The sequence below is a fragment of the Ictidomys tridecemlineatus genome, chromosome Y, assembly GCF_052094955.1.
Source record: "Ictidomys tridecemlineatus isolate mIctTri1 chromosome Y, mIctTri1.hap1, whole genome shotgun sequence".
In the NCBI taxonomy this organism is placed as follows: Eukaryota; Metazoa; Chordata; class Mammalia; order Rodentia; family Sciuridae; genus Ictidomys; species Ictidomys tridecemlineatus.
In genome coordinates, this window is record NC_135494.1 from 2835825 (window position 1) to 2907460 (window position 71636).

The following is a 71636-nucleotide window of genomic DNA, read 5'->3' on the forward strand; positions in this document are numbered from 1 at the left end:
TCTATTCCTTTTATTTTAAGAGAGGATCTCATTCTTTGCAGACGCTGACCTGACCTTGGGCTCCTCCAGCCTCAGCCTCCCTGAGAAGCTGTGCTTTGTTTTTGTGTTGAGGTTAAACCCAGGGCCTCCCATGCTCAGAAAGCACTCTATGGCTGAAGCCCAGCTCAGCGCCAGGTGTCACCTCTGTACCAGAGGCTAAGCCAAGGCTTCCCACCTGGATTAGTTCCCAGCACAGCCGGGAAGCTCCGCCTGAAAAGGGCTGGAGCCAGGAATATGTCACTCTACCCAATTTCAGCCAGTGATTGGATGAGGTTGGCTGTCAGTCACGATGCAGAGGCGGGCCTGGAGGCCATCCATCCCGGATGCTGGGGGAACTGTCCAATCAGTGCGCAGAGGAAGAGGAAGGGCGGGCTTCCGCAATCTCTGGCTTTTCTTCCGCAGCGACTCGGCTTCTCATTCTTCAAGCCAAGAGTTCTCTGCTCCAGGGGCTCAGGTGACTCTGCTGCCTGTGACCCCCCCCACCCCCATCTCGGGTGCCTGGAGATTCCTCGAGAGGACGCCGGGTCACCACAGAAGACAAAAATGGTGAGTTTGCGACCAGGGCTGAAGGTACACGTCACCACCTGCCTTGGGCCCCGGTGCCCTGGTGAGCTGGGGACTCGTGGCTCTGTCCCTTGGTCTCGTGGGCTGAGCTGGGTTTTGGGTTTTTGAGGTGAGCTGCTGAGCGTGGCAGTGTCCCCGCTGGAGGGTGGACCTGTCCCCTGGTTTCCTGCATTTGGAAGGGCGGCTCAGGTCCCTGGTGTCCCCTTTGCTCCCTAGTAGTGGCCCGACCCACTGTTCCCAACGTGGAGGAAGCAGGGCCACGCACCTTCCTCCTCCCAGGGGAGCTCCTCCGGAGGCTGCTGTAGGTCCTCCAAATTGCAGGCGCCTCCTGCCTCTAAACCCACCTTCCCTCCACCTCACAGCTCGGCCAGACGTCCGTTCTTCCCACTCGGTCCAAATGCACACCGTCCGCTAATTGTCACTTTTCATCTAGTGAAATATTGCACAGAATAGTTCTTTTCTTTTAATTGGGGATCCAAACTCGGGGAGCTTTATCAGCCACATCCCCAGCCTCCACTTTTACTGAATTCTGAGATCTGCACCCATTTGGTGTGGAAGCTGGTCTCCAACCTGTGATCCTTCCGTTACCGCTGTTTACCAGTGACGAGTCCTTGCAGGAAAGGCCTGGGGTGGCTTTTGGATTATGATTAACAGTTCCTTAGAATGGATTCCTGTGTTGGGGACATTAACATTTCAATTGCTGCTCTGGTTTCCAGGACTCCATTCTCTATAATGGCCTCTGTTTTATTTATCTTACACAATATTAGACCCAATTTGCCTAACTACCTATCTGTAAATCTGGCTTCACTTCTGCTTCAGCCTCCAAAATTCCTGGGATTACAGGGCTGTGTGGAGGGGACAAAACTGTGACTTATGCAGTCAAGGGGAGAAATAAAGAATGTCCACACAGTTCTGCCCCTTTCAATGCTGTATTCACTCAAATTACTCAATATAGTTTAATTGTATAGGTTCTTACTCAAGATAACCACAATCCTTAATGCTAGGCATTGCCATAGACATAATCAATTAACAGCAAACAATTCTAGATTCATTCTAAGCACTGGGAAACACAGTTAATCATGATAAGCTAATGACAGACATTCTCTCTGCATGCTAAGTTTTAAGGTCTTATGTCTGAGGCTTTGAGTCCAGCAGATGCACACTCACTCAGACCTCAGTGACCAGGTCTGGAACCAAGGCAGGCTTTTCCTGGTGTGGAGTGGAGGACCAGTGGAGGAGGAGGTTGTAGAGAGGAGTTGCAGCTCTCCCCAAGGTCCAGAGGAGGCAGTGGAGTTTAAGAGCAGTGAGGATCTTTCAGAGGCTCAGGAAAGATGCCAAGTGATGGGATGTCAGGTCCTCAGCAGGCTCTCCAGTGCATCCTTGTTTCTGCTGCCTGAATTCCTGTTCATCTGCTCTATCATTTATACTATATTTTGGGTCTTTTGATCATGTTTTCAATCCTGATCAGCTACCACCCTATTTCTCAGTGACATCATTTACCCTGGGATCATCTCCTCCCTGATCTTCTCCCTTTCCCTCTTATCAGGCAAGGACAGCCTGGCATAGCCTTCACTCTCTTTATCAGGGTGAGAGGAAGGAACTTGTTTGAGGCCTTACTGGAGGATCTGTGGATGTGCCTGGTGAAACTTCAGGTCTTTTAAATGGAGTTTCTTAGGCTCAGGCCTAAGGCCATTCTAACAAGACCTGTGCCACTGTCCCTGGCAAGAAGAACACTTTTGAAAGCATTTGTTTTCTATTTGTGAATATTATACTTGAGGGGAAAGAATAATCACTTAACAGTTTCCTGTGTTTGGTCAAAATACTTACTTTAAAGGAAAAAGGCATTTGTACATAGAACCTAGGGATATTGAATCTTGGATTATGTTATGTTTTTATTAGTTATACATGACATTATAGTGCATTTTGACACAGCACACATAGAGTGTAACTGCTCCTTTTCTGGTTGTACTTGATATGTGGATTCACACCAGTCCTGTAGTCATATATGCACATAGGATAATAGTGTTTCATTTTTTCTTCTGTTCTCCATCCCCAACTTTTTAAATTTGATTTTCAGATGGGGTCTGGCTGTGTTGCCCAGCCTGGCCTGTAAGTCCTGCCCCTCCTGCTTCAGTTTCTCAAGCTGTTGACATTAAAGGCATTGGCATCCCAGCTATGGAAAATAGTTCATTTTGATTTAAATATTAATTACCATACTCAGAAACATGGATTCAAGTGACCCTAAATGATGTATGTGTCCCACCCTGAAAGACAAGGATTGAACCCAGAGGCACTTAATCACTGAGTAACAATCAGTCCTTTTTAGATTGTATTTTGAGACATGATCTCATCAAGTTTCTTATGGTCTCACTAACTTGCTGAGGCTGACTTTGAATTTAGCAATCCTCCTACCTTATCCTCTAAAGCTACTGGAATTACAGTCGTGTGGCACAGTGCCTGGCCTACATGAACTTTTCTAAAAGAAACTTTGTATCACTACATTAACCAATTACATTTGTAGGATCATCAGATTGGTGGGCTACAGAAAGAAAGGAAGGAAGAAAAAAAAATCTCTTCTGACTGTTCTTATTACTTTCTTACTTTGGTAGATGGTGGGGATTAGATGTCTGGTAAAGGTAGTGATATATTCTGAGAAATTTAATAGTTTTGAGAATTGTGGTCTGATACAGAAATTAAGATAATTGGCTATTAAAGGCCTTAATATACCCCAAGATAATTTTTGCTCTCCATACAGAACCCTGCCTTTGCACCCTCATGGTGGTCTAGTTAGTCAAGTACTCTGAAGGTTCTTTGATGTAGATGCAACTGTATAGAGAACTTGAGTTCCCAGCTATAAAAGCCTTGTGCTTCTCCTTTTATCTTCCTTAGGTGTAGACACCCTGTCAGATTTCTTGGGCAGAGGTTCCCCTTGGACGCCTCACAGGGTCCCATGTCCTCAGCCACTGTCCTCTCCTGGAGCTGCCACAAGGTGGCCACAGCTGCCCTGGTCCCTGCAGGGTGAACAGAACTTCAGGCCCTGGGTCAGCTCCTCCTAGAGGACAGCCTGAGGTGTGGGGTGCAGCCTCTCAGGGAAGCTGCTGGGGCTCTGGGCTGAGGAATCTCCTGGAACAGGCCTCATCTAGACAGCTACTTCCTTGGAACCTTGTTTTTTCCCTGCTCTGTTCCCATTTCTTGGAGAGAGGTGGACAGTCATCCTGTGGATGCTGGTGCTGAGGGGCCAGGTCACCAGTGATTCCTGCCCTTTTAGTCTCACAGTGTAAAGGAGCGAAACCTCTCCCAGAGCATAAGCACCACCCACCCCAGTGCAGAGCTGTGCAAACCTGAAAAGCCTCCTAGACTGGAGTCATGGTCTAGGTCCCTGGGAGGGTGATCCTAGAGGCTTTCAGGAAGCAAGACCAAAAGAGGTCACGTCCCAGATGTCAGGGACCTTCCCTGCCCCTTGAGCCTGACACATGTGTGCTCCCTCGGCACCAAAGCTTTCTGTGTATCACTTTGAAATGATCTGCTCACATTTTAAGGCCCATGTCTATTTTTTCAGAGCCAAGTTGGATGGACTATTATTAAATAGGCAAGAAAGAAGTGGATTTTAAAAAGTATAGTAACATTTCCATTGTGAAAACAATTACAGCCAGGTACAGTGGTGCACACCTGTGATCCTTGCTGTTCCAGAGGCTGAGGCAGGAGGATTGCAAACTTGAGTACAGCCTTAGCTACTTAGCCAGGCCTTATGTCTGGGGATGAGACTCATCAGTAAAGTTCCTCTGGGTTTAATCTCTGATCCCAAACCAAAGAAAAAGAACAGAACAGAAAAACAAACAACAACAACAAAAAACACATCTAATTTATCTTTTGCTACCCCTGAGTATACATAGAAAATTGGTGAGATTTGATCTTGTCTTTTCAATGATTTCCAATTGAAATCCATGTCCTAGATTCCAGAATGCCACTTAAGATACAGAGAAACTCTGTCTACCATTATTGCTGCAGGAAATGAATCCATTTCTCCAAAAATTGTAGTGGATAAATTTATGAATTTGATTTTATGTAAATTAGTTACAGTCATTGACATGCTCATGAATTTGACAAGAATGACAGTTTGTTGTTACTGTTGTTGTCTGGTCTTGGCAGGTCCATGTTAGCTGTGTGGTTTTTGGTATCAGGAATGGAACCCAGAGGTGCTTAGCCACTGAGCCTCAATTCTGGCTCCTTTTAGATTCTTCATTTTGAGTCAGGGACTTGCTACATCACCTTGGGCCTCTGACCCCTGAACCACAGGGGTTACAGATGTGCACCATCACACCCATCTTCATTGGATGTCTTAAGGACAATTTTGGCAATACCTAAAATACCCAACTGTGATCATTTAAAAAGTCACTGAATACTTTATCAGTGAAATAATAAATGACACCTGTTTTCTGAACAGGAGAGATATATATGTCTCAGTAAGGGTGCTGATCCTCTCACAGGCACTCCCACCATGTCACCTGATTGCTGTTCCCTCCTAATTACCTCCTCCTAGGGCTACCCATTTGGGAGCTGGCCTTTTAGCTTATGAAACTTGGGAGTAACATAAATGCTCTCTCTACTCTCTCTGTCCTGTACAATATTTTCACTGGTCTTAGATACAGTGTACTATTTTCATTTTAGATGTAGTTTTTTTAAGTTCACCCCAAAAAACACAATAATCCATGCCCTGAATTTCACATAATTTACTGAAATGCTCTTTGTTTTTTCAAAGAGTGTAGATCATGGGCAAGTTCAGTCTCCTTTGTAAGAAAGTGTGTTGTCTTTTCATTGATTTTTCTTGCCTCTCATTGTGTATCTTTTGTATTATAATCTTTTTTATCACTCATTACATATATTTTCAGGGTTTTTTTTTTTTTTTTTTTTGTGTGTGTGTGTGTGTGTGTGTGTGTTTGTGTACATGGACTGTTGAGGATTGAACCGACGGCTATCAAGTTCTTACTACTGAGCTACTCTCCACCCCAAGAAAATTAATATTGTAGACTGGGGTTTACTTATTTGCTGATGTATAGAGTGGTGGGATTGAAGCCAGGGACTTGCTCAGCTTATGTTGTCCTCAAAAAAAATGAATTTCAATGTGTGAGCAGCATTTTGGAGGTGGGCAGGTGTTTTACTGAGTAATAAACCTAGAGGCACTTGACCACTGAGCACGTGCTCCGCCCTTTCTATTTATTATGTACCTATTTTTATTTTTATTTTGTATAGTTTTGGAGGGGCAGAATACCTTATTTTTGTTAATTTATCTGTGGTGCTAAGGATCATACCCAGTGCCTCATACTGTAGCTCTGCCACTCAGCTACAATCCCAGTCCCCCAATTTATTGTTGAAAACCAAGTTTCACAAAATTTCTGGATGTCTTGCTAAATTGTGGAGAGAGCCTCCAACTTGCCAGTTCCATGCCTGGACCTCCCTAGTGGTGAAATTACAGGTGCACACCACCACACCAGCAGTTGGAATACCTTTTAAAGATTTATCATCCAGGGGTTGGGATTGTGGCTCAGAGAAAATGTGCTCACCTAGCATGCGTGAGGCCTTGAGTTTGATCCTCAGTACCACATAAATATTAAATAAAGGGATTGTGCCCACCTAGAACTAAAGAATAAATATATATTTTAAAAAAAGATTTATCATCCAGTTTCTTTCCAGATGGAAATAGTATTGAAAATCAGTTTCCTTGCTTTTGTCCATAGTTTTGAAATTTGTAACTATGACTTTTCTTCTTTGCTTTATTTTTTGCATTATTATTTGGGAAAGGTATTCATTATGTAATATTGTTTCTTATGTTTATATTTTTTAAAGTTTATGGCATATAGTTTATTCACTTCCTTATTAAATCAATTTTGTTTTTCAGAGCAATTTTAGTCTTATAGTTTGTTAGTCAATGTTTGCTAGAGGAACAGCATCAACACGAAGTGTGATTATAAAAGGGGACTTATTAGATTGGCCTACTTGACCTGAAGCTGCATGTCCACAGTGGCCATCTGCAGCTGGAGAGTTTGAGAAGTAGTAGCTGCAGAGTCCAAGAGGCTGAAGCCTCAGAACAAGAGGGATCAGTGGTGATGCCCTAGTCCAGACCAAAGGTTCTGGAAACTCCCTGGAGAATCACAGGCAGAGTCCACTTTGGGAGAGTGAAGAAGGCAGAGTCTGATATCCTCATGCCATTGCAGCAGCCATTGGAGAAGAAAGGGGCTTTCTCTGCTGCTGCTTCCTCCTTCTTCCAACTTTTGTTCCACCTAAGACACCGTCCTATTGGATGGTGCTGCCTATACCTAAGGAGGTTCTCTAGTTTGGTTCTCAGTTCCACATGCCAATCATTTGTAGACACACCATCGTGGACACACCCAGAGGCCTCTTAATCACAGGTATCTCTTAATCCAATGTGGTTGACAATTCAAATGAGCCATTACATATTGTATCAAACACCCTTCTCTACACTGTTCTCGATATTTTGCATTGATGTTGGATGCTTGTTAGTTACTGAATCAGTATCCTACATTTGATTAAGAGAGTGGATGAAGCAACACTTTATCTTCAGCTGAAATCCATCCTTTACCTTAGGGTTCCTCCTCTATGTGGTGTAATTTTGTGTATCACATACTCTACATAATAATGTCATACAGAAGAGTTTCAGTGCATCTATAATGTTGTCTCTTCTGGAATGTTCCTGACTTGGAATCTTACTGCACTTGGCCTTTCAGACTGGCTTCTCTCACTTAGTCTGCCTTTAAGGGTGCTGTATCTTTGCAGGCTGCAGAGCTCACTTTCTGGGTGATGTTCTTTGGTGTGGTTAAACTGCAGCTTGTCCATTTAGCATTGAAAGGTGCATCTTCCTTGCTTCTAGTTTTGGGCAGTTCTGGATATGGCTGCTGTAGTCACTGCTGAGAAGTTTTCTGTGCATAATTTTCACCTCATTTGAATAGACACCTGGGAGTGTGGTGAATTAATTGTAGAGTGCACCATGTTTATTTTGTAAGAGCGTGACTGTCTTCCAGACAGTGTTCTTCTCTCCATTCACATGAGCAAGGGAAGGGTTCTTGCTGATTTATGTTTTCAGTGTCTTTTGGAGCCTTTGGTGTTTGGCATGTCACCAATCTAGTTGAGTATCTGGTGGCACCTCATTGTTCATTTTGAAGTTTCCTAATTATATGCAGGTGAACATCTTCTCATACATGTGTTAACTGTGCCTATTTATTGAATGAGTGTCTTTCCAAATCTTTTTCCCACTTCCAAGTTGGTTGATTATTTTTTTACTGAGTATTCTTCATGTATGTTGAATACCAACCCAGTGTCACTGTATGTTGTGACAACATTTTGTCCAGTTCTCCAGCATGTCTTCTCATTCTCTGAAGTACATCTTTTGAAAAACGGAAACTTCATTTTGATCAAGTTCTATTTACAAGTTTTTCGCTCACAGTTCATGTGTTTGGTGTTGCATATGAAGCTGTCATGCCGGCCCAGATTTCTCTGTAAGTACTTCTTTGTTATTTTAGTGAAGTTTGGAGTTTTGCATTAGGTACTACAATGTATAGGCAATTTTTTGGTGCTGAAAAGTGAACCCTGGGCCTCCTATGTGCCAAGCAGGTGCTTTGCTAGAGCTGCAGTCCCAGCTGTGTGTCCCACTTTGAGACTGAGGCTGCACTGGGAGTGCTGTGACATTTGTGAAATGAGAATGTTTTCTTTCTCTACATGTTAATTCATGTCCAGTGCTTTGGCAACATTGTCCAAGAGAGTATATTTTCCATTGATTTTTTTTTTACTCCTTTGTCAAAGATCAGTGGAATAGTTTTATACTGTGCCAAATACCACTGTGTCTTGATGATTGTAGATTTTTAGTAGTTGTTAATCTCAGGTAGTGTTCATCCTGTGAACTGAGTGTTCATTACTATGTTGGTTGTTCTGGATCTTTTGTTACTGAAAACATGACTTAAAATATTTTTTATTGGGATTATACTGAATCCATAAATAAAATTGGTAAGAATTGATGCTAACTGAGGCTTCCCATCTGTGAACATAAAAGTATCTCCAAATATTTTCCATGTCTCTGATATTTTTATTAGAAGTTAGCAGTTTTTGTCATACAGATTTTTGTTAGATTTATATATAAGTATTTTTTTTTTATTGGTTCTGTATAAGTGGTGTGTGTTTGTTTTTCTTTTCATTTTGGTGCTGGGTGTTGGACTCAGGGATGCTCTACCATTGAGCTGCATTCCCAAAACTTTTAATTTTTTGTTTAGAAACAGAGTCTTGCTAAATTGCCCAGGCTGGACTCAAACCTGGGATCATCCTGCCTTGGCCCCTTGATTGGCAAGGACCCCAGGCATGGCCTCCATGCCCAGCTTCCTGTGGTCAATAGTATAATAATTGTCCTATTTATTAACATGACAACACTGATGTCACATCATTGTTTTTCATGATTCTTCAGTGGATTTCAGTAGCATAGAGGATCATGCTGTCTCTCTATGAAGACATTGTGTTTTTTTGAGCTTGAGTGTTTTTTCATTATTCTTCATTTTTTAACTATTGATATAATCAATATTTATTATTTAGCTTTTTGTTGTGATGGATAATGTTAATTGGTTTTTTAGTTCTGAATCAGCCTTGCACGTGTGCTGTGTTCCTGGGCCCTGCAGAGGCTGATGTGAGTGGATCTGGGCCACTGGGCTTGACTTCCCACAGTAGTATGCTCGTCCCTGGAAAATATTAACTGAGTTTTAAATTTGGCATCAGTCTTACAGAGCTGTAATAATTTCCTCTTTACTGTGTTTATAATCGTTTTTTGTTTATTTTTGGATTCAGTAAAGTTTTGTTTGAGGAATTTTGCATTCATGATCATGAGAGTCTTTCATAGTTTTCTTTTTTATTTAATACTTTTATTTATCTATTTAATTTTGATAATATGGTAAAATATGCCAGATAAAGTATTAGAAGGTGGGTTGGGGTTGTGGCTCAGTGGTCGAGAACTTGCCTAGCATGTGCAAGGTCCTGGGTTCAATCCTCAGCACCACATAAATAAATAGGATAAAGCTATTGTGTTCAACTGCAAGTAAAAAAATAAATATAAAAATAAAGAATTAGGAAGTTTTAACTCAACTTCTGTTGTCTGGAAATAACAGTAGAAAATTGGTGGCAGGTCTTAAATGTCTCATAGAAGCCTGTTTGAGATGTCAGAGCCTTGACTTTCTTGTTTCTTGGGGGGGGTAGTAATTATATATTTTTTTTAAATTTTTGAAATGTGTTTTAGTCTTTCACAGTTAAATGTATAATAAATGATATTTGTCTGCAGAATAGTGGGATGAAGTACCCTTTGCCACTTAGATTTCAGTTTGCCTTTTCCATCATTGTGATCAGTCTCCAAGACACCTGCTGTCACTCATACTTTTTCCATGCAATGAAGGACAGCCTACAAAAGGCTTTCTCTCAGGCTCCTATTAACCTCTGTTGATACTGTCCTGCTTCAAATGTCATGTGTCTTATGTCCTATGCATGGTTTTTTGTGATGGAAGGGTCGTGTTCAGGTAGGTTGTCCTTTGGGCTGTTCCACTCTGTGCAGAAATCATAGCCCGCTTATAGACCCACGTGAGGTGGCCTGTTTCACAGTCAGCATGGGATAGCTCAGGATTCTGGGCTGCAAACCTGCTGCTTTAACACACCCTGGAAGTGCTTGTGCCTGAGGTTTTCTTGCACCAGCTGTGCTACAGGAAGGAGGAATCTCTTTCATGACAGACCACCATTGTACATGTGGCCTATCTTGATCAAAGTGTCCTTGAGCAGAACGGTGGTATGTGTCTCATGACTGTACATGATCTGAGTGAGACATCTGCTTTTCAGAAGAGTTTGAGAATCATTGGACATTCATGGTTGCCATGAGGTTTAGGAAAGGATTTTCTGCTAAGAAAACTATTTTTCAAACTGATATAATTTTGTAAGGCTTTTGTTTGGACAAGATAACATCTTGGGGTCATCAAGTTCTTTCTGAGACACATGCCATCTTTCCACACACCACCTCATTCTGCTTTGACATTAACCACCAGAAATTATTAAATTGTTATGTTTATTAATCATTGTACTTGATTACTAATTGGGTAAATTTGTTCTGGAGTAAAGCACCTGCAAACTTCTAGTTGTCCTCAGTGTAATCACCCAAGTTGAGCTCAGTCCCCAGTGAACACATTGTGACAACCTGTGTAGAAGATTGTCTAACTGTTGTCTATGAGGGAAACTCTTTAGTGACTCCATACTCTGAGGGTGTGGGTTGGGGCTGATTCTAGGCACTTCTTTTAGGATGGAACAATTGACATTCAGAAGGAAACAGTAAATACCATGTTGTCTATATTAACTGTGTAGGCCCAGTGAGCCACTGAGGTTGGCAGGTTCTCTCAAATGCTGAGTTTTGTGATCCCAGCAATTTCCTACTCAGTCAGCTTTCTTTTCTAAGGGTAAGTAATAAGGAGGGTGCTAATATTAGCTCTCTACTGCACAGGATGTTGGTAAGAAGGTGATAGAGATGCAATCAACAAATAAGATCAGGGTGACCTGGGAACCCCTTTTACTTCTTGTGAACTCACCAAAGGAAGGGTGTACAACACTCTACTATTTACCTTGTGTGGGGCCCAAATCTAGTGTTGAAGTGGCTGTGAAGAATTAAATGCACTGGAGATTTCAATGACCAAATTGTGGAATTAATCGAGAGGCTAGGGAATCATGTGAACATCATGCATGTTGAGTATAGATTTCTCATGCTGTCAAATCTCTCCTGGTCTCCACTACACATTTGTGGGATATTTTAGATGTCAGTGACCTTCGAGGATGTGGCTGTGAACTTCATGCAGGAGGAGTGGGATTTGCTGGATGCTTCCCAGAAGAACCTTTACAGAGATGTGATGCTGGAAGTCCTCAGAAACCTGGCATCTATAGGTAATAATTTGTATATTTACTTAATTAGAGAATTTGTGTTTATTTTTTTTTCATTTATGTAGAACATGAGAAGACAATCAGTTGGTGAATTATTGTAGCATAAAATGCACTATGAATTTGGAAAAGCATTTATAGCTCCTAGAAATTTATAATGTTTTGGTTTGGCATTTTAGGAATCAAATGTGATGAGAAGAACATTGAAAATAAGATCAAAAATTTTGGGAGCGATCAAAGGTAATTGTACTCACAAGAGGAATCCTTGAGGGAATCTGGGGATGTCATATAATTTTTAAAACCAATGCAAGAAATTTGCACAACTTTAAAAGTATTTATTCTTATAAGATTTTTTTACCAGAAATATATACTTCACTGGGACTGGGGTTGTGGCTCAGTGGTAGAGAGCTTGCCTTGCATGCTTGAGGCACTGGGTTCTCTTCTCAGCACCACATTTAAATCAATAAAGTCTATTGTCAACTGAAATAAATTTATATATATATAAAAGATATTAAGTCTATTCAAAGTGCTTGACATGCAAAAAGTATAATGAAATTGCATATGTGAATGTAATTTGGACCATAGGCAAGCTGTGTTGCAAAGCATTGTTTCCTCTCAATCTCTTTATTTTCTGCCTATTTGAACAAGTTTGAAAAACCTAGGCTTTACCTCATGTTGGAAGTAACGTTAACCTAGGACCTTAAATAAATACAACATCATGAATTAATCAAGTATTAATAATGTGCTGGTCATGAGATACCAATTCTTAAGCAAAGAAAAATTTTAATAGAGTAAATTCATGTGACTGCATTATGTGTGCCAAAGTCTTCATATGCCCTTCATTCCTTCATAGGCAGATCACATCTCACTATGGACCCGAATGCTACAAGCAGGAAGAATGTGAGGAGAAGCCAGGTGAATTGAAACTATACAGGAAATCTCTGGTTTCTCTCAAAAGTGTTCATACACAAATGTTAACACAAACTGGAGATGGACCCTATGAAAGTACAGTATGTGGGAAAGTCATCAGCTATTCCAATGACATTCAAAGGCATGAAGATTCTTGTACTGGGTGGCAACCTGATGAATGTCAACAATGTGATGAAGCCTCATCTTCTCCCACAGATGTTCAAAGTCACACAAGAACACATACCGGAGGTAAAGCTTTTCAAAGTGAGGTATGTGGGACAGCCTTTCATTCCCCCACTTTATTTAGAATACATGAAAGAACTCATTCTGGAGAGAAATCCCATGAGTGTAAAGAAGGTGGTAAAACCTTGGTTTCACCCACAGGTCTACACAGTCACGTGATCACGCACACTGGGAAAGCACTTTTTAAATGTAACGTATGTGGGAAAGACTTTGCTTACCGAAGTTTATTTAGAATACATCAGAGAAAACATACTAGAGAGAAACCCTATGAAAGTCAACAATGTGGAAAAGCCCTAACTACTTTGTCTTACCTTCAGATACATGAACAAAACCATACTGGCGAGAAGACCAATGAATACCAACAATGTGAAAAAGTCTTCACTACTTCTTTATCCCTTGACAGACATGAACGAGCGCATACTGGAGAGAAGCCCTATCAATGTCAACAATGTGGGAAAGCCTACAGTACTTCATCTTACCTTCAGATACATGAACAAATCCATGCTGGAGAGAAGCCCAATGAATGCCAACAATGTGGAAAAGTCTTCACTACTTCTTCTTCCCTTCACAGACATGAACGGACGCATACTGGAGAGAAGCCCTATGAATGTAAGCAGTGTGGCAAAGCCTTCACTAACTCCACTATACTTCACAGACATGAAAAAACTCATACTGGGGAGAAGCCCTATGAATGTCAACAATGTGGGAAAGCCTTCAGTACTTCTTCCTACCTTCAGATACATGAGCGGACTCATACTGGGGAGAAGCCCTATGAATGTAAGCAGTGTGGGAAAGCCTTCACTAACTCCTCTATACTTCACAGACATGAAAAAACTCATACTGGGGAGAAGCCATATGAATGTCAACAATGTGAAAAAGCCTTCACTACTTTGTCTTACCTTCAGATACATGAACAAATCCATACTGGAGAGAAGACCAATGAATGCCAACAATGTGGAAAAGTCTTCTCTACTTCTTCTTCCCTTCACAGACATGAACGAACGCATACTGGAGAGAAGCCCTATCAATGTCAACAATGTGGAAAAGCCTACACTACTTTATCTTACCTTCAGATACATGAACAATTCCATGCTGGAGAGAAGCCCAATGAATGCCAACAATGTGGAAAAGTCTTCACTACTTCTTTTTCCCTTCACCGACATGAATGGATGCATACTGGAGAGAAGCCCTATGAATGTAAGCAGTGTGGCAAAGCTTTTGCTCTATTGTCTAGCCTTCACTCACATAAAAAAACTCATACGGAAAATAAACCCTATGAATGTCAACAATGTGGAAAAGTCTTCACTACTTCTTTTAACCTTCACAGACATGAACAAATGCATACTAGAGAGAAGCCCTATGAATGTAAGCAGTGTGGCAAAGCCTTCACTAAGTCCTCTAAACTTCACAGACATGAACAAATGCATACTAGAGAGAAGCCCTATGACTGTAAGCAGTGTGGCAAAGCCTTCAGTATGTCCTCTAAACTTCACAGACATGAAAAAACTCATACTGGGGAGAAGCCCTATGAATGTCAACAATGTGGGAAAGCCTTCAGTACTTCTTCCTACCTTCAGATACATGAGCGGACTCATAGTGGGGAGAAGCCCTATGCATGTAAGCAGTGTGGCAAAGCCTTCACTGACTCCTCTAAACTTCACAGACATGAAAGAGCACATACTAGAGAGAAACAATATGAATGTCAACAATGTGGGAAAGCCTGCACTACTTTGTCTTACCTTCAGATACATGAACAACGCCATACTGGAGTGAATCCCAATGAATGCCAACAATGTGGAAAAGTCTTTACTACTTCTTTTTCCCTCTGCAGACATGAACGGACTCATAGTGGAGAAAAGCCCTATCAATGTCAACAATGTGGAAAAGTCTACAGTACTGCCTCTAACCTTCACATACATGAACAAACCCATTCTGGAGTGAAGCCCTATGAGTGTAAGCAGTGCGGAAAAGCCTTTGCTAGATCTTCTCAGCTTCACAAACATGAACAAACTCATACTGGAGGGAAGCCCTATGAATGTAAACAGTGTGGCAAAGCCTTTGCTGAATCTTCTCAGCTTCACAGACATGAACGAACTCATAGAGGAGAGAAGCCCTATGAATGTCAACAATGTGGAAAAGCCTTTGCTACATCCAGTCACCTTAAGAGTCATGGAAGAACACATACGGGAGAGAAGCCCTATCAATGTAAGCAGTGTGGCAAAGCCTTCGCTCAATCCCATCATCTTCACAGACATGAAAAAACGCATACTGGAGAGAAGACTTATGAATATCAACAATGTGGAGAACCCCTTGACACATCCAGTGAATCTCACATACATGGAAGTATTCATGCAGAAGAGAAGCCTAATGAATACCAACAATGTGGAAAAGTCTTTTTCTTGTTTTTTCTTTCACAGACATGAAGGGACTCACACTCAAGAGAAACCCTATTGGGGCTGGAGATGTGGCTCTAGCGTTAGCGCACTCGCCTGGCATGCATGCGGCCCGGGTTCGATCCTCAGCACCACAAACAAACAAAGATGTTGTGTCCGCCAAGAACTAAAATAAAAAAAAAATTAAAATTCTCTCTCTCTGTCCCTCTCTCTCTTTAAAAAACTTAAAAAGAGAGAGAGAGAGAGAGAGAGAGAGAGAAGCCCTATCAATGTAAGCAGTGTGGCAAAGCCTTCACTCAGTCCTCTCATCTTTGCTCACATGAACGAACTCATACTGGAGAGAAGCCCCATGAATGTCAACAATGGGGAAAAGCCTTTGATATATCCCATCAGCTTCACTTACATGAACAAACTCATATTGCAAAGAAATTGTTCTGATGAAAACAATTGGCAATGACTTTTGTTATTACTGTTCTTCTCATCAACATGTTGGAAGTTTACTGGAGAAAAATTCTTTAAATGTGAAATGTGGTGGATCAATATTTCTTGTCTCCTTCAAACACACTGCTCATTCTGCTGAATTTTGTACTGGGGATTGCACTGCAGATTTGGTCTGGTGGCCCTCTACCACTGAGACACATCCTCATTCTTTTTGATATTTTTAATTTTGAGACAGAGACTTGCTGAGTTCCTTAGGGTTTTTCAAAAATGCTGATGCTGGCCTCAAACTTGTGATCCTTCAGCCTAAGCCTCCCAAGTCTCTGGGATTAAAGGCATACATCACCACATCTGGCTGAATAACTGTTTAAATGTGAAAAAATATAGCAAATCATTCCATTTTCCCTGTTGTCTTCAAAGCCATTTCCCTCACTGGAAAACAAACACTCTGAATGGGGACAATTTGCTACACTCTAGCAGCTTCATGTTCCAAACCTAGTTTCCTTCCCTTTTATGAAAATACTTATGGAGAGATGCCCTGTGAACATGAGAAATGTGGGAAGTCTTTTAATTTTTGCAGTTTATTCTGAGTACTAGAAGATTCTTTTGGAAAGTTTCATGCCAAAATGAATAAATCCTATGCAAGTAAGAAATACAAAGGGTTCAGATGTTTTACTTTTTTCAGTTGTATTTAAAAAAAAAAATACTGTAGAAAGTCCTGCGGATAAGCAATCTTGGGCAGTAGTCAATTTTTACAGTTTTCTTTAAATACATAAAAGGATTTACATCTGGAAAAACCCTTTTATTTATTTATTTATCTATTTATTTTGGATAAAGAAATAGCAGAATGCATTACAATTCTTATTATACATATATACCACAATTACTCATATCTGTGTATATCAATAATTTTGACACCCAATTCATGTCCTTATACATGTAATTTGTAAAATGATGTCCATCATATTCCACCATCCTTGCTATTCCCCTATCCTCTCCTTTTCCCCTCCGTCCCCCCTGCCTTATCTAGAATTCATCTAATCATTCCAGGCTCCCTATTATGAGTCAGCCTCCTTATATCAGAGAAAACATTCAGCATTTGTTTTTTGGGGATTGGCTAACTTGACTTAGCATTATCTTCTCCAATGCCATCTATTTTCCTGCAGATGCCATGATTTCATTTTCTTTTTTATTGCTGATTAAAATTTCATTTTGTATATATGCCACTTTTTTTAATCCATTCATCCACTGAAGGGCATCTAGGTTGGCTCCACAGTTTAGCTATTGTGAATTGTCATGCTATAAACATTGATGTGGCTGTAGTATGGTGTTTTTAAGTCCTTTGGGTATAGACCAAGGAGAGGGATAGCTGGGTTAAATGGTTGTTCCATTCCCAGATTTCCAAGGAATCTCCACACTGCTTTCCAAATTGGCTGCACCAATTTGCAGTCCCACCAGCAATGTATGAGTGTTATCTTTTTCTCCACATCCTTGCTAACACTTATTGTTCTTTGTCTTCATAATAGCTGCCATTCTGACTGGAGTGAGATGATAGGTTAGAGAAGTTTTGATTTGCATTTCTCTAATTGCTAGAGATAATGAGCATTTTTTCATATATTTGTTGACTGATTGTATATCTTCTTCTGAGAAGTGTCTGTTCAAGTTCTTGACCCATTTATTGATTTAGTTGTTGTTGTTATTATTATTATTATTAATATTATTTTGGTAGCTTAGCTTTTTGAGTTCTTTAGAGATTAGTGCTCTATCTGATGTGTGAGGGGTAAAAATATGCTCTCAGGATGTAGCCTCTCTGTTCACCTCACAGATTGTTTCTTTTGCTGAGATGAAACTTTTTAGGTTGATTCCATCCCATTTATTGAGTCTTGGTTTTAATTCTTGTGCTATAGGAGTTTTATTAAGGAGGTTGGGGCCTAATCCCACATGTTGAATATTTCAGACTACTTTTTCTTCTATTAGATGCAGAGTCTCTGGTTTAATTCCTAGGTCCTTGGTTCATTTTGATTTGAGTTTTGTGCATGGTGAGACCTAGAGGTTTCATTTTATTTTGTTGCTTATGGATTTCCAGTTTTCCCAGCACAATTTGTTGAAGATGGTTTTTTTCTCCAGTGCATGTTTTTGGCACCTTTGTCTAATATAAGAAAATTGTAATTTTCTGGGTTAGTGTCTGTGTCCTCTATTCTGTACCATTGGTCTACCAGTCTGTTTTGGTGCCAAAACCATGCTGTTTTTGTTACTATTTCTCTGTAATAGTTTAAGATCTGGTATAATAATTCCACTTGCTTCAATCTTCCTGCTAAGGATTGTTTTAGCTATTCTGCATCTCTTATTGTTCAGATGAGTATCATGATTGCTTTTTCTATTTCTATGAGCAATGCCTTGGGGATTTTAATGGGAATTAAATCTGTAATACAGATTATATCTATATAGTGCTTTTGGTAGTATGGTCATTTTGATAATATTACTTCTGCCTATACAAGAGCTACGTAGATGTTTTCATCTTCTGAGGTCTTCTTTGATTTCTCTCTTTAGGGTTCTGTAGTTTTCATTGTATAAATCTTTCACCTCTTTCATTATGTTCATTCCCAAGGGTTTTTTTTGTTGCTGTTTTTTTGTTTTGTTTTTTTGAGGTTCTTGTGAATGGTTGAGTGTTTCCATTTCCTTTCTAGAGGATTTGTCACTGATACACAGAAATGCCTTTGATTTATGGGTTGATTCTATATCCTGCTACTTTGCTGAATTCATTTCCTAGTTCTAGAAGTTTTCTGGTGAAGCTTTTTGAGTCTTCTAGGAATGGAATCATATCATCAGCAAATAGAGCTAATTTAAGTTCTTCTTTTCTTACACATATCCCTCTGATTTCTTTTATCTAATTGCTCTGGCCATTGTTTCAAGAACTATGTTGAATAGAAGTGGGGAAAGGGTATTCCTGTCTTGTTCCAGTTTTTAGCGGGAATGCCTTCAATTTTTCTTCATTTAGAATGATGTTGGCCTGAGGCTTAGTGCAGATAGCATTTACAAAGTTGAGATATGTTCCTGTTATTTCTAGTTTTTTTTTCTAGTGTTTTGAACATAAAGTGGCACTGTATTTTGTCAAATGCTTTTTCTGCATCTATTGAGATGGTCATATGATTCTTATCTTTAAGTCTATTTGTCGGGGGTTTTCAGTATCATTCCCTCCTGACCTCAGGAGAAATGGGGAGAGCACGCCCCGACCAGGACGAGCCAAGAAAGGACAGGGCCTACTGACCGCCTGCACCCAGCACTCCCTCGCCAGAGGACAATCAGACGTGTCAGGGACACAGCTAATATAATGTACAGGAATGAGTCAGGATAAAGGTCAGCAGGGTGGGGAGAGTTCACATGTACACCCATCCTACAGGCATTAATGGGTGACACAAGCTGTCCATGAGGTTAAAAGTTTTCTGAGCCTATCCTAGAGGTGGTCCAATTTTTCATCACAACCCACGGTAATGCCTTCTGGATGATTGCCAGGCACTATCTTAGCCACATGTGGACCACGACTGGGAAGGGGGTAGCAGCCAGCAAGTTAGGTTTCCTCTTTTCTGATGCAATATGCCCTACATGTTGTATGCCCTACATCAAGTTAGGTTTCTTCCTTTCTGATGCAACATGCCCCACATGTTACATCATGCCCTCATCTATTGATTTGATGAATTACATTTATTGATTTCTGTATATTGAACCAACCTTGAATTCCTGGGATGAATCACACTTGATTATGGTGCACAATCTTTTTGATATATTTTTGTATTTGATTTGCCAGAATTTCATTGAGGATTTTTGCATCTATGTCCATTAGAGAAGTTTTCTTTCTTTGATGTGACTTTGCCTGGTTTGGGGATCAGGGTGATAGTGGCCTCATAGAATGAGTTTGGAAGTGCTGCCTTTTTTTCTATTTCCTGAAATAAATTAAAGAGTATTGGTACTAGTTCTTCTTTAAAGGTCTTTTAGAAGTCGGCTGTGTATCCTGGGTTTTTCTTGGTTGATAAGCATTGTTTTCTATTTTACCACTTGATATTGGTCTATTTCAATTGTGTATGTCTTCCTGATTCAATCTTGGCAGATAGTATGACTTAAGAAATTTGTTGATAACTTCAATGTCTTCTATTTTATTGGAGAATAGGATTTCAAAATAATTTCTAATTATCCTCTGTATTTCTGTCATATCTGTTGTGATATTACCATTTTCGTCACATATACTGGTAATTTTGAGTTCTCTCTCTCTCTCTCTCTCTCTCTCTCTCTCTCTCTCTCTTTCTCTCTCTCTCTCTCATTCTCTATGTTAGCATGGCTAAGGGTCTGTTAATTTTATTTATTTTTTTGAAGAACTAACTTTTCTTGTCCATTTTGTCATTTGTTTCTTTTGTTTCAATTTTATTGATTTTAGCTCTAATTTTAATTATTTTTTTTCCTTCTACTGTTTTGCTGGTGGTTTGTTCTTCTTTTTTCTAGGGCTTTGAGAGGTAGTGTGAGGTCATTTTTTTTTTCTTTGAAGGAATAAACTCCATGCAATGAATTTTCCTCTTAGTACTGCTTTCATAGTGTCTCAGATTTCCATAGGTTGTGTCTATGTTCTTCTTTACCCATAAGAAATTTTTAATCCTCTCCTTGATTTCTTCTGGAATGCATTGTTCATTCAGTAGCCTATTGTTTAGTCTCCAGGTCATGGAGAAATTTTTATTTTTTAATTTGTTTTTGATTCCCAATTTCATATACAACTATGATCTGATGAAATGCATGCTAGTGTCTCTACTTCTTTATATATGCTAAGAGTTGCTTTGTGGCATAGTATATGGTCTATTTTAGAGAAGGATCCATGTGCTACTGAGAAGTGTATCTGTTTGATGCAAGTTGAAATATTCTACGTGTCAGTTAAGTCTAAGTTATTGATTGTGTTATTGAGTTTTATAGTTTTGTATTCAACTTTTGTTTGGAAGATCTGTGCAGTGGTGAGAGAGGTTTGTTAAAGTCATCCAAGATTATTGTGTTGTGGTCAATTTGACTCTTGAACTTGAGAAGAGTTTGTTTGAACATAGCTGCACCATTGTTTGGGGCATATATATTTATGTTTGTTACATCTTGTTGGTGTATGGTTCCCTTGAGCAGTATGTAATCTCTATCTTTATCCCTTTTCATTCCCTTTGGCTTGAAGTCTACTTTATTTGATATGAGTATGGAAAACCTTGCTTACTTGTGCTGTCCATGTGAGTGGTATGGTTTTTGTTTTTCCCAGCATTTCACTCTCAGTCAGTGTATTATGCCTTGTGATTGATGTGTTTAATTCATTAGCATTCAGGGTTATTATTGAGACATGGTTTGTATTTACAGCCATATTTGTTTATTTTTGTTATTTAACTTGACTTGGTTTTCTTATTTGATTAGTTCCCCCCGACCTTTGGGGTACTACCTTCCTATTCTGATTTTCATTGTTGTTTTTCTTTTCCTCTTCATGGAATATTTTTCCAAATATGTTTTGTAGTGCTGGTTTTCTAGCTATAAATTCTTTAAACTTTTGTTTATCATGGAAGGATTTTATTTCATCTTGAAATCTAAAGCTTAATTTTGCTGGATACAAGATTCTTGGTTGGGGGGCTGGGGATGTGGCTCAAGCGGTAGCGCGCTCGCCTAGCATGCGTGCAGCCCGGGTTCGATCCTCAGCAGCACCATATACCAACAAAGATGTTGTGTCCGCCGAGAACTAAAAAATAAATAAATGTTAAAATTCTCTCTCTCTCTCTGTCTCCCCCTCTCTCTCACTCTCTCTTTAAAAAAAAAAAAAAAAAAAAAAAAAAAAAAAGATTCTTGGTTGGCACCCATTTTCTTCCAGCTTGATAGATTTGTTCCAGGATCTTCTAGCTTTTAGGGTCTGTGATGAAAAAATCTGCCATTATCCTAATTGATTTTTCCCTATATATAATCTGATTCCTTTCTCTCGTCGTTTTAAAAATTTTCTCCATATCCTGTATGGTGAGCATTTATATTATTATGTGCCTTGGTATGGATATGTTTTGATTTTGTACATTCGGCATCCTGTAGCCTCTTCAATTTGGATTTCCAATTCATTCTTCATGTTTTGAAAGTTTTCTGATATTATTTCATTGAATAGCTTCTTGATTCCTTTGTTTTGTCCTCTATGCTTCCCTTTATCCCAATAACTCCTAAATTTGGTCTTTTTATGCTATCCCATATTTCTTGAATGTTCTGCTCCTGGTTCCTTACCATTTTCACTCTGTGGACTGTGTTCCTTTCAAGATTATATATTTTATCTTCATTGTCTGATGTGCTATCTTCCCAGTAGTCCACTCTGTTTGTAATTCTTTCATTTGAGCTTTGGGTTGGTTTATTATTTCATTCATATAAAGGATTTTTGTTTGTTTGTTTGTTTCTTTGTTTGTTTTAGAATCTCTATCTCCCTGTTGAGGTGACCTTTTTCTTCTTGGATTTGTTTATGTAGCTCATTATCGAAGTGATCTTTTACTACTTGTCTTTGCTCTCTTATATCTTCTTGGAGTTCACAGGACCTTTTAACCATGTATATCCTGAAATCTTTCTGTGTCCATTTTTCTGCTGTAGCTGCCAATGATTCTAATGATGTGTTGTCTTGATTTGTTTGGGGCACTTTCTTCCCTTGTCTTTTCATGTTGCTTGTGTGTCTTCCTTTCTAGCTCTGTGGTTCTGGGGTGTTATTGTTTTTACCCTATAAATTTGTAGTGCTCTTGTAGGGTTGCAAGATCCCTCCTTTGTGGGGAAGGACAATGTTAACAGATCCCAATATCAATAATACATTAGTATGAACAATTTGTTGTTATTAAGACACTTACAGGGCTGGGGATTTGGCTCAAGTGGTAGTGCGCTCGCCTGGCATGCGTGAGGCCCGGGTTTGATCCTCAGCACCACATACAAACAAAGATGTTGTGTCCTCCGAAAACTAAAAAATAAATATATTAAAAAAAAAAAGAGAGAGAGACACAGTTTAGTCTCAATGTCCAGAAATGTTGGATTCAATTATTATTTAAAATATAATCAGTAGTTTTGTAAAAAGGTTTACAGTTTCTGGCAGTGGACACTGAACTGGGGGTCTGGCAGGATGATATGTGGCTCAGAGGGAGTTCCCATCTGCCAGCCATGCTCACCAAATACGGGGAGAAAGGTGATCCAAGATGGAGCCGGTCTGCTTCCAAAGCCAGGGTGACCAGTGACGTGGGGAGAGTTGGGCAATGGCCTTGTGCTTTGGGTAGGTAGCAGCTGAGTGGCCTGTGTGGGAACCGGGTGCAGCCTGGAGTTCTGCAGAGGGGCTGAGAGGTGTTTCTGCTGAGCCGCTCAAGAGCTGCTTGTGGCTAGGGCTTGGGTTTTGGGCCTGGAGTCTAGAGTCTTACTCGATCGCTGAGGCTCTGAATTCTGCACTGAGCTTACAGAGTGGTGATTTCTGTGAAAATCCCCTCTAGCCTGGATTTTCACACTCTCTGAGATCCTGTATTCCGATGAGGTGAGACCTAGGCCATGGAACAACACAGGATGCTGCCTGTCTCTAGCCCACCATCTTGAATTTCCCCCCTCTGCTCTTTACATGATATGGTACCCTTTCAACTGTCAAGGCGTCTTTATTTTATTTATTTTTAAATAAAGTTACAGTGCCATGATTTATTTATTTATTTATTTATTTATTTAGAGAGAGAATTTTTTTAAATTTATTTTTTTAGTTTTTCAGCAGGCACAACATCTTTGTTTGTATGTGGTGCTGAGGATCGAACCCGGGCCGCACTCATGCCAGGCGAGCACGCTACCACTTGAGCCACATCCCCAGCCCCAAGGCCTCTTTAGGCAGCAGGGAAGAACTCAAACTGGAGAAAAGCCTTGTATGTAGAAATGTGATAAGACATTTTTTGTTTCAGATCTAGTTAGACTTGTTCAGATTTGAGGGAATATTTTGTATTATTTATTATTATTATTTTTTTCAACCCAGATGTGCTGAACCACTGAGACACATCCCAGTCTTTTTTTCATTTTTCTTTTTCCAATTTTGAGACATGGTCTCACTTGGTTGCTTAGGTCCTAAGTGGTGAGGCTGGCTTTGAACTTATGATCATGCTGCCTCAGCCTGATGTAGGCTGGGTTGAAGCTTGTGATCCTCCTGTATGGCCACTGGGATCACAGACATATGCTACCGTGCTCACCTCCTGGGTGTTTCCTGAATCCCTGATGTGAATTGAAATGTGCCTTGTTTGTGTCGAGTTTCCAGGTGTCACCAATTCAGATGCAGGAATTACTTCTTCATGTGTTTCTGTATGTTAACGTCCTTCGAGCTCTAAGGTTATAAAATGATGCTGATCATCATAAGATCATTAACTCACATCTTCCAAATTATTATTAGTTCAGTTGAACTAAACTGGAGTTGACTTGGAAAAATGTATATTAGATAATGTATGTTGAAAACAGGGGTGGAAGAACTATTTCAATATTTAAGGAAACCAATTATTCATTTCTATGAAGAGCTCATGATATAATGAACTTCAGTTACTATTCCCTTTCATGCACCAGGCACCAGAAAAGCACTTTAGCAGGGTCACAGAGGCTATCAGAAATGCCCTGGTGCTCAGGTGAGGGTTTTCCAGAGCAGCAAGTCACATTAAAAGAATACCTGGGAGGGGTGAGTTGTGCCACCCACACATGCACACTCACACCCACGTGCACACACATGTACAGGATCAAGTCACCCTTTTCTCTACATACCCTCCCTAGTGCAGTGCTTTCATCCTCACTGTGTCATGCAACTATTTATTCCTTTGATTTTTCTCACAATGTTGCTGCCCACTATTCCTTCTCAAAAATCACTTGTTATTTCCTGACTTCTCAATTTAGCCTTGCGTCATTCAGAAGTTTCAGACACATTGTGTGTGTTAGTTGAGGCCTCTCCACTCCAGCCTTGTGTACAGATTAGTGAAATATCTCTTCCTTCCTCCTTTTCTCCCTTTGTTATTTCAGACATTACCCAGGAGGCCTCCACCACTGAGCTTCACCCTAACCCTGTTAATTGTTATTTTTTAAGAGAGAGAGGCTGGCCTTGAACTTGTAGTCACCCTGCCTCAGCCTCCTACAGCTGGGACTATAGGCATGTGCCCTTGTGTGCCCTGCAGCTGATCCCTTCCTTTTCCTTGATGCCTTCGTGGCCTGGTGATGACTCTGGGACCACCACTGTGTCACGCATTCTTTTCTAAGTCTCATGTGTTGTGTTGTACATAGGCAAGATAAAGAGCACTATAAAATCTTGTAGTTTGTATGTATTGTTTGGAGAGGCACCTTCTCAAAATATACTTTGCCCTATTATTAATGGAGTTTATTTTTTTTCTTCTCCTGGTGCCAGGGACTCAATCCTGCCCTGTGCATGCTAGGCAGGCGCTCTAGCACTGAGCACTCCCCTAGCTCAGGTGGCGAGTTTGCCGCTGCTGTGTGAGTGGACCCACTACTGTCCACATCAGCAGATGCAGCTCTGCAGGTGTATCCTTGTGTTTGCAGCTTGTACCGTTTTTTCTTAAACTTCTTTTACAGCACTGAATTTTAAATCCAACTCAGCTTTTCTCCCCATGATTAATCCTTGGGTGGAGTAAGCCAGAAAATCTAGGCTGGATTTCTCTCTGTGTTTAGGGTACTGTCATACATAGGTGACTGCATGACCAATATGATTCTGCAACATGCACACTCAGAAAAATGAGAGATGATATCCCATCTATGTATGATATATCAAAGTGCATAAATGCATTCTATAGTCATGTATAAGTAACTGAAAAAATAAAATAAATTTAAAACAAAACAAATCTAGGTGCAATGGCTCATGCCTTCATTCCAGTGGCTCAGGAGGCTGAGGCAGGAGGACTGTGAGCTCAAAGCCAGCCTCAGACATAGTGAGACAGTAAAGGACTCAGTGAGACCCAGTCTCTAATAAAGTACAAACTATAGCTGTGGAGGTGGCTCAGTGGTTGAGGGCCCCTGAGTTCAATTCACAGGACACCCCCATTCAAAAAAAAAAGGAAAGAAAAAAAACTTAAGGAAGAGGGGTATGATACCAGTGTTGTTGGGCACAGTGTCATACAGCTATAATTCCAGTGGCCAAGCAGGCTGAGGGAGAGGGATCACAAACCTGGATAGCCTCAACTTAGTGAGGCCCTGAGGAACTTAACAAGATCTGTGTCAAAATAAAAAATCAACAGGTCTGGGGATGTTGCTCAGTGGTTGTGCACCCCGGGCTCAATCCCCAGCCCCAAATAATAAAGATATAAAAATGGATTTAGTCTTTCCTCTTCATTTGCATTGCTCTCATCTTCCTAATGGCTCCAATTGACAACTGTCCCTGATCCTTCTCGCCCTCCTTCCTGGATGTCTTCCTGCACACAGCTCTCTATTTCCTGGTGTGTTGGCTGTCCCTCACTGATCTGCGTGACATCTCCTTATGTTTGCATTCATTGGAATCCCTTTTATCTGTGGTCAAGTACTTCTTGCTCTCTGCTTTATGGCCTTGGACAGGGAAGAAGAATGTCTTCTCCCTCTGCAGCACCGCCTCACTGTGGTGACCTTCCACTCAGCACCCTTTGCTCTCACCCACAGCCATGATCCTTCTGGTCTTCAGCAGGGAACAAGGTTCTGCCTGTCTTCCACACCACCCTCACCCAGTGCTCAACTCCATCTTCCACAACCTGAGGAACAAGGAGACTGAGGCCCTGAGCAGATGGACCCAGAGGTCTGTTCTGTGTGATACAGATAGAAGGTCTGCCCCTGTGGGAGGCCAACCTTAGGGGTGACTGAGTTACCCTCCCCAGCTGGGTGCTGAGGCGCTCAGTCACAGAAATGGGTGTGTCTTGCTACAGCCCCATGGGTGAAGCTATGCTCACCTGTTCCTTTGTAATATAACCCCTTGCCCTGTTTAGGATAGAATCTTCCATGGAAGTGCCTTGTGTGTGTCCCCTTCTCTTACTGTGCCCTTGGGTGTGGCCTACCCAGGTGTCAGTCAACCTGCTGACAGTGGACATCAGGAAGACAGCCTCAGCCCCCTGAAACCTGACCCCTTCCTCATTTGAATAGCTTCTCCTCAATAAAAGGGGCCAGCGCAGGCTCGCTCTCTCTTTCTGCAGACCCTTAAGGTCAGAGGAGCCGTCACAGCGACCCCAAAGAAAAAGGTATTTGTGTCTCTTGTGGGGTTATTTCGTGCAGCCCAGTTAGCCCAGTTTGAGTGACCCCTGAGCCTTTTAGTTGCGAGAACAGAAAGCCCACATGCCGCTTTCCCCAGGACTTAGCTGCAAGTCCATTAAGCATAGTGTAGGATCTGAAAATATTATTCTATACCAAGAGTGTGGCGACTAAAAACCATCTACAATACAAATAAACTGCTCAGGTCTGTACAAAATTGTCTTATGAATGTGTGGAATTTCAATAAGATTTTAGCATCCTGCTTCCCTGTGAGCCAGACACAGCCCCACACCAGGACCCCAACATGAGGCACCCCTCATCCGAGCAGAGAGGTGCCCTGACTGGGGTTCCCTATTCACCCCATGGTGGCTCCACAGTTCAACATCAGACACATATAGGTTTGAGGCTGCCACTCCCACAAAACTGGGATGTCACAGCTTCAATCAAGGGACGACAATAAGGACCTGGTAAGAAAGTCTCCAAGTCCCTGTGGCCTTGCTACACCTGTGTCTCCTCTTTACTATTATTCTTTCCACAGAATATCTTTATATTTTAGAATATTATTTTTTAAATAGGTGTCTCTTAATTGTCCTTTGAAAATTATGATTAAAATTCCTTCCCAGTGTAGGGAATAGTATACAAGTCTTACAGTGTCTCAAGGACTATAGGTCCAGTTACAGAATGTGTATAATACAAATGAATTTCTAACAATGTTTGTAAGTTTTATTGCTCAAAACTCACATATGGCTTTAATGTGGAGAACATTTTGAATATAATGTTTTCTGAAATCCCACAAACATCCAATAAAGAGAAATGATATGCAAGAGTCAGCACCAATCATTGCAATTACTGATATCTTTGAATCAGTCAAATTTACTCTCCAAATAGAAGTGTCAAAATTGGAATATAAGTCAGCATTTTAAAACACTTATTGTTTGATCAAGGTTGTGTAAATTTGATTTATTATAAATTGGTTCTTGGTCAAACAGCACAAACTTTAGGTATAAGTTTAATATTTTTTTTCTTTTTTTTTAATTTTTTTTAAGAGAGTGAGAGAGGAGAGAGAGAGAGAGAGAGAGAGAGAGAGAGAATTTTTAATATTTATTTTTTAGTTCTCATCGGACACAACATCTTTGTTGGTATGTGGTGCTAAGGATCGAACCCCGGCCGCACGCATGCCAGGCGAGCGCGCTACCGCTTGAGCCACATCCCCAGCCCATTCCCAGATCCTATGAGTCTAACATCACAACTTCTTCTTCTGTCCAATTCACTTACTTTCTACAATTCAACCCACAACACTCTGAATCCTGAGTGCACTTACTTCTGGAGAGAAATTCCAAACTCACTAAATTTCTACAATTTACACTGAAGTTCAAGTACAGGACACCACTTGTCCCGACATAGGACTAAACCAGTCAGGGTCACTCCAGGTGAACTGGGCTGCATGACATTGTCACACAGAGACAGAGAAGTGTCTTTTTCTGTGATGGCTCCCTCACCCAGCTCCCCCAAAGGGGGCAAGGCAGGCAAGAAAGAGAGAGGGCAGGCCTGGAGCCCCATTTTACTGGGGAGAAGCCACTCAAATGAGGATAGGGTCCAGATTCAGGGGGTGGAGTCTTCCTGATGTCTGCTGCCAGTAGGTTGACATCCTGGAAGGCCACGCCCATCTCATGTGCTGTGTGGGGATCAAGGGCAGAACAAGGGAAGGGGACACACAAGGGGAGGTTCCATGGAACATTCTATCCCCAAAGGGCACAGAGAAAGATTTCAAAGGAACAGGTGGGTGTAACCGACCCCACTGGGTGACGCCTACTCCTGGAGCCACACCTCATTATCTGAATGGGGGTGAGGCCCAGTGTGTTGTGGGGCGCAGCAGCTGTTCCATACTCCCCTACACAGGACTTCACGTGACTCCCGACAGCAGAATTCACAGCTCAGGGTGGACTCGGGGGCCAGCTGCCCCGCATGTCTTAGTCAGGGCACCCCAGGAGGCTGTCTCCTGTGCAGTCAGCACAATGCAATGGCTTCTCTTGGTAAAGCTGTGGGACGAACGGGAGGCAGTCAGTGTCCGGGTCCAGCAGTGCTCACGGGTCCCACTGTCCCATGGTCTACAGAAGCAAGAATTGCTGCTTCCCCCCTGTCCAAGCTCTGGGGTGGGCACGTCACAGGTTTAATGGGTGTTATTTGAAGTTGTCCCCCTCAGACTCAGAGTCTGAGCCATGACCTAATGGAGCACAGCTCCACGACCATGGTTTACATCATGAGTTGGAAATTGTGACGTGTTTGGCAAAAGTAATGGTGAATGTGTTGTCACAGAAATTGTCTCATGTCCGTGTTCTCTTTAGCTTGATTTCATGGGAGGTTTTGCATATTTCATCTGACAAGGGAGCAATCTGGGTGCTGGGTGGAGAGGGGGGGCTCCCTAGGGCTGAGGACCCAGGATGCTCCTCTGAGCACATCCCTGCATCCTCCAGGGGAAGGTTGATGGCAGGGTGCCTTTTGTCTGGGGTGTCCTGGGTCCCTTCCTGTCCACTGTGAGGAGAGGGTCCCGGGGTCAGGACTGTTGGGCTCCCAGGAGCCTGGGTTTCCTGTTGGGAGTCAGAAGCCTGAGCAGTGACCTCCACACAGGGGCCAGGGCTTAGGATCCTGCCCCATTGCTCAAGTGAGGAGAAGGACACGGTTCCCGCCACAGGGGTGGCTGAGGGCGGGGCACAGCGCCAGGCTCCCCGAGTTCCTCTCCTGCAGGGAAGCTGCTGCTGCAGTTTTGCTTTGGTTTTTATTTCTCTCCTTTGCAAGTGGCACCTTGCATGGTCTCTGTTTCTGGAAATGTTGATACATTTTCACTTTTTACATGAGATTTGTGTGTATTTTATAGTAGTAAATGATAAAGTATCATAATGACAGCGTAGATTTATGCATTCATGACATTCTAAATTCTTGATAATGATTGAATATGTAGGGTGGGGCTGTGGCTTCATGGTGGAGTGCTGGCCTAGCATGCAAGACCCACTGCCTTCGATTCTCAGCACCAAACAACTATGAAATAAAGACATTGTGTCCACCTAAAAAACTAAAAAAAATATATATATTTTTTAAAATACTGAATATTTAGTTACATGTTTTGTCTTTTAGTTTTTCAAATGCTTGCAAATCTCTAAGCTTGTTTTATATACTGAACCAGATTTCTGTATGAGTTGCCCTTGTACTTCAACCCCGTGATGTTCAAGGATCAGCTGCACATGGAGTTTCCTAAATCCTATCATGGGGTTGTTTGGGATGTTCTTTGTGCCTCTGAGGTTTTGACAGGAGCTCAGGAACTTGTGTAGCTGGTAGAAGCAAAGGATGGAGCTCGGCAGGTGTGTGTCCTCCTGTTCTGCAGTAACAGTGAATCGGGGGTGGATAAGGGTAAAGATGGCAGCCGCATTTCCTGGGTGCAGACCAGCTCTGCCCCTCCACGTGGGACATTCACTTCACACAGATGTCTCCGTTTCCTTTTTATAACTTGGGAATAATAATAATAATCCCAGCAGAGCCTGCACAGCACAGATAGAGGTTATGTGAGTCAGGAAACAAGTCCTCACGGTGCTGCTTTAAGCCTGGCTCAGAGCCCGCACTGCAGCAGCCCTTGCCGCATCTGCTGTTGACACCTCTCCTCAGGTGCCATAGAGATGGATGGGACCCATGGCAGCTCCCAGGGCCTCCTTATCCTCCTGGGATTCTCCAATTTCCCCAATGTGAAGAGGGTCCTCTTTGTGGTCCTCCTGGTAGCCCACCTGCTGACCCTGCTGGGCCACACTCCATCCTCCTGGTGTCACAGCTGGACCCCACCTCCACATTCCCGTGTACTCCTTACCCCCTTCGTCCTTCCTGGACCTCAGCTTCACCCCCAGCTCCATCCCCAGCTGCTGCACAACCTACGTGTCCACCACAAGACCATCAGCTCTGCAGGGGCACAGTCCAGCTCTTCCTGTTCCTGGGCCTGGTGGAGTGGAGGGGCTGCTGCTGAGTGTCACGGCCTATGACACGTTAGTGGCTATCTGGAAGCCCCTGCCCTACACCGTGATCATGACTTCCAGGCTGTGGTGCAGTCAATTCCTTGGTCATGTGTCAGTGACCCTATGGTTACACTGCTGTGCGCACAAGAAGGGTCACTTCCTGTGTGACATACCTATCCTGATCCGTGTGGCCTGTGTCAGCATGGGGGCTATGGAGGGCACTGTCCTTGTCCTGGATGTGGGCATCATGCTGTTTCCCGTGGTCTTCCTCCTGGTCTCCTGTGGTCACATCGTCAGTGCTGTGCTCAGAATGCAGTGGTCCTCAGGAAGACCCAGTCTTCAACACCTGCGGCCCCCTCACCCTGGGCTCCTTGTCCTACGGGAACATCATCTTCAAGTACATGCAGCCAGGAGCCGCTCCTCCCGGGACCAGGGCGAGGTCCTCATGCTCTTCCACAACCCGTCACCCCCTCCTCAAGCCTCATCTCCACCCTCAGAAACAGGGAGGTGAGAAGGCTGATGCTGGGGAACAGAAAAGGGGACAAGGAGGGAGGGCCCAGGGAGTGGCCAGCACCCAGCCTCAGGGTCAGCTCCATAAGGGCCACTGCTGTCCTCTGAGCCGTGGGGCAGGTGAGGTGTCCGCCTGCAGCTCTCAGCACCCTTGCAGGGCTGGCCTCTGGGCGCCTGATTAAGGCCAGCGCTGTGGGTTTATAACAGCACAGGGCCTGTCCCCACCCCCGATGTGCAGCCCTGACCCTGCAGGCTGGTTCCAGGGCCACCGCCGCCCCCCGGGTCCTGCTTCTGTAGTTTGCTGAGTTCACAGTGGTGCTCTCGGCGTTTTAGCTGCAACCTCCCAGCTCTCTCAGGGCTCTTGGTGTGAACCACTGTGTCTTCCTGGGTGGCGTCAAAGCTGAGTTCAGCATGGCCGCGTATTCCCCTCCCATAGTCTCGCAAGGAAGCGTGTTGTCTTTTTCTGCCCTCTGTTAGGAGACAGACAAATGAATGGTGGGAGCACAAGGTTAAGAGAGTAACTATAAATGTGGCCCAGTGGGCAGACCCCACGTGCTTCATTTGCCAAAAAGCAATGTCTCTGCAGGCCTGCCTGCAGGAAGTGGACAGGGTCTGTCCCATTCCCCAGCAAACCACCTGTTGTCTGCATGGAAATGCAGTCGGAATTAGTATGCGTGAGAGGAACCCAAGAGAGTATGAAGGGACTGACTTTTGTGACCCTTTTGCCAGAGCAGATTCTGAAACATAAGGATGATTCCTCCTAACCATAAAACTTGTAGCAATGTGTAGTTAAGAATGCAATTAGCACTGCTCAGCACGGGGGCCTGATGGCTTGGAAATGACCAGGCCACCAGACAGACCCAGGCCATGGTCTCCAGAAACCCACTCCAAGAGGCCAGAGAGCCTTTGGAAGGTCTGTGGAAGTTAAGAGATGAAAGTTGATGGAGAGGAACTCAGCCTGCCACCAACACAGCCCCGCCACAGCGCCCTGCCGGTTGACACCCACAGGCATTGGGTGCCCTGAAGGAGGGAAAGAAGGCAGTACAGGGGATGGGCCCCGGGGGCCATCTGCAGAGCAAGTGCTCAAATCACTCACTCTTGAACTTAATGCCCTGCAGACTGGAGAGACCTCGCCAGAGCGGCTCCTGAGCCCACAGCATTTTTGAAGTGGAAGGCCTTCTTCCATGACAAACGTGAACAGCAGGGGATCCTCACCCCCACAAATGTTGCCCCCCCAGCTGAGTGCTTGTCGGGAGGGGGAGTCTACTCTTCTCCTGGTACAGGCCACAGGCCCACCAGGTTATGTCAATCTGGTGCATTCTCTGCTTTAAGAATGTGCTAGAAAGAACCAGCTGGGGGAGGTACAGTGGATACACAGGGCCTAAGGCAAAAATCCACTGAGGACTTGCCACAGTTTATCGACAGGGTGAACAAGGCTTGAAAGGAAAAGTGTCTCATGGAGGAGCAAGGGAAGCCGCAGCCAAGGAGGTGATCAGGGAGGGACTAAATAAGGGACAGAGAGCAGCAGGCGCCAGCACAAAGCAGCCCAGTGGATGACTGGATTTGGCCACCCAGGATACAGGGACACAAGGGGCTCAAGCCTCTCTGCTGGCCTCAGCCTTGGCCACTGCAGGAAAGCAGGAATAAGGTAGCTATAAAGGAAGAGGCCGCTCCACTTGCTGGGGGTGTGGAGGGACAGGACAGTTCTGGCGAGAATGCGCAGAGCCTCTGCAAATTATTTCCTGAACTGACCAAGGAGGCTTGCAAGCAGCTAGTCAAGACCACAAAAATATGCCCCTTTCCTTCCTGTTGTCGCTTAACAACCTGCTGGAGTAAGTCCCCAAGGTTAAAATCTAATGCCTTAGGGCAAGTAGATGTCACTCATTGTGTACCTTCAGGAAATTAAAATATGTGTATGTGGTCACTGATACCTGTTCAGGCTGTGGAATGGCCATCTGCATAACTTAAGTGCTTGGGGATCATGGCAGCTCCTTTCTCCATCAAAACTGGCACTGCTCCAGCCTAGGCAAGCAGAGCCTGCAAGGAATTCTGCTCTACGTGGCACAGAAATCATGTACCTGGGATCCCCTATAATCCTCAGGTTTAATGCATTGTAGACAGAACACGCAAGGAATTAATGACCACGCTACAAAAACAGGGCAGGGGAGGGAGGGGGCTCTGCCAAATGCCCTCTCCATGCCTTGAACAAAATCTTATTTACTTCAAATTTTTCTTCAGCTTCAAAATTTTCCATGAAAATAGCCACCCACAAACATAGGCCCCCTTCACTGTGCCCTGCCACTTACCTATAATCTCCCAGCTGGATCCCAGCACAAGTGCATGATGGTCTAGCGACTCTCCTAAAACTGGGTGCAGGGTTTGTACATGTTGACAGAAGCCTCACCCCATCTGGGTGCCTGCAGTGAAACTGCCTGCCACGTAAATTGGGCTTTGGTCCCTTGGCCACCAAATTAGCGGTGGTCAATTGGGAAGGAGCCCTATCTAAGCTCTTTTCTAATAACTCTGGCCTGATTGATCCTGAGGTAGCCGTACAAGGACCACCCGAGCAGGGGAACACCAGCACTCCCACGCCTGCTCGGCCGAGTGCTTTCTCCGTCGTTGATAATGAGACCTACAACCAGGACCGTCCTCTCTGTTTTGCTCTTGCTAATGAAACTTTTGTAGATCAATATAACAAGTCCTATGCTGGCTGTCTCTCACTGACACTTGGTAGTTAACACTACCAATAGCCAGAGACACCCCCCCACACACAATGGCAAGTGCCAGAAACCCTGGCTGCCAACATGCCCACAACACTCTATAGAAAGCCAATTCTGATAATGACAGCACCCCATGGAATCGATGTGTGGCAGCCACACCTTGTCTCCTAGGTAAGAGAAATTTCTTTGGGGAAAATCAACACCTAAGTGCCGGGTTGGGCACAGCTCCCTGGAATGTAACCCATGTGCCTCAAAACCATGTGGGCTACTGCAGTAACTGCTCCCTGGGATGATCTGTGATCAACCACAATGCAGGAAATCAATATGGCACGATGGATATCAGGCCAATATTGCTGGCCACTAGACCCTTCAAATGGGTGGCAGCTGGCTGGATGAATGAGTGGATAATGGGGCCTAAACCCAACATATACCTTCATCCCAAATTATACCCATACCCATTGTGCACAAGCTTGTGTCCCGCCACCCTTGCCATGCTCATAATCACTGCCTCTGATGGTGTAAATATCACTCATGCAGAGATCCCTTGTGCAGTCAATGCATCCTGCTGGCTCCCAACCTGTCTACACCGGCTATGAAAGCTAAATGTGTATTGATCCTCAGATGCCCCCCGCAGCCTGGCTTCCAGTGAACCAGTCCAAAGAGTGGAGGAGTCCATGGGACATGCAGAGGAAGCATCCTCTGAGTGAGATCCTGCACAGGTCAAGGCGTGATATTGGCCTCATCATTGCTGGGATTGTTGCCCTAGTGGCCGCCATCGCCACCACAGCCACTGCCACTGCTGCGCTCACTCAGGGGATTCACACTGCACACTGGAAACAATGTGTCCCCTGTGTGGCAGCAGCCTTCGCCTCTCAAAATGACTTAAATAAACTGAACTGAACCACTATTTGCCTCATTCAGCAAGAACCAGACCTCCCCCAGTGTCGGAGACCAGCTCCAACAGGGCATCTCAGGAGACGAATGGATGGTGAGGAGTCAGCAAAAGAACAACACAGACTCCAAAGTGAAGGTGCTGATCCCAATCTTTACTTGTGAAGTTGGTAATATATACTTTTCATTTTGGCAGGCTCACAGTACTTTGTGGTTACAAAACAGGAATCATTATTCAGAGAAACAAAATATTACATAGTACAATTAGAATAGAAGAATGCATCTTGGCTTATGCATAAGCAAGCATTTGTACTTTCAGTTCGTGTTTTGCTTTGAGCTGTTTCTGTTTAGTTAATTTTAATAATAGTTACAAATGTCCCAAACTATTGGCCTATACCTTGACTATTCTTTCTTGACTTACTGACTGGAACCGATGCCATGGTTACGGCAAGTGGTTGACTTGTTATTAATTTTAATCAAACAAGAGTAAGAGCACAAACCATTGTGCACAGGAACAAGAACAAGTTGCCCAGGACTAAGCACTAATCTGTCTTCTTAACATTAATTTTTCTTCTCTAGATTTTAATTTAATTTCTCAAAAGCATCCTTGCCAGGAATACACAAAGTTTTTTATTAGACATTAACAATTTACACTCCACAGCTGAATCATTGTATTTAGAGCAAACAGATCTATGCTTTAGAAGTAGTTGCATTAATTGGGACAGTCATGATTTTTCCTTCATACTTAATGGTCATATAAGAAACCGCAACTATACTTATTAAAGGAATACAAAAACAAACCAGCCCATTCCCAGAAACATACTGCGCTCCTCCAGAGAATGGACGCCTTGCGCCACCCACCTCAGTAGGGCCTTGCCATTGCCTGAGTCAGGGGAGGAGCGCAGCACACCAGGAGCCACAAAGTGTTCTGTTTATGTTGCTAAGGCTCACAGTCACCCTGAATTTCATAGTATTTGCGTCACCCAATACGCTGTATCTGACAATGGAACCTTGCAGTTCTCCACTTTTTCTCAGTTCATGAAGGGCGCTTGGGATGCTCACTGTGTTACGACTGCATGACGTCACTAAGGCCAGGGTCAAAATCTAGGGGATGAAGTTGTCTGTCTCAACAGCCTCCTCTTTCTTCCAGGGATTGGCTGAACATTGGAAAAACCTGAGGGCCAAGTTACTAACCCTTATAATGCTATTACCCTGGCCCTACTGAGTGTGACAGTAATAATATTTTTCTTGTGTTGTGAGACGCTTATGCAAGCATGTGAAGGCCACCAAACAAAAATCAGGGATGCTAGCAAAAATCCTTGTGGCAAGTCTGAGGGGGAGATGTGAGGACAAGTGCATGGAGAACTGCATATGTGGCATACATGAAGGTCACCTGAGAGGCAGGCCACTCCCCTCCAGCTAGAAGTGTGAGCAGCAGACTGCTCACCCTGTCGGCCCCTCCCTGGGCGTGAGGCCACTTGTTGCAGACCCTGCACTTGCTCCATGGCCTGCTACTTGATTGATTGTGGCTCTTCAGAGCCTCTCCTGTGCCAGCAGTTGCTCAACAGAACAACCTTGGAATCATCAGTAGGCCAGAGGGAATATTGGGGGGCCTACTTTGGTCTCCTAGAGTTGTTCAGAAATTGTATTGGTGGCTGCGTGTAATGTGCTTAGCTGCTGCCCGAGTGTATACACATGGTAACTGCGCAATAAAATCAGACCTGCTTCCTGCTTGGTGTCTGGAGGTCTTGATTCGTGACTCTCTAGCCACACTGTCCTCGACCCTGTTCCATGGGCCTCGTTGCTGGATGAGACAGAGCCCACACAAACACAAAGGCCCGGTTTCCTTGGAAGCAATGTACAGAAGCAAACGCACGGACCCAGACATGGAGCAGTGCACCAGACACAAGAGCACTTGGGGATTGAAATTGAACACCACAGAGGAGGCTTGTAAAACAAGCGGTCATAACGCAGGACGGCCAGCAGGGGGCACTCTGCTCACGGCGAAAACAGGCCCCTGCATCAAGGAGAAGATTCTAAATGCAGGAAACTGGATGAAGCATCTGCATAGGAGCACAGCCCAGAGAGCAGAGAGTGACTGCAGAGACGTGAAAGAGAGGTCTCAGGACGTGTTGGCAAGGAAACTGTCCCCATTAAGGGCCTGTAGCCTGGCTGGGGATTAAATTGGCAGTAGGAGAGATTCAGAGAGAGAAGCTACTCAGTCCCTTGCATGTGCAGGGGCGTCTCCCTCAAGTAGAGACCCAGAAAAGGGCCAGGTTGCTGAAGACTGCAGAGCCTCTGGAGTACAGAATGGAACCAGCGGGTGTCAGGGATGGTGGAGATGATGACAGGAGGGAAGGGAGATGGGTGGGGGAGCAGGGGGCCTTGCTGTGCAGACAGGTCTTGGGGTCAGTTTTGGGTGGGAGAGGCAGCCCGGCTGGTCAAAATAATAACCTTGCTTTAATTTGATTTTAATTGGAGCCAGTGGTCTTTCCTTGCCTCCTGGTCTAACACCCTCCCCTGCGCCACACTCACTGTTGTTTGTGTTCCTAGAAGCTGCCATTGTCCCTGGAGTGAGATGAAAGAGGAATTTTAATCTCTAAGATTCTTTTGAAAATAAGCTGTGTTTCTCCAAAAAGAGAATAGTGAAGGAGGAAGGTGAGAGCTGAAGGGACTCAGGTTGACCAGCAGCCGGGAAGGGCTTGGAGCTGGTGGGCTGCGCCTGTGGCTGGAGGGTGCCAGGACAGAGCAGGCTGAGCAGACAGACATCAGTCATGGCTGGGGTCCATCCTGATGGGTGGCTTTTCCTGTCTGAGGTGGAGATCCTCAGGCAGTAGCTGCTCTCTGGATGTCACACTCTCAGGTCTCATTGAGGTGAATGTGAGACACTGTGTAGGATGTGAAAGATTTCACAAAGTCCAACTTAAGAGAAGAGAATAAAATTGTATATACTTTGCATTATTGGGGTTAATATGACAGGCTGTGTTGGTCCCAAGTGGCAAATTGGGGCCAACACAGCCTGTCATATTAACATATAAAAATATGTTTTATATGCGGGCTTTCTGCCAGAGCTGAGCAGGGTTATTATTTCTTTCTGATAGTTAAACCCAGGAAGCTGAGAGCCCTGGGTGAGCATCTGGGGGTACATTGCTGCCTAGGCAGGATGCAGATGGGCTTGTGGCTTTTCTTGAAAATGTTGGTGCATCTGAAACCTTGACATGGAAAGAGTTCACAAAGGGGGACTTTATACTGAGAGAAAATAATGAGGTCAGTCTGTGCAATAGAATGACATGTTTCAAGGAGGCAAATGAGCTTAAGCTCACAGACATGTTATGAGACTACAGATGCCTGAAGTCTAACCTAATACAATTCTACATATTATGACATTATTTGCATGTCACCTATTGCAGTAATAATACAATATTATTCTTTTACAATAAATACTGACTCCTACATACAATTTCCCCTATTTATGACAATGATTTCCCTTTCTAGAAAATCTCACAGCCCTTGTCAGCACCTAAACACAGAGTAAGGACTGGTTTCGTTGTCTCCCTGGTGTAGCTGCACTGGTCAAAGTTCCTTTCCTGCTTTCAATCAACACCTTTTCTTTTTGATTTTAGGGCAAACAGGTGAGCAGACTTGTGGGATCAGCAGAGTCAGGTCTGTACATAAGAATTGATAATAGTAGAAGGTAGACTATCTACATTGAGCACAAGGCGCCCATTTTATTTCCGCTGCACATTGCTGTTTGAGAGGGTTGCCTGCCTCCCCACACCCCACCCCTTTCTCTGCTGGGGATGGAACACTGAGCCACAGTCCCAACCCCAAATGTTTCCTGTTATAGCTCAGGCTGCCTCCTCAAAGACCCGAGGCCAGGAGGTAATGAGAATTACTAAAATAATTTTCAAACTGTTTTCATTACTAGATATCATATATATGTGGGGTATATATGATAGCTTTAAAGAGTGTTTAAAAAATATGGAGACAGTGTCTTTCTAATTTGCCTGAGGTATATATATATATATATATAGAATAAACCCAGTGGGGTTTGACCTGGACCACTGAGCTACATCCCCATACTTTTCATTTTATTTTAGGAGAGGGTCTCTCGGGGCTGGGGTTGTACCTCAGTGGTAGAATGCCTGCCTCACACACATGAGGCACTGGGTTCGATCCTTAGCACCACATAAAAAGAAAGAAATAGAGAATGTATTATCTACAACTTAAAAAAAAATAAAATAAAAAGAGAGGGTCCCACTCTTTGCAGACGCTGACCTGACCTTGGGCTCCTCTAGCTTTAATCTCCCAGAGAAGCTGTGCTTTGTTTTTGTGTTGAGGTTAAACCCAGGGCCTCCTCATGCTGGGAAAGCACTCTATGGCTGAAGCCTAGCTCAGCGCCAGGTGTCCCCTCTGTACCAGAGGCTAAGCCAAGGCTTCCCACCTGGATTAGTCCCCAGCACAGCTGAAAAGCTCAACCTGAAAAGGGCTGGAGCCAGGAATATGTCACTCTACCCAATTTCAGCCAGTGATTGGATGATGCGGGCTGTCAGTCACGATGCAGAGGCGGGCCTGGAGGCCCTCCATCCCGGATGCTGGGGGAACTGCCCAATCAGTGCGCAGAGGGAGAGGAAGGGCGGGCTTCCGCAATATCGCGGGTTTTTCTTCCTCAGCGACTTGGCCTTTCATCCTTCAAGCCAAGGGTTTTCTGCTCCAGGGACTCAGGTGACTCTGCGCTGCCTGTGTCCCCCGTCACCCCCATCTCAGGTGCCTCGAGGTTCCTCGAGAGGATGCCAGGTCACCACAGAAGGCAAAAATGGTGAGTTTGCGACCAAAGCTGAAGGCACGCGGCACAACCTGCCTTGGGGCCCGGTGCCCTGGTGAGCTGGGGAGCGCAGCGGAGTCGTGGCCCTGTCCCTTGGCCTCGTGGGGTGAACTGGGTTTGGGGTTTTTGAAGGGAGCTGCTGAGCGTGGCAGATTGCACGCTGGCGGTTGGCCCTAGAACCTGTTCCCTGGTTTCCTGGGTTTGGAAGGGCGGCTCAGGTCCCTGGTGTCCCCTTTGCTCCCTACTGGTGGCCCGACCCACTGTTCCCAACGTGGAGGAAGCAGGGCCACAAATGCACCTTCCTCCTCCCAGGGGAGCTCCTCCGGAGGCTGCTGTAGGTCCCCCAAATTGCAGGCGCCTCCTGCCTCTAAAACCCACCTTCCCTCCACCTCACAGCTCGGCCAGACGTCCGTTCTTCCCACTCGGTCCAAATGCACACCGTCCGCTAATTGTCACTTTTCATCTAGTGAAATATTGGGGAGAATAGTTCTTTTCTTTTAATTGGGGACCCAAACTCGGGGAGCTTTATCAGCCACATCCCCAGCCTCCACTTTTACTGAATTCTGAGATCTGCACCCACTTGGTGTGGAAGCTGGTCTCCAACCTGTGATCCTTCTGTTACCGCTGTTTACCAGTGACGAGTCCTTGCTTCCCCGAATGCTGAAGTATATCACCAGAGAAGCACGTTGAGGCAAGTGTGGAGGGGAAAGTAGAAGGTTTATTAAAGGACAGCAGAAAAGACTTCTCCCCGCAGGAAGAAGGGGACCCAAGAGGTGGAATCCCTGTAAGGGGGAGGTCTTCCCTCTTTTATAGCTAAAGTCTTCTTTCCGCTTTCCCCACACTTTGTTTCTCATTATGATGCAGTGATAGAATGCAGGTGGGAAGGTCCAAAAGGTGGGAGATTGGTGGGCTGGAGGAGTAATCTGGGCAGAAAGGACCTGGGGTGGCTTTTGGATTATGATTAACAGTTCCTTAGACTGGATTCCTGCCTTGGGGACATTAACATTTCAATTGCTGCTCTGGTTTCCTGGACTCCATTCTCTATAATGGCCTCTGTTTTATTTATCTTACATAATATTAGACCCAATTTGCCTAACTATCTATCTGTAAATCTGGCTTCACTTCTGCTTCAGCCTTTAAAGTTCCTGCGATTACTGGGCTGTCTGGAGGGGGCAAAACTGTGACTTATGCAGTCAAGGGGAGAAATAAAGAATGTCCACACACTTCTTCCCCTTTCAATGCTCTATTCACTCAAATTACTCAATACAGTTTAACTGTATAGTTTTTTTTATTATTTTTTAAAGAGAGAGTGAGAGAGAGGAGAGAGAGAGAGAGAATTTTTAATATTCATTTTTTAGTTCTCGGCGGACACAACATCTTTGTTGGTATGTGGTGCTGAGGTTCGAACCCGGGCTGCACGCATGCCAGGCAAGCGCGCTACCGCTTGAGCCACATCCCCAGCCCTAACTGTATAGGTTCTTAATCAAGAAAACAACAATCCTTAATGCTAGGCATTGCCATAGACATAATCAATTCACAGCAAACAATTCTAGGTTAATTAATTCACAGCAAACAATTCTAGATTCATTCTAAGCACTGGGAAACAGTTAATCATGATAAGCTAATGACAGACATTCCCTCTGCATGCTAAGTTCAAATATCTTATGTCTGAGGCTTTGAATCCAGCAGATGCACACTCACTCAGACCTCGGTGACCAGGTCTGGAACCAAGGCAGGCTTTTCCTGGTGTGGAGCAGAGGACCCTTTGAGGAGGGGGTCCTAGGGAGGAATTGCAGCTTTCACCAAGGTCCAGAGGAGACAGTAGAGTTTGAGAGCAGTGAGGATCATACAGAGACTCAGGAAAGATGCCAAGTGATGGGATATCAGATTCTCATCAGGCTCTTCAGGTCAAATGCATCCTTTTTTCTGTTGGCTAAATTCCTGTTCATCAGCTCTATTATTTATACTAAATTTGGGGGCTTTTGATCACACTTTCAGTCCTTATCAGCTATCACCCTATTTCTCAGTGACATCCTTTACCCTGGGGTCAACTCCACCCCGATCTTTACTCTCTTTATCAGGGTGAGGGGAAGGAACTTGTTTGAGGCCTTTCTGGAGGGATCTGTGGATGTGCCTGGTGAAACTGCAGGTCTTTTAAATGGAGTTGCTTGGGCTCAGGCCTAAGGCCATTCTAACAAGGCCTGTGCCACTGTCCCTGGTAAGAAGAACACTTTTGAAAGCATTTGTTTTCTATTTGTGAATATTATACTTGAGGGGAAAGAATAATCACTTAATAGTTCCCTGTGTTTGTTCAAAATAATTACTTTAAAAGGAAAAAAGCATTTGTTTATAGAACCTAGGGATATTGAATCTTGGATTATTTTCCAAGCCCCCCTGCCCCAATTTGACATAGATCATTTATTTACTTAAATTTGTTTTTCATTAGTTATACATGGCATTATAATGCATTTTGACACAGTACACATAAATGGAGTGTAACTGCTCCTTTTTCTGGTTGTACTTGATGTGGATTCACACCAGTCCTGTAGTCATATTTCTACATAGGATAATAGTGTTTGATTCATTCTTCTGTTCTTAATCCCCAACTCTTTAAATTTGATTTTCAGATGGGGTCTGGCTATGTTGCCCAGCCTGGCCTGTAAGTCCTGACCCTCATGCTTCAGTTTCTCAAGCTGTTGACATTAAAGGCTTTGGCAATCCCAGCTATGGAAAATAGTTCATTTTGATTTAAATATTAATGACCATACTCAGGAACATGGATTCAAGTGACCCTAAATGATGTATGTGTCCCACCCTGAAAGACAAGGATTAAACCCAGGGGCACTTAATCACTGAGCCACAATCAGTTCTTTTTAGATTGTATTTTGAGACATGATCTCATCAAGTTCCTTATGGTCTCACTAACTTGCTGAGGCTGACTTTGAATTTAGCAATCCTCCTACCTTTTCCTCTAAACCTACTGGGATTACAGTCATGTGGCACAGTGCCTGGCCTACATGAACTTATATAAAAGAAACTGTGTATCACTACATTAACCAATTGCATTGGTAGGATCATCAGATTGGTGGGCTACAGAAAGAAAGGAAGGAAGAAAAAAAAATCTCTTCTGACTGTTCTTATTACATTCTTACTTTGGTAGACGGTGGGGACTAGATGTCTGGTAAGGGTAGTGATATATTCTGAGAAATTTAATAGTTTTGAGAATTGTGGTCTGATACAGAAATTAAGATAATTGGCTATTAAAGGGCTTAAGATAGCCCAAGATACTTTCTGCTCTCCATACAGAATCCTGCCTTTCCACCCTCATGGTGGTCTGGTTAGCCAAGTCAAGTACTCTGAAGGTTCTTTGATGTAGTTGCAACTGTATAGAGAACTTGAGTTTCCAGCTATAAAAGCCTTGTGCTTCTCCTTTTATCTTCCTTAGGTGTAGACACCATGTCAGATTTTTTGGGCAGAGGTTCCCTTTGGACACCTCACAGGGTCCTATATCCTCAGCCACTGTCCTCTCCTGGAGCTGCCCCAAGGTGCCCACAGCTGCCCTGGTCCCTGCAGGGTGAACAGAACTTCAGGCCCTGGGTCAGCTCATCCTAGAGGACAGCCCGAGGTGTGGGGTACAGCCTCTCAGGGAAGCTGCTGGGGGCTCTGGGCTGAGGAATCTCTTGGAACAGCCCTCATCTAGACAGCTACTTCCTTGGGACCTTGTTTTTCCAAAGCTGTTCCCATTTCCTGGAGAGAGGTGGCCAGTCATCCTGTGGATACTGGTGCTGAGGGGCCAGGTCACCAGTGATTCCTGCCCTTTTAGTCTCACAGTGTGAAGGAGCAAAACCTCTCCCAGAGCATAAGCAACACCCACCCCAGTGCAGAGCTGTGCAAACCTGAAAAGCCTCGTAGACTGGAGTCATGGTCTAGGTCCCTGGGAGGGTGATTCTAGAGGCTTTCAGGAAGCAAGACCAGGAGAGGTTATGTCCCAGATGTCAGGGACCTTCCCTGCCCCTTGAGCCTGACACACGTGTGCTCCCTCAGCACCAAAGCTTTCTGTGTATCACTTTGCAATGATCTGCTCACATTTTGAGGCCCAGGTCTATTTTTTTCAGAGCCAAATGGGAAGGACTATTATTAAATAGGCAAGAAAGAAGTGGATTTTAAAAAGTCTAGTTACATTTCCATTGTGAAAACAATTACAGCCAGGTACAGTGGTGCACACCTGTGATCCTTGCTGTTCCAGAAGCTGAGGCAGTAGGATTGCAAACATGAGGACAGCCTTAGCGACTTAGCCAGGCCTTATGTCTGGGGATGTGACTCATCAGTAAAGTTCCTCTGGGTTTAATCTCTGATCCCAAACCAAAGAAAAAAAACAGAACAGTAAAACAATCAAACAAACAACAACAACAAAAAATAAATGCATCTAATTTATCTTTTGCTACCCCTGAGTATGCATAGAAATTTGTTAGATTTGATCTTGTCTTTTCAATGATTTCCAATTGAAATCCATGTCCTAGATTCCAGAATGCCACTTAAGATACAGAGAAACTCTGTCTATCATTATTGCTGCAGGAAATGAATTCATTTCTACAAAAACTGTGGTGGATAAACTTATGAATTTGATTTTATGTAAATTAGTTACAGTCGTTGACAAGCTCATGAATATGACAGGAATGACAGTAGTGTTGTTGTCTGGACTTGACAGGTTTATGTTATCTGTGTGGTTTTTGGTATCAGGAATGGAACACCGAGGTGCTTAGCCACTGGGCCACATCCTTGGCCCCTTTTAGATTCTTCCTTTTGAGTCAGGGTCTTTCTACATTATCTTGGGCCTCAGACCCCTGAACCACTGGGGTTACAGGTGTGCACCATCACACCCATCTTCATTGGAAGTTTTAAGGACAATTTTGGCAATACCTAAAATACCCAACTGTGATCATTTTAAAAGCACTGAATACTTTATCAGTGAAATAATAAATGACACCTGTTTTCTGAAAAGGAGAGATATATATGTCTCAGTAAGGGTGCTGATCCTCTCACAGGCACTCCCACCATGTCACCTGATTGCTGTTCCCTCCTAATTACCTCCTCCTAGGGCTACCCATTTGGGAGCTGGCCTTTTAGCTCATGAAACTTGGGAGTAACATAAATGCCCTCTCTATTCTCTCTGTCCTGTACAATATTTTCACTGGTCTTAGATACTATTTTCATTTTAGATGTAGTTTTTCTAAGTTCACCCCAAAAATCACAATAATCCATGACCTGAATTTCACATAATTTACTGAAATGCTCTTTGTTTTTTCAAAGAGTGTAGATCATAGGAAAGTTCAGTCTCCTTTGTAAGAAAGTGTGTTGTCTTTTTATTGATTTTTTTGGTTGCCTCTCATTGTGTATCTTTTGTATTATAATCTTTTTTATCACTCATTACATATATTTTCAGGGTTGTTTTTTTTTTTTTTTTTTTTTGTGTGTGTGTGTGTGTGTGTACATGGACTGTTGAGGATTGAACCGAGGGCTATCAAGTTCTTACTACTGAGCTACTCTCCACCCCAAGAAAATTAGTATTGTAGACTGGGGTTTACTTATTTGCTGATGTATTGAGTGCTGGGATTGAAGCCAGGGACTTGATCATGCTTATGTTGTCCTAAAAAAAAAAAAAAAGAATTTCAATGTGTGAGCAGCATTTTGGAGGTGAGCTGGTGTTTTAGTGGGATATAAACCTAGAGGCACTTGACAACTGAGGACGTCCTCAGCCCTTCCTATTTATTATGTACCTATTTATTTTTATTTTATATAGTTGTATAGGGGCAGAATACCTTATTTTTGTTAATTTATCTGTTGTGCTAAGGATCATTCTGGATGTCTTGCTAAATTGCTGATAGAGCCTCCAACTTGCCTATTCCATGCGTTGACCTCCCTAGTGGCTGAAATTACAGGTACACACCACCACACCAGCAGTTGGAATAACTTTTAAAGATTTATCATCCAGGGGTTGTGATTTTGACTCAGAGAAAAAGCGCTCACCTAGCATGCGTGAAGCATTGAGTTCGATCCTCAGAACCACATAAATATTAAATAAAAAAATTGTGCCCACCTAGAACTAAAGAATTAATATACATTAAAAACTAAATTTTATCCTCCAGTTTCTTTCCAATGGAAATAGTATTGAAAATTAGTTTCCTTGCTTTTGTCCACAGTTTTGAAATTTGTAACTATGACTTTTCTTCTTTGCTTTATTTTTTGCATTATTATTTGTGAAAGGTATTCATTATGTAATATTGTTTCTTATGTTTATATTTGTTAAAGTTTATGGCATGGTAGTTCATTCACTTCCTTATTAAATCAATTTTGTTTTTCAGAGCAATTTTAGACTTATAGTTTGTTAGTCAATGTTCTCTAGAGGAACAGCATCAACACGAAGTGTGATTATAAAAGGGGACTTATTAGATTGGCCTACTTGACCCGAAGCTGGATGTCCACAGTGGCCATCTGCAGGGTGGAGAGCTTGAGAAGTAGTAGCTGCAGAGTCCAAGAGGCTGAAGCCTCAAAACAAGAGGGATCAGTGGTGATGCCCTAGTTCAGACCAAAGGTTTTGGAAACTCCCTGGAGAAACAGGAGAGTCCACTTTGGGAGAGTGAAGAAGGCAGAGTCTGAAATCATCATGCCATTGCAGCAGCCATTAGAGAAATAAGGCCTTTCTCTGCTGCTGCTTCCTCCTTCTTCCAACTTTTGTTTCACCTAAGACACCGTCCTATTGGATGGTGCTGCCTATACCTAAGGAGGCTCTCTAGTTTGGTTCTCTGTTCCACATGCCAATCATTTGTAGACACACCCTCATGGACACACCCAGAGGCCTCTTAATCACAGGTATCTTTTAGTCCATTGCGGTTGACAGTTCAAATGAGCCATTACATACAGTATCAAACACCCTTCTCTACACTGTTCTCAATATTTTGCATTGATGTTGGATGCTTGTTAGTTACTGAATCAGTATCCTACATTGGATTAAGAGAGTGGATGAAGCAACACTTTATCATCAGCTGAAATCCATCCTTTACCTTAGGGTTCCTCCTCTGTGTGGTGTTATTTTGTGTATCACATACTCTACATAATAATGTCATACAGAAGAGTATCAGTGCATCTATAATGTTGTCTCTTCTGGAATGTTCTTGACTTGGAATCTTACTGCACTTGGCCTTTCAGACTGGCTTCTCTCACTTTCCAGTCTGCCTTTAAGGATGCTGTATCTTTCCAGGCTGAAGAGTTCACTTTCTGGGTGATGTTCTTTGGTGTGGTTCAACTGCAGCTCGTCTATTCAGCATTAAAAGGTGCATCTTTCTTGCTTTTAGCTTTGGGCAGTTCTGGATATGGCTGCTGTAGTCATTGCTGAGAAGTTTTCTGTGCATAATTTCCACCTCATTTGAATAGACACCTTGGAGTGTGGTGAATTAATTGTAGAGTGTACCATCTTTATTTTGTAAGAGCGTGACTGTCTTCCAGAGAGAGTGTTCTTCTCTCCATTCACATGAGCAAGGGAAGGGTTCTTGCTGATTCATGTTTTCACTGTCTTTTGGAGCTTTTGGTGTTTGGCATTTCACCTCTCCAGTTGAGTATCTGGTGGCACCTCATTGTTCATTTTGAAGTTTCCTAATTATATGCAGGTGAACATCTTCTCACACACGTATTAACTGTGCCTATTTATTGAATGAGTGTCTTTCCAAATCTTTTTCCCACTTACAAGTTGGTTGCTTACTTTTTTTTACTGAGTATTCTTCATGTATGTTGAATACCAACCCAGTGTCACTATGTGTTGTGACAACATTTTGTTCAGTTCTCCAGCATGTCTTCTCATTCTCTCAAGTGCATCTTTTGAAAAACACAAACTTCATTTTGATCAAGTTCTATTTACAAGTTTTTCACTCACAGTTTATGTGTTTGATGTTGCATATGAAGCTGTCATACCAGCTCAGATTTCTCTGTAAGTACTTCTTTGTTATTTTAGTGAAGTTTGGAGTTTTGCATTAGACACTACAATGTATAGGCAATTTTTTGGTGCCAACAAGTGAACCCTGGGCCTCCTATGTGCCAGGCAGGTGCTTTGCTAGAGCTGCAGTCCCAGCTGTGTGTGCTACTTTGAGACTGAGGCTCCACTGGGAGCTCTGTGACATTTGTGAAATGAGAATGTTTTCTTTCTCTACATGTTAATTCATGTCCAGTGCTTTGGCAACATTGTCAAAGAGAGTATATTTTCCATTAATTTTCTTTTGTTCCTTTGTCAAATATCAGTGGAATGTTTTTATACTGTGCTAAATACCACTGTGTCTTGATGATTGTAGATTTTTAGTAGCTGTTAACCTCAGGTAGTGTTCATCCTGTGAACTGAGTGTTCATTACTGTGTTTGTTGTTCAGATCTTTTGTTACTGAAAACATAACTTAAAATATTTTTATTGGGATTATATTGAATCAATAAATAAAATTGGTAAGAATTGATGGTAACTAGGCTTCCCATCTGTGAACATAAAAGTATCTCCAAATATTTTCCATGTCTGTAATATTTTTATTAGAAGTTAGCAGTTTTTGTCATACAGATTTTTGTTAGATTTATATATGAGTATTTCTCTTTTATTGGTTCTGTATAAGTGGTGTGTGTTTGTTTTTCTTTTCATTTTGGTGCTGGGTGTTGGACTCAGGGCTGCTCTACCATTGAGCTACATTCCCAAAACTTTTAATTTTTTGTTTAGAAACAGAGTCTTGCTAAATTGCCCTGGCTGGACTCAAACCTTGGATCATCCTGCCTTGGCCCCCTGATTGGCAAGGACCAGAGGCATGGCATCCATGCCCAGCTTCCTGTGGTCAATAGTATAATAATTGTCCTATTTATTAACACGACAACACTGATGTCACATCATTGTTTTTCATGATTCTTCAGTAGATTCTAGTAGCATAGAGCATCATGCTGTCTCTCTATGAAGACGTTGTGTTTTTTTGAGCTTGAGTGTTTTTTCATTATTCTTGATTTTTTTAACTATTGATATAATCAATATTTATTATTTAGCTTTTTGTTGTTATGGATAATGTTAATTGGTTTTTTAATTCTGAATCAGCCTTGCATGTGTGCAGTGTTCCTGGGCCCTGCAGAGGCTGATGTGAGTGGATCTGGGCAACTTGGCTTGACTTCCCACAGTAGTATGCTGGTCCCTGGAAAATTTTAACTGAGTTTTAAATGTGGCATCAGTCTTACAGAGCTGTAATAATTTCCTCTTGGCTGTGTTCATAATTCTTTTTATTTATTTTTGGATTCAATAAAGTATTGTTTGATGAGGAATTTTGCATTCATGATCATGAGAGTCTTTCATAGTTTTCTTTTCTATTTAATACTTTTATTTATCTATCTAATTTTGATAATATGGTGAAATATGCCATATAAAGAATTAGAAGGGGAGCTGGGGTTCTGACTCAGTTGTTGAGAACTTGCCTAGCATGTCCAAGATCCTGGGTTCAGTCCTCAGCACCACATAAATAAATAGGATACAGCTATTGTGTTCAACGACAACTAAAAAATAAATATAAAAATAAAGAATTAGGAAGTTTTAACTCAACTTCTGTTGTCTGGAAATAACAGTAGAAAATTGGTGGCAGGTCTTAAGTGTCTCATGGAAGCCTGTTTGACATGTCTTGCCTTTCTTTCTTTCTTTCTTTTTTTTTTTTTTTTGAGGGGGGTGGGTTAATTATATGTTTTTTTAAATTTTTGAAATGTGTTTTAGACTTTCACAGTTAAATGTATAATAAATGATATTTTTCTGCAGAATAGTGGGATGAAGTATTCTTTGCAACTTAGATTTCAGTTTCCCTAGACCATCATTGTGATCTGTCTCCAAGACACCTACTGTCATTCATAATTTTTCCATGCCATGAAGAACAGCCCACGAAAGGCTTTCTCTTGGGCTTCTACTAGCCTCTGTTGATACTGTCGTGCTTCAAATGTCATGTGTTTTAAGGCCTTGAGCATGGTTCTTTGTGAGTGGCAGTTGTGTTCTGGTAGGTGGTCCTTTGGGCTGTTCCACACTGTGCAGAAATTATAGCCTGCTTAGAGACCCACATGGAGTGGCCTGCTTCACAAGCAGTCAGCGTGGGATAGTTCAGGATTCTGGGCTGCAAACCTGCTGCTTTAACACACCCTGGAAGTGCTTGTGCCTGAGGTTTCCTTGCACCAGCTGTGCTACAAGAATGAAGAATCTCTTTCATGACAGACAAACATTGTACATGTGGCCTATCTTGAACAAAGTGTCCTTGATCAGAATGGTGGTATGTGTCTTAACTGTACATGATCTGAGTGAGACATATGCTGTTCAGAAGAGATTGAGAATCATTGCACATTCATGGTTGCCATGAGGTTTGGGAAAGGATTTTTTTCTGTCTGTTAAGAAAACTATTTTTCAAACCGAAATACTTTTGTAAGGCTATTGTTTGGAGAAGGTGACATCTTGGGGTCATTGAGTTCTTTCTGAGACACATGCCATCTTTTGACACACCCCATTCTGCTTTGACATTAACCACCAGAAATTATTATATTGTTGCTTTTATTAATCATTGTGTTTGATTACTAATTGAGTAAATTTGTTCTGGAGTAAAGCTCCTGCAAACTTCTAGTTGTCCTCAGTGTAATCACCCAAGTTGAGCTCAGTCCCCAGTGAACACATTGTGACAACCTGTGTAGAAGATTGTCTAACTGTTGTCTATGAGGGAAACTCTCTAGTGACTCCATACTCTGAGGGTGTGGGTTGGGGCTGATTCTAGGCACTTCTTTAAGAATGGAACAATTGACTTTCAGAAGGAAACAAATACCATGTTGTCTATATTAACTGTGTAGGCCCAGTGAGCCACTGTGGTTGGCAGGATCTCTCAAATGCTGAGTTTTGTGATCCCAGCAATTTCCTACTCAGTCAGCTTTCTTTTCTAAGGGTAAGTAATAAGGAGAGTGCTAATATTAGCTCTCTACTGCACAGGATGTTGGTAAGAAGGTGATAGAGATGCAATCAACAAAAAAGATAAGGGTGACCAGGGAGCCCCGCTTACTTCCTGTGAACTCACCAAAGGAAGGGTGTACAACACTCTACTATTTACCTTGTGTGGGGCCCAAATCTGGTGTTGGAGTGGCTGTGAAGAATTAAATGCACTGGAGATTTCAATGACCAAATCGTGGAATTAATCGAGAGGCTAGGGAATCATGTGAACATCATGCATGTTGAGTATAGATTTCTCATGCTGTAAAATCTTTCCTGTCTTCCACTACACATTTGTGGGATATTTTAGATCTCAGTGACCTTTGAGGATGTGGCTGTGAACTTCATGCAGGAGGAGTGGGATTTGCTGGATGCTTCCCAGAAGAACCTTTACAGAGATGTGATGCTGGAAGTCCTCAGAAACCTGGCATCTATAGGTAATAATTTGTGTATTTACTTAATTAGAGAATTTGTGTTTATTTTTTTTATTTTTGTAGTACATGAAAAGACAATCAGTTGGTGAATTAATGTAGCAAAAAATGCACCATGAATTTGGAAAAGCATTTCTAGCTCCTAGAAATTTATAATGTTTTGGTTTCACATTTTAGGAAACAAATGTGATGAGAAGAACATTGAAAATCAGATCAAAAATTCTGGGAGCAATCTAAGGTAATTGTACTCACAAGAGGAATCCTTGAGGGAATCTGGGGATGTCATATAATTTTTAAAACCAATGCAAGAAATTTGCACAACTTTAAATGTATTTATTCTTATAAGATTTTTTACCAGAAATATATACTTCACTGGAACTGGAGTTGTGGCTCAGTGGTAGAGAGCTTGCCTTGAATGCTTGAGGCACTGGGTTTTCTTCTCAGCACCACATTTAAATCAATAAAGTTTATTGTCCACTGAAATAAATTATATATATAGATATAGATATATAGATATTCAGTCTATTCAAAGTGCTTGACATGCCAAAAGTATTATGAAATTGCATATGTGAGTAGAACTATTTGGATAATGACCATAGGCAAGCTGTGTTGCAAAGCATTGTTTCCTCTCAATCTCTTTATTTTCTGGCAATTTGAACAAGTTTGAAAATCCTAGGCTTTACCTCATGTTGGAAGTAACGTTAACCTAGAACCTTAAATAAATACAACATCATGAATTAATCAAGTATTAATAATGTGCTTGTCATGAGATACCAATTCTTAAGCAAAGAAAAATTTTAATAGAGTAAATTCATGTGACTGCATTATGTGTGCCAAAGACTTCATATTTCCTTCATTCCTTCATAGGCAGATCACATCTCACTATGTCCCCGAACGCTACAAGCATGAAGAACGTGAGGAGAAGCCATGTGAATTGAAACTATACAGGAAATCTCTGGTTTCTCTCAAAACTGTTCACACACAAATGTTAACACAAACTGGAGATGGACCCTATGAGAGTACAGTATGTGGAAAAGTCATCAGTTGTTCCAATGACATTCAAAGGCATGAAGATTCTCATACTGGGTGGCAACCTGATGAATGTCAACAATGTGATGAAGCCTCATCTTCTCCCACAGATGTTCAAAATCACACAAGAACACATAGGGGAGGTAAAGCTTTTCAATGTGAGGTATGTGGGAAAGCCTTTCATTCCCCCACTTTATTTAGAATACATGAAAGAACTCATTCTGGAGAGAAATCCCATGAGTGTAAAGAAGGTGGTAAAACCTTGGTTTCACCCACAGGTCTACACAGTCACGTGATCACGCACACTGGGAAAGTACTTTTTAAATGTAACGTATGTGGGAAAGACTTTGCTTACCGAAGTTTATTTAGAATACATCAGAGAAAACATACTGGAGAGAAGCCCTATCAATGTCAACAATGTGGAAAAGCCTATACTACTTCAACTTACCTTCAGATACATGAACAAATCCATGCTGGAGAGAAGCCCAATGAATGCCAACAATGTGGAAAAGTCTTCACTACTTCTTCTTCCCTTCACACACATGAACGGACTCATACTGGAGAGAAGCCTTTTGAATGCAATCAGTGTGGCAAAGCTTTTGCTCAATCATCTACCCTTCACAAACATAAAAAAACTCATACGAAAAAGAAACCCTATGAATGTCAACAATGTGGGAAAGCCTGCCCTAGTTTGTCTTACCTTCAGAGACATGAACGTAGGCATACTGGAGAGAAGCCCTATGAATGTACGCAGTGTGGCAAAGCCTTCACTCGGTCCAATCGCCTTCACTCACATGAAAAATCTCATACTGTGGAGAAGCCCTATGAATGTCAACAATGTGGGAAAGCCTTCAGTACTTCTTCCTACCTTCAGATACATGAGCGGACTCATAGTGGGGAGAAGCCCTATGAGTGTAAACAGTGTGGCAAAGCTTTTGCTCTGTCGTCTACCCTTCACTCACATAAAAAAACTCATACGAAAAAGAAACCCTATAAATGTCAACAATGTGGAAAAGTCTTCACTACTTCTTTTCAGCTTCATAGACATGAACGAACGCATAGTGGAGAGAAGCCCTATGAATGCAAGCAGTGTGGCAAAGCCTTCACTAACTCCTCTATACTTCACAGACATGAAAGAACACATATGAAAAAGAAAGCCTATAAATGTCAACAATGTGGGAAAGCCTTCACTACTTTGTCTTACCTTCAGATACATGAACAAATCCATACTGGAGAGAAGACCAATGAATGCCAACAATGTGGAAAAGTCTTCACTACTTCTTCTTCCCTTCATAGACATGAATGGATTCATACTGGAGAGAAGCCCTATGAATGTAAGCAGTGTGGCAAAGCCTTCACTAACTCCTCTATACTTCACAGACATGAAAAAACTCATACTAGAGAGAAACCCTATGAATGCCAACAATGTGGGAAAGCCTGCAGTACTTTGACTTTCCTTCAGAGACATGAACAAATCCATACTGGAGACAAGCCCAATGAATGCCAACAATGTGGAAAAGTCTTCACTTCTTCTTACAACCTTCACAGACATGAACGAACGCATACTGGAGAGAAGCCCTATGAATGTAAGCAGTGTGGCAAAGCCTTCACTCGGTCCACTCACCTTCACTCACATGAAAAAACTCATACTGGGGAGAAGCCCTATGAATGTCAACAATGTGGGAAAGCCTTCAGTACTTCTTCCTACCTTCAGATACATGTACGGACTCATAGTGGGGAGAAGCCCTATGAATGTAAGCAGTGTGGCAAAGCCTTCATTATGTCCTCTAAACTTCACAGACATGAAAAAACTCATACTGGGGAGAAACCCTATGAATGTCAACAATGTGGGAAAGCCTTCAGTACTTCTTCCTACCTTCAGATACATGAGCGGACTCATACTGGGGAGAAGCCCTATGAATGTAAGCAATGTGGGAAAGCCTTCACTGACTCCTCTATACTTCACAGACATGAAAGAAAACATACTAGTGACAAATCCTATGGATGTCAACAATGTAGCAAAGTTTTCACTGACTCCTCTAAATTTCACAGACATGAAAGAACACATACTAGAGAGAAATCCTATGAATGTCAACAATGTGGGAAAGCCTGCCCTACTTTGTCTTACCTTCAGAGACATGAACAAATCCATACTGGACAGAATCCGAAGGAATGCAAACAATGTGGAAAAGTCTTCACTTATTCTTCTAACCTTCACAGACATGAACGGACGCATACTGGAGAGAAGCCCTATGAATGTAAGCAGTGTGGCAAAGCCTTCACTCGGTCTACTCACCTTCACTCACATGAAAAAACTCATACTGGGGAGAAGCCCTATAAATGTAAGCAGTGTGGCAAAGCCTTCACTCAATCCCATCATCTTCACAGACATGAAAAAAAGCATACTGGAGAGAAGCCTTATGAATATCAGTGTGGAAAACCCCTTGACACATCCAGTGAACCTCACATACATGGAAGTATTCATGCAGAAGAGAAGCCTAATGAATACCAACAATGTGGAAAAGTCTTTTTCTTACTTTTTCTTTCACAGACATGAAGCGATTCACACTCAAGAGAAACCCTATGAATGTAAGCAGTGTGGGAAAGCCTTCACTCAGTCCACTCATCTTTGCTCACATGAACGAACTCATACTGGAGAGAAGCCCTATGAATGTCATCAATGGGGAAAAACCTTTGTTATATCCCATCAGCTTCACTTACATGAACAAACTCATATTGCAAAGAAATTGTACTGATGAAAACAATTGGCAAAGACTTCTGTTATTACTGTTCTTCTCATCAACATGTTGGAAGTTTACTGGAGAAAAATTCTTTAAATGTGAAATGTGGTGGATCAATATTTCTTGTCTCCTTCAAACACACTGCTCACTCTGCTGAATTTTGTACTGGGGATTGCACTGCAGATTTGGTCTGGTGGCCCTCTACCACTGAGACACATCCTCATTCTTTTTGATATTTTTAATTTTGAGACAGAGACTTGCTGAGTTCCTTAGGGTTTTTCAAAAATGCTGATGCAGGCCTCAAACTTGTGATCCTTTAGCCTAAGTCTCCCAAGTCTCTGGGATTAAAGGCATACATCACCACATCTGGCTGAATAACTGTTTAAATGTGAAAAAATATAGCAAATCATTCCATTTTCCCTGTTGTCTTCAAACCCATTTCCCTCACTGGAAAACAAACACTCTGAATGGGGACGATTTGCTATACTCTATCAGTTTAATGTTCTGGACCTAATTTTCTTCTCTTTTATGAAAATTCTCATGGAGAGAAGCCCTATGAATGTAAAAAATGTGGGAAATCTTTTAATTTTTGTAGTTTCTTCTGAGTACTAGAAAGATACTTTTGGAAAGATTCATGCCAAAATGAATAAATCCTATGCAAATAAGAAATACAAAGGGTTAAGATGTTTTAGTTTTGTTCAGTTGTATTAAAAAAAAAATACTGTAGAAAATCCTGTGGATAAGCCATGTTGGGCAGTACTTAGTTTTGACAGTTTTATTCAAAGACATAAAAGTATTTACATCTGGGCTGGGGATGTGGCTCAAGCGGTAGCGCGCTCGCCTGGAATGCGTGCGGCCCGGATTCGATCCTCAGCACCACATACAAAGATGTTGTGTCCACCGAAAAATTAAAAATAAATAAATAAATAAATAAATATTGAAAAAAAATTTTTTAAAAAGGATTTACATCTGGGAAAACCCGTCTGCTATTTTTCTATTTATTTATTTATTTTGGATAAAGAAATTACAGCAGAATGCATTACAATTCTTATTACACATATAAACCACAGTTACTCATATCTGTATATAAAGAATTTTGACACCCAATTTATGTCTTTATACATGTACTTTGTATAATGATGTCCTTCACATTCCATCATCCTTGCTAATCCTATGCCCCCTCCTTTTCCCTCCCAGTCCTCCGCGTTATCTAGAATTCATCTAATCCTTCCATGCTCTTCCCTATGTACCCCCTATGAGTCTGCCTTTTTATATCAGAGAAAACATTTGACATTTGTTTTTTTGGGATTGGCTAACTTCACTTAGCATTATCTTCTCCAATGCCATCTATTTACCTGCCGATGCCATGATTTTATTTTCTTTTTTATTACGGATTAAAGTTTTATTTTGTATATGTGCCACTTTTTTTAATCCATTCATCCACTGAAGCGCATCTAGGTTGACTCCACAGTTTAGCTCTTGTGAATTGTGTTGCTATAAACAGTAATGGTAGCTGTGTCCCTGTAGTATGGTGTTTTTTAAGTTCTTTGGGGAAGTCTCTGGAGAGGGATAGCTGGGTCAAATGGTGGTTTCATTCCCAGATTTCCAAGGAATCTCCACACTGCTTTCCAAATTGGCTGCACCAATTTGGAAGTCCCACCAGCAAGGTAAGAGGGTACCTTTTCCCCAGCATCCTCACCAACACTTATTGTTTTTTTGTCTTCATAATAGCTGTCATTCTGACTGGAGTGAGGTGGTAGGTTAGAGAAGCTTTTATTTGCATTTCTCTAATTGCTAGAGAGGATAAGCATTTTTTCTTATACATGTTGATTGATTGTATGTTCTCTTCTGAGAAGTGTCTGTTCACGTCCTTGGCCCATTTATTGATTGGGTTATTTGTTTTTTGGTGCTTAGCTTTTTGAGTTCTTTATAAACAATAGAGATTAGTGCTCTGTCTGATGTGTGAGGGGTAAAAACTTGTACCCAGTGTGTAGGCTTTCTGGTCACCTCACAAATTGTTTCTTTTGCTGAGAAGAAACTTTTTAGGTTGATTCCATCCCATTTATTGATTGTTGGTTTTAATTCTTGGGCTATAGGAAGTTGGGGCCTAATCCCACATGATGAATATTACAGACTACTTTTTCTTCTATTAGATGCAGAGTCTCTGGTTTAATTCCTAGGTCCTTGGTCCATTTCGATTTGCATTTGTGCATGGTGAGACCTAGGGATTTCATTTTATGTTGTTGCTTATGGATTTCCAGTTTTCCTTGCACAATTTGTTGAAGATGCTCTTTTCTCCAGTGCATGTTTTTGGCACCTTCGTCTAATATAAGATAATTGTAATTTTCTGGGTTAGTCTCTGTGTCCTCTATTCTGTTCCATTGGTCTCCCAGTCTGTTTTTGTGCCAACACCATGCTGTTTTTGTTACTATTTCTCTGTAGTATAGTTTAAGATCTGGTATAGAGATGCCACCTACTTCAGTCTAAGGATTGTTTTAGCTATTCTGCATGTCTTATTTTGCCAGATGAATTTCATGATTGCTTTTTCTATTTTTTTTTCTTTTTAAAGAGAGAGAGAGAGTTTTTTTTTTTAATTTAAGATTTATCTTTTAGTTTTTGGCGGACACAAGATCTTTGTTTATATGTGGTGTTGAGGATCGAACCTGGGCCGCACGCACGCCAGGCCAGTGCACTACCGCTTGAGCTACATCCCTAGCCCCTGCTTTTTCTATTTGTATGAGGAATGCCTTGGGGATTTTGATGGGAATTGCATTATATCTGTATAATGCTTTTGGTAGTATGGTCATTTTGATCATATTAATTCTGCCTATCCAAAAGCAAGTTAGATGTTTTCATCTTCTGAGGTCTTCTTTGGTTTCTCTCTTTATGGTTCTGTAGTTTTCATGTATAGATATTTTACTTTCATGAGGTTGATTCCTAAGTATTTTTTTTTTTGAGGATATTGTGAATTGGGTAGTCTTTCTCATTTCCTTCTCAGAGGCTTTGTCACTGATATACAGAAATACGTTTGATTTATGGGTGTTGATTTTATATCCTGCTTCTTTGCTTAATTCATTTACTAGTTCTAGAAGTTTTCTAGTGGAGTTTTTTGGTTCTTCTAGATATAGAATCACATCATCAGCAAATAGTGCCAATTTAAGTTCTTCTTTTCCTATACATATTCCTTTGATTCCTTTCATTTGTCTAATTGCTCTGGCCAGCATTTCAAGAACTATGTTGAATAGAAGTGGTGAAAGAGGGCAGCCCTGTCTTGTTCCAGTTTTTAGAGAAAATGCCATTAATTTTTCTCTGTTCAGAATGATGTTGTCCTGAGGCTTAGCATGAAAGCCTTTACGATGTTGAGATATGTTACTGTTATCCCTAGTTGTTCTAGTGTCTTGAACATAAAGGGGTGCTATATTTTGTCAAATGCTTTTTCTGCATCTATTGAGATGATCATATGATTCTTATCTTTGGGTCTATTGATGTGATAAATTACATTTATTGATTTGCAAAAGTGGAACCAACCTTGCATCTCTAGGATGAATCCCACTTAATCATGGTGTACAATCTTGGTAAGCTGTGTTTTCTATTTTATCACTTGATATTGGTCTGTTTCAATTGTGTATGTCTTCCTGGTTCAATCATGGCAGATGGTATGACTGAAGAAATTTCTTTATAACTGCAATGTCTTGTATTATTCTCTGTATTTCTGTCATATCTGTTGTAATATTATCATTTTTATCACATATACAGGTAATTTGAGTTCTCTCTCTTATTTGTTAGCATGGGTAAGGGTCTGTCATTTTATTTATTTTTTTAAAGAACCAACTTTTTTGTCCATATTATCAACTGTTTCATTTGTTTCAATTTTATTGATTTCAGCTCTAATTTTAATTATTTTTTGCCTTCTGCTTTTGCTGCTGGTTTGTTCCTCTTTATTTAGGGCTTTGAGAGGTAGTGTGAGGTCATTTATTTATTTATTTATTTATTTATTTATTTATTTTCTTTGAAGGAATGAACTCCATGCAATGAATTTTCCTCTTAGTACTGCTTTCATAGTCTCAGATTTCCATCAGTTGTTTCTATGTTCTTATTTATGCCTAAGAAATTTTTAATCCCCTCCTTGATTCCTTCTGCAATACATGATTCATTCAGTAACCTATTGTTTAGTCTCCAGGTGATGGAGAAATTTTTACTTTTTCTTTTGTTTTTGATTCTCAATTCCATTTAATTATGATCTGATGAAATATATGATAGTGTCTCAACTTTTTTATATTTGCTAAGAGTTGCTTTGGGCCATAGTATATGGTCTATTTTAGAGAAGGATCCATGTGCTACTGAGAAGAAAGTGTTTCTGTTTGATGCATGTTGAAATATTCTATATGTGTCAGTTAAGTCTAAATTATTGATTATGTTATTGAGTTTTATAGTTTTTTTATTCAACTTTAGTTTGGAAGATCTGTGCAGTGGTGAGAGAGGTGTGTTAAAGTCATCCAAGATTATTGTGTTGTGGTCAGTTTGACTCTGGAACTTGAGAAGAGTTTTTTTGAACATAGCTGCACCATTGTTTGGGGCATATATATTTATGATTGTTACATCTTCTTGGTGTATGGTTCCCTTGAGCAGTATGTAATGTCCATCTTTATCCCTTTTCATTCGCTTTGGCTTGAAGTCTCCTTTATTTGATATGAATATGGAAAACCATGCTTACTTGTGCAGTCCATGTGAGTGGTATGGTTTTTCCAAAAAAAAGAATTGTGAAGGAGGAAGGTGAGAGCTGAAGGGACTCAGTTCGACCAGAAGCCGGGCAGGGCTGGGAGCTGGTGGGCTGTTCCTGTGCCTGGAGGGCATCAGGGTAGAGCAGGCTGAGCAGACAGATGTCAGTCATGGCTGGAGTCCATCCTGATGAGCGGCTTTTCCTGTGTGAGGTGTAGATCCTCAGGCAGTAGCTGCTCTCTGGATGTCACACTCTCAGGTCTCATTGTAGTGAATGTGTCTGTGCAGGATCTAATTAGAGGCCCCCTTCTCTCTGCTCTGGAGAGGACAGAACAGCTTATTCCAACCCATGCAGGGGCCACCGCCCTTGGTGCTATTCACTTCCTGAGGACAACTGGCTGAGTTTTGCTGTTGTCCTCAGTCATCTCTCTGTGCTCCTTGTCCCTCCACAGGAGCAACTCTGTGGAACAGGCACTTCGTGGCTCTGCTATTCCAGCCAGAGGGCACCTGAGCCTGCCAAGGGGGAGGGGTCTTCCGTGCTTTGGGGACCAGTGGTCCAGCTTGACCCGCCTTTGATCCTTGACCTCTGCAGAGACCTTTGGGAGACCCGTGTCCTCATTCCTGACTCCGTGCCCTGGTTCCACGAGGTGGTGGGCAGAGTCCAGCAGGCTCATAGTTCACACCCAGTGTATGGCTGGCTTGCCACATCTCCACATACTCACCACTCAGAGCTAAGGGACCCTCAGTTCCAATGTGGCAGCTCAAGACACACTCAGATCACTGCACTGGTCAGAGGGCTGGTGGTCACTGTATTAGACTTCCTTGGCTGGTGTAACCAAACACCCAGCCTGGGGTCTTCAGACCAGAGTCCCTGACTACACATTGATGACCTCAGGCCACCACCCGAAGCCAAATCCACCTCTGCCTGATGGCCAAAGCCATCTCCAGCCCAGTGGATCTTGGGATAAGGAAAGAGATGGCAGCTGGCCATCGCTAGGAGCCCTGCTTCCTTCCCGTCACCCATGCTGTGTGGAACACAAAGCCAGCACATTGGGCCAGTGGTGTCCCCTGTCACCAGCCCCCCTTGTCACCCCTGAATTCTTCAGCATCCTCTGGGCTGGGTCACCTTCTTCAGACCCAGCCACACCCTTGACTCTATTGACTTTGTCGCCCATGTCCTCACAGAGGCTCCATGTTCTTAGGTGTCAAGCTTTCAATTCTGCAGATGTATCAACAAAATAATTCCTTTAATTACTGTTATTACTATTGGTACTAGGGATCCAACCTGGGGTGCTTATCCACTGAGCTACATCACTAATCTTTTTTTTTCCATTATTGAGGTTAATATGACAGGCTTTATTTGCCCCAAGTGGCAAATTTTTATGTTTTATAAGCCAGCTTTCTGGCAGAGCTGAGCAGGGTTATTATTTCTTTCTAGTTTAACTATCAGTTGAAACCCAGGAAGCTGAGAGCCCTGGGTCAGCTTCTGGGGGTGCATTGATTCTTAGGCACCATGCAGATGGGCTTGTGGCTTTTCTAGAAAATGTTGGTGCATCCGAATGCTGACATGGAAAGAGTAGACAAGAGAGGGACTTTATACTGAGAGAAAATAATGAGGTCAGTCTGTGCAATAAAATGACATGTTTCAAGGAGGTAAATGAGCTTGAGCTCACAGACATGTTATGAGAATACAGATGCCTGAAACCTAACCTAATACAATTCTACATATTATGATATTATTTGCATATCACCTATTGCAATAATAATACAATATTATTCTTTTACAATAAATACTAACTCCTACATACAATTTCCCCTATACATTCATGAGAATGATTTCCCTTTCTAGAAAGTCTCAAAGCCCTTGTCACCACCTAAACCCAGGGTAGGACAGGGTTTCGTTGTCTCCCTGGTGTAGCTGCACTGGTCAAAGTTCCTTTCCTGCTTTTGATCAACACCTTTTCTTTTTGATTTTAGGGCAAACAGCTGAGCAGACTTGTGGGATCAGCCGAGTCAGGTCTGTACATAAGAATTGATAATAGTAGAATGTAGACTATCTACATTAAGCACAAGTCACCCATTTTTATTTCCCCTGCACATTGCTGTGTTAGAGGGTTGCCTGCGTCCCCACACCCCACCCCTTTCTCTGCAGGAGATGGAACAAGAGACACAGCCCCAACCCCAAATGTTTCCTTTTATAGCTCAGACTGCCTCCTCAAAAATCATAGGCCAGGATGTAATGAGAATTACTAAAATAATTTTCAAATTTTTTTCATTAGTAGATATCATATATATGTGGGATATATATGATAGCTTTAATGAGTGCTTCAAAAATTGGGAGACAGTGTCTTTCGAATTTGCCTGAGGTCCCATTATTTATATATACATATATATAGTTTTTTCATATATATATAAAATAAACCCAGTGGGGCTTGACCTGGACCACTGAGCTACATCCGACCCTTTTTATTTTAAGAGAGGGTCTCTCGGGCTGCGGTTGTACCTCAGTGGTAGAATGCCTGCCTCACACACATGAGGCACTGGGTTCGATCCTTAGCACCACATAAAAAGGAATAAATAAAGATTGTATTATCTACAACTTAAAAACTTAAAAAGATTGTATTATCTATAACTTAAAAAAAATAAAATAAAAAGAGAGGGTCCCACTGTTTGCAGACACTGACCTGACCCTGGGCTCCTCCAGCCCCAGCCTCCCTGAGAAGCTGTGCTTTGTTTTTTGTGTTGAGGTTAAACCCAGGGCCTTGCCATGCTCAGAAAGCACTCTATGGCTCAAGCCTAGCTCAGCGCCAGGTGTCACCTCTGTACCAGAGGCTAAGCCAAGGCTTCCCACCTGGATTAGTCCCCAGCACAGCCGGGAAGCTCCGCCTGAAAAGGGCTGGGGCCAAGGATCTGTCACTCTACCCAATTTCAGCCAGTGATTGGATGATGTCAGCTGTCAGTCACGATGCAGAGGCGGGCCTGGAGGGCACCCATCCCGGATGCGGGGGGGAACTGCCCAATCAGTGCGCAGAGAGACAGGAAGGGCGGGCTTCCGCAATCTTGTGGGCTTTTCTTCCCCAGCGACTTGGCTTCTCTTCCTTCAGCCCCAGAGTTCTCTGCTCCAGGGACTCAGGTGACTCTTCGCTGCCTGTGTCCCCCCCCACCCCCATCTCGGGTGCCTGGAGGTTCCTTGAGAGGACACCGGGTCACCACAGAAGACAAAAATGGTGAGTTTGCAACCAGGGCTGTAGGTACACGTCACCACCTGCCTTGGGCCCCGGTGCCCTGGTGAGCTGGGGATTCATGGCACTGTCCCTTGGTCTCGTGGGGTGAGCTGGGTTTTGGGTTTTTGAGGTGAACTGCTGAGCGTGGCAGAGTCCCCGCTGGACTGTGGACCTGTTCCCTGGTTCCCTGGGTTTGGAAGGGCGGCTCAGGTCCCTGGTGTCCCCTTTGCTCCCTACTGGTGGCCCGACCCACTCTTCCCAACGTGGAGGAAGCGGGGCCGCAAATGCACCTTCCTCCTCCCAGGGGAGCTCCTCCGGAGGCTGCTGTAGGTCCTCCAAATTGCAGGCGCCTCCTGCCTCTGAAACCCACCTTCCCTCCACCTCACAGCTCGGCCAGACGTCCGTTCTTCCCACTCGGTCCAAATGGACACCGTCGGCTAATTGTCACTTTTCATCTAGTGAAATATTGGGGAGAATAGTTCTTTTCTTTTAATTGGGGATCCAAACTCGGGGAGCTTTATCAGCCACATCCCCAGCCTCCACTTTTACTGAATTCTGAGATCTGCACCCACTTGGTGTGGAAGCTGGTCTCCAACCTGTGATCCTTCTGTTACCGCTGTTTACCAGTGACGAGTCCTTGCTTCCCCGAATGCTGAAGTATATCACCAGAGAAGCACGTTGAGGCAAGTGGAGGGGAAAGTAGAAGGTTTATTAAAGGACAGCAGAAAAGACTTCTCCCCGCAGGAAGAAGGGGACCCAAGAGGTGGAATCCCTGTAAGGGGAAGGTCTTCCCTCTTTTATAGCTAAAGTCTTCTTTCCACTTTCCCACACTTTGTTTCTCATTATGTTGCAGTGATAGAATGCAGGTGGGAAGGTCCAAAAGGTGGGAGATTGATGGGCTGGAGGAGTAATCTGGGCAGGAAAGGCCTGGGGTGGCTTTTGGATTATGATTAACAATTCCTTAGAATGGATTCTTTCCTTGGGGACATTAACATTTCAATCGCTGCTCTGGTTTCCAGGACTCCATTCTCTATAATGGCCTCTGTTTTATTTATCTTACACAATATTAGACCCAATTTGCCTAACTACCTATCTGTAAATCTGGCTTCACTTCTGCTTCAGCCTCCAAAGTTCCTGGGATTACAGGGCTGTGTGGAGGGGGCAAAACTGTGACTTATGCAGTCAAGGGGAGAAATAAAGAATGTCCACACACTTCTGCCCCTTTCAATGCTCTATTCACTCAAATTACTCAATACAGTTTAACTGTATAGGTTCTTAATCAAGAAAACAACAATCCTTAATGCTAGGCATTGCCATAGACATAATCAATTCACAGCAAACAATTCTAGGTTAATTAATTCACGGCAAACAATTCTAGATTCATTCTAAGCACTGGGAAACAGTTAATCATGATAAGCTAATGACAGACATTCCCTCTGCATGCTAAGTTCAAAGGTCTTATGTCTTAGGCTTTGAGTCCAGCAGATGCACACACACTCAGACCTCAGTGACCAGGTGTCGAACCAAGGCAGGCTTTTCCTGGTGTGGAGCAGAGGACCCATTGAGGAGGGGGTCTAGGAAGGAGTTGCAGTTCTCACCAAGGTGCAGAGGAGGCAGTAGAGTTTGAGAGTAGTGAGGATCATACAGAGACTCAGGAAAGATGCCAAGTGATGTGATGTCAGGTCCTCAGCAGGCTCTCCAGCTTAAGTGCATCCTTGTTTCTGCTGCCTGAATTTCTGTTCATCAGCTCTATCATTTATACTAAATTGTGGGGATTTGATCACCCTTTCAATCCTTATCAGCTACCACCCTATTTCTCAGTGACATCATTTACCCTGGGATCATCTCCACCCTCATCTTCTTGTCTTTCCCTCTCATCAGGCTAGGACAGCCTGCCAAAGGCTTCACTCTCTTTATCAGGGTGAGGGGAAGGAACTTGTTTGAGGCCTTACTGGAGGGATCTGTGGATGTGCCTGGTGAAACTGCAGGTCTTTTAAAATGGAGTTGCTTGGGCTCAGGCCTAAGGCCATTCTAACAAGGCCTGTGCCACTGTCCCTGGTAAGAAGATCACTTTTGAAAGCATTTGTTTTCTATTTATGAATATTATACTTGAGGGGAAAGAATAATCACTTAACAGTTCCCTGTGTTTGGTCAAAATAAGTACTTTAAAAGGAAAACAGGCATTTGTACATAGAACCTAGGAATATTGAATCTTGGGCTATGTACTCAGCCCACCTCCCTACTTTGACATAAATCATTTATTTACTTAAATTTGTTTTTATTAGTTATACATGGCATTATAATGCATTTTCACACAGTACACATAAATACAGTGTAACTGCTCTTTTTTCTGGTTGTACTTGATGTGGATTCACATCAGTCCTGTATTCATATTTCTACATAGGATAATAGTGTTTGATTCATTCTTCTGTTCTTCATCTTTAACTCTTTAAATTTGATTTTCAGATGGGGTCTGGCTATGTTGCCCAGCCTGGCCTGTAAGTCCTGACCCTCTTGCTTCAGTGTCTCAAGCTGTTGACATTAAAGGCATTGGCAATCCCAGTTATGGAAAATAGTTCATTTTGATTTAAATATTAATGACCATACTCAGGAACATGGATTCAAGTGACCCTAAATGATGTATGTGTCCCACCCTGAAAGACAAGGATTAAACCCAGGGGCACTTAATCACTGAGCCACAATCAGTCCTTTTTAGATTGTATTTTGAGACATGATCTCATCAGTTTCCTTCTGGCCTCACTAAATTGCTGAGGCTGACTTTGAATTTAGCAATCCTTCTACCTTATCCTCTAAAGCTACTGGGATTATAGTTGTGTGGCACAGTGCCTGGCCTACATGAACTTTTATGAAAGAAACTGTGTATCACTAATTGCATTGGTAGGATCATCAGATTTGTGGACTACAAAAGAAAGAAAGGAAGGAAGTAAAAAGAAATTTCTTCTGACTGTTTTTATTATATTCTTTCTTTGGTAGATGTTGGGACTAGATGTCTCGTAAGGGTAGGGATATAGTCTGAGAAATTTAATAGTTTTGAGAATTGTGGTCTGATACAGAAATTAAGATAATTGGCTATGAAAGGACTTAAGATAGCCCAAGATAATTTTTGCTCTCCATACAGAACCCTGCCTTTCCACCTTCATGGTAATCTGGTTAGCCAAGTCAAGTACTCTGAAAGTTCTTTGATGTAGATGCAACTGTATAGAGAACTTGAGTTCACAGCTGTAAAAATCTTGTGTTTCTCCTTTTATCTTCCTTAGGTGTAGACACCATGTCAGATTTCTTGGGCAGAGGTTCCCTTTGGACGCCTCACAGGGTCCTATGTCCTCAGCCACTGTCCTCTCCTAGAGCTGTCCCAAGGTGCCCACAGCTGCCCTGGTCCCTGCAGGGTGAACAGAACTTCAGGCCCTGGGTCAGCTCATCCTAGAGGACAGCCTGAGGTGTGGGGTGCAGCCTCTCAGGGAAGCTGCTGGGGGCTCTGGGCTGAGGAATCTCCTGGAACTGGCCTCATCTAGACAGCTACTTCCTTGAGAATATTTTATTCCCAAGCTCTGTTCCCATTTTTTTGGAGACAGGTGGACAGTCAGCCTGTGGATGCTGGTGCTGAGGGGCCAGGTCACCAGTGATTCCTGCCCTTTTAGTCTCACAGTGTGAAGAAGTGAAACCTCTCCCAGAGCATAAGCAACATCCACCCCAGTGCAGAGCTGTGCAAACCTGAAAAGCCTCGTAGACTGGAGTCATGGTCCAGGTCCCTGGGAGGGTGATCCTAGAGGCTTTCAGGAAGCAAGACCAGGAGGGGTCATGTCCCAGCTGTCAGGGCCCTTCCCTGCCCTTTGAGCCTGATACATGTGTGCTCCCTCAGCACCAAAGCTTTCTGTGTATCACTTTGAAATGATCTGCTCACTTTTTTGAGGCCCAGGTTTATTTTTTCAGAGCCAAATGGGAAGGACTATTATTAAATAGGCAAGAAAGAAGTGGATTTTAAAAAGTCTAGTAACATTTCCATTGTTAGAAGAATTACAGCCAGGTACAGTGGTGCACACCTGTGATTTTTGCTTTTCCAGAGGCTGAGGCAGGAGGATTGCAAACTTGAGGACAGCCTTAGCAACTTAGCCAGGCCTTATGTCTGGGGATGTGACTCATCAGTAAAGTTCCTCTGGGTCAAATTTCTGATCCTAAACCAAAAAAAGAAAGAAAGAAAGAAAAAACAGGAAAACAAACAAAAAAATAACATCTGATTTACCTTTTGCTTCCCCTGAGTATGCATACAAAATTGGTGAGATTTGATCTTGTCTTTTCAATGATTTCCAATTAAAATCCGTGTCCTAGATTCCAGAATGCCATTTAATATACAGAGAAACTCTGTCTACCATTATTGCTGCAGGAAATGAATCCATTTCTACAAAAATTGTAGTGGATAAATTTATAAATTTGATTTTATGTAAATTAGTTATAGTCATTGACATGCTCATGAATTTGACAGGAATGACAGTTTATTGTTACTGTTGTTGTCTGGACTTGGCAGGTTCATGTTAGCTGTGTGGTTTTTGGTATCAGGAATGGAACCCAGAGGTGCTTAGCCACTGAGCCACATCCCTGGCCCCTTTTAGATTCTTCCTTTTGAGTCAGGGTCTTACTACATAGCCTTGGGCCTCTGACCCCTGAACCACTGGGGTTACAGGTGTGCACCATCACACCCATCTTCATTGGAAGTTTTAAGGACAATTTTGGCAATACCTAAAATACCCAACTGTGATCATTTAATCACTGAATAACTTATCAGTGAAATAATAAATGGCACCTGTTTTCTGAAAAGGAGAGGTATATATGTCTAAGTAAGGGTGCTAATGCTCTCACAAGCATTCCCACCATGTCGCCTGATTGCCGTTCCCTACTAATTACCTCCTCCTAGGGCCACCCATATGGGAGCTGCCTTTTAGTTTATGAAAATTGGGAGTAACATAAATGCTCTCTCTACTCTCTCTGTCCTGTACAGTATTTTCACTGGTCTTAGATACAGTGTACTATTTTCATTTTTGATATAGTTCTTCCTAAGTCCACCCCAAAAAACACAATAATCCATGCCTTTTATTTCACATAATTTACTGAAATGCTCTTTGTTTTTTCAGAGTGTAGATCATGGGAAAGTTCAGTCTCCTTTGTAAGAAAGTGTGTTGTTTTTTCATTGATTTTGTTGCCTCTCATTGTGTATCTTTTGTATTGTAATTTTTTTATCACTCATTACATATATTTTCAGGTTTTTTTTTTTCTTTTTTAGTATCTGTGTGTACATGGACTGTTGGGGATTGAATCGAAGGCTGTCAAGTTCTTACTACTGAGCTACTCTCCACCCCAAGAAAATTAGTATTGTAGACTGTTGTTTACTTATTTGCTTATGTATTGAGTGCTGGGATTGAAGCCAGGGACTTGTTCATGTGTATGTTGTCCTCCAAAAATGAATTTCAATGTGTGAGCAGCATTTTGGAGGTGGGCAGGTGTTTTACTGGGGAATAAACCTAGAGGCACTTGACCACTGAGCACATCTTCAGTCCTTTCTATTTATTTTTTACCTTATTTTTATTTTGTATAATTGCAGATGGGCAGAATACCTTATTTTGTTAATTTTTGTGTGGTGCTAAGCATCATATCCAGTGCCTCATACATGGTAGAAGTGCTCTGCCACTCAGCTACAATCCCAGTCCCCCCATTTATAGTTGATGAAGGCCAAGAATCACAAAATTTCTGGATGTCTTATTAAATTGCTGTGAGAGCCCCCAACGTGCCGTTTCCCTGCCTTGACCTCCCTAGTGGCTGAATTTACAGGTGCACACCAGCAGTTGGAAGGACTTTTGAAGACTTATCATCCAATTTCTTTCCAAATGGAAAATCAGTTTCCTTGCTTTTCTCCAAAGTGTTGAAATTTGTAACTATGACTCTTCTTCTTTGCTTTATTTTTTACAATATTATTTGTGAAAGGTATTCATTATGTAATATTGTTTCTTATGTTTATATTTGTTAAGGTTTATCGATTTCATTCACTTCCTTATTCATTCCACATCCTTATTAAGTCAATTTGGTTTTTCAGAGCAATTTTAGGCTTACATAGTTTGTTAGTCAATGTTCTCTAGAGGAACAGCATCAAGAGGAAGTGTGATTATAAAAGGGGACTTATTAGATTGGCCTACTTGACCCGAAGCTGGATGTCCACAGTGGCCATCTGCAGGGTGGAGAGCTTGAGAAGTAGTAGCTGCAGAGTCCAAGAGGATGAAGCCTCAGAACAAGAGGGATCAATGGTGCTGCCCTAGTCCAGACCAAAGGTTCTGAAATTTCCCTGGAGAATCGCTGGCAGCGTCCACTTTGGGAGAGTGAAGAAAGCAGACTCTGATATCCTCAGGACATTGCAGCAGCCATTGGAGAAGAAAGGCCTTTCTCTGCTGCTGCTTCCTCCTCCTTCCAACTTTTGTTCCACCCAAGACACTGTCCCATTGGATGGTGCTGCCTATACCTAAGGAGGTTCTCTAGTTTGGTTCTCTGTTTCACATGCCAATCATTTGTAGACACACCCTCATGGACACACCCAGAGGCCTGTTAATCACAGGTATCTCTTAATCCAATGGGGTTGACAATTCAAATGACCCATTACATGTAGTATCAAACACCCTTTCTCCACACTGTTTTCAACATCTTGCATTGATGTTTGATGCTTGCTAGTTACTGAACCAGTGTCCTACATTTTTTAAGAGAGTGGATGAAGCAACTGTTATGCCAGATTCATGGAATCCCAATAGACCTCCAGGAGCTTAATCTGATGCAATCACACAAGAGTCTTTATTGCAAGCTTGAGCCTGGACTCACAACCGTTTCTGACTCAGCAGTCCCAGGGAGTGATTCCCCGTCCTTTGTCCAGTGAGATTTTATAGGTTTGTGGGGGATACTCTATGCATCACAACATCACACAATAAATCATCCCATACTGCGGGAAAGTCAAACAACAACTCTTAACATTAATTAGCACATTCAGTGGTGGGAAAAATTGGGGTAGGGGTGATTGGTCAGTGCAAGAGGGGGATTCATTTTAGCTGATTGGTTTAGGCCACGAGGGGTATACATGCTTAACTACATGGTTTCCCAACATGTTATCAACCACCACAATAAACTACTGGGGGTCATCTGGCATTCCAGGTATTTTCCCTGTCTCATGCTGATTGGAGGTTTGCTAGGGAGTGCTATGTGGGTTTTTCCAAGGACAAGGGTTCCGCCTCCTTCCCTGGGACAGGCCTTGAGGTAGAATCTGCTGTTATTTATTTTTAAAAATGGAGTCACTTCAGTTTCTCACAACACATTTATCATCAGCTGAAATCCATCCTTTATCTTAGGATTCCTCCTCTGTCTAGTGTGATTGTGTGTGTCATGTACTGTACATAATAATGTCATGCAGAAGAGTTTCACTGCTCTGGGAATCCTGTCTTCCACCTGTTCATCCCTCCTCCCCAGCCCTTCCTGCCTCTCTGCTCCCTAAGTTCCTGGCACCCATCAGTTCTACTAGTGCATCTGTAATGTTTAGTCTTCTGGAATGTTCTTGACTTGGAATCTTACTGCACTTGGCCTTTCAGACTGGCTTCTCTCACTTTCCAGTCTGCCTTTAAGGGTGCTGTATCTTTGCAGGCTGCAGAGCTCACTTTCTGGGTGATGTTGTTTGGTTGGTTAAACTGCAGCTTGCCCATTCAACATTGAAAGGTGCGTCTTCCTTGCTTCTAGCTTTGGGCAGTTCTGGATATGGCTGCTGTAGTCACTGCTGAGAAGTTTTCTGTGCATAATTTTCACCTCATTTGCATAGACACCTGGGAGTGTGGTGAATTAATGGTAGAGTGCACCATGTTTATTTTGTAAGAGCGTGACTGTCTTCCAGAGAGAGTGTTCTTCTCTCCATTCACATGAGCAAGGGAAGGGTTCTTGCTGATTCATGTTTTCACTGTCTTTTGGGGCTGTCATTGTTTGGCATTTGACCACTCCAGTGTGTATCTGGTGGCACCTAATTGTTTAATTGGAAGTTTCTTAATTATGTCCTGATGAACATCTTCTCACACATGTATTAACTGTCTCTGTTTCTTGGATGAGTGTCTTTCCAGATCTTTTGTTCACTTCCACATTGCTTGCTTTCTTACTGAGTGTTCTTCCTGCATGTTGAATACCAACCCAGTGTCACTATGTGTCATGACAACATTTTGTCCAGTTCTCTAGCATGTCTTCTCATTCTCTCAAGTGCATCTTTTGAAAAACACAAACTTCATTTTTTTTTAAAGAGAGAGTGAGAGAGGAGAGAGAGAGAGAATTTTTTTTAATATTTATTTTTTTTTAGTTCTCGGCGGACACAACATCTTTTGTTGGTATGTGGTGCTGAGGATCGAACCCGGGCCGCACGCATGCCAGGCGAGCGCGCTACCGCTTGTGCCACATCCCCAGCCCACAAACTTAATTTTGATCAAGTTCTATTTACAAGTTTTTCACTCATAGATTTTGTGTTTGATGTTACATTTGAAGCTGTCAATCCAGCCCAGATTTCTCTGTAAGTACTTCTGTGTCATTTTAGTGAAGTTCTGAAGTTTGCATTTAGTACTATGATGTATATGCAATTTTTTTGGTGCTGACAAGTGATCCCAGGGCCTGCTAAGTGCCAGGCAGGTGCTGTGCTAGAGCTGCAGCCCCAGCACTGTGTCCTACTTTATCATTGAGACGCCACTGGTAGCCGATTCTGTGACATTTGTGA

The 71636-nt window shown here is 42.5% G+C and overlaps 3 protein-coding genes across 11 annotated transcripts in view; all 3 read left to right on the forward strand.

Moving 5' to 3' along the window:
• The first annotated feature begins 300 nt into the window (after positions 1–300).
• Positions 301–25862, forward strand: LOC101970919 (zinc finger protein 124-like). Of its 8 annotated transcripts, none has more exons than XM_078035361.1 (5): positions 301–585; positions 11436–11562; positions 11736–11796; positions 12410–12734; positions 13026–25862. In XM_078035361.1, the coding sequence occupies exons 1-5, from the start codon at positions 307–309 to the stop codon at positions 15129–15131; spliced, it is 2898 nt and encodes a 965-aa protein (XP_077891487.1). In that variant the 5' UTR covers positions 301–306; the 3' UTR covers positions 15132–25862. The 8 variants fall into 8 exon arrangements, with proteins under 8 accessions (XP_077891487.1, XP_077891489.1, XP_077891490.1 ...); XM_078035363.1 differs by having other exon boundaries at positions 12410–12714; positions 13112–14718; XM_078035364.1 differs by having other exon boundaries at positions 13112–13250.
• Positions 25863–38967: 13105 nt separating this feature from the next.
• LOC144371992 (uncharacterized) overlaps positions 38968–71636 on the forward strand; it is an 82150-nt gene continuing 49481 nt past the window's right edge. The window contains exons 1-5 of the mRNA XM_078035368.1: positions 38968–39694; positions 51018–51144; positions 51316–51376; positions 52006–61644; positions 62732–62854. Coding sequence (XP_077891494.1) covers positions 39692–39694; positions 51018–51144; positions 51316–51376; positions 52006–54724 — 2910 coding nt within the window. The 5' untranslated portion in view covers positions 38968–39691 and the 3' untranslated portion in view covers positions 54725–61644; positions 62732–62854. The remainder of the gene's footprint in view (positions 39695–51017; positions 51145–51315; positions 51377–52005; positions 61645–62731; positions 62855–71636) is intronic.
• LOC144371993 (uncharacterized) overlaps positions 62369–71636 on the forward strand; it is a 58749-nt gene continuing 49481 nt past the window's right edge. The window contains exon 1 of one of the 2 annotated variants that reach the window (XM_078035369.1): positions 62369–62854. In XM_078035369.1, the coding sequence (XP_077891495.1) occupies positions 62593–62854 (262 nt within the window). In that variant the 5' untranslated portion in view covers positions 62369–62592. The remainder of the gene's footprint in view (positions 62855–71636) is intronic. The other variant, XM_078035370.1, reaches the window with a different exon arrangement.

What these genes read in the sequence shown, in the direction of transcription:
- LOC101970919 (XM_078035358.1), top strand. Translation starts at nt 307, where the DNA reads ATGAGGTTGGCTGTCAGTCACGATGCAGAGGCGGGCCTGGAGGCCATC. An exon ending in CACCACAGAAGACAAAAATG is followed by an intron (nt 586 to 11,435) that starts GTGAGTTTGCGA and finishes GGGATATTTTAG; the next exon opens with ATGTCAGTGACCTTCGAGGA. An exon ending in CAGAAACCTGGCATCTATAG is followed by an intron (nt 11,563 to 11,735) that starts GTAATAATTTGT and finishes TTGGCATTTTAG; the next exon opens with GAATCAAATGTGATGAGAAG.